This window comes from Ictidomys tridecemlineatus, chromosome 5 (assembly GCF_052094955.1).
Source record: "Ictidomys tridecemlineatus isolate mIctTri1 chromosome 5, mIctTri1.hap1, whole genome shotgun sequence".
NCBI lineage: Eukaryota > Metazoa > Chordata > Mammalia > Rodentia > Sciuridae > Ictidomys > Ictidomys tridecemlineatus.
In genome coordinates, this window is record NC_135481.1 from 141661325 (window position 1) to 141733413 (window position 72089).

A 72089-nucleotide genomic window follows, 5' to 3' on the forward strand; every position below is an offset into this window, starting at 1 on the left:
TCATTCCCAAGCCTTTTTCCAAATCACCAGGACCCAGGGACCTCCTGCAGGTAGGAATGCAGGATGTGGTTCATGACAACTACCTGGAAAATTAGAGCCAGCCCTCCCTCCTCCACAACCTTGCACCCACACTCCTAATCACAGGAAAGAATCTCATCAGCCCCCACCTCAGAAAATATCCAGACCCAATGCACACGGGGTTCATGTCTAAAAGGTCTTTATTTTAAGCGCCTGTAGTGCTTGAAGTTCCACCAAGGATTTAGAAAGTCATTGCTGGTGTCCCCTCCAGCCGGGACCGGTGGCGAGCACAAGGGCGCGGGGTTTAGACATAAGGCGGAAGAATCCAGCTTTTCTGGACGATTGAGCTGTAGTCATAAGACTCTGCAGATGAGAGTTGGGCATTTCCAGTTCAAAGGCTGAGAAGGCGCACAGCTGCGAGGCACTGCTCTGGTCGTGAGCACACCACCATGGACTGGGGGAGAGCGCAGCCACAGCTGTTCTGCTTCCAGCCCCACCCCTCTGACAAACAGAGCCGAGGGGAGAAGAGTCAACAAAGGAGGTGAAACGACAGGGCCGGGCCCAGCAGGCACCACGTGTGGGCTGCGCCACAGCAGCGGACAGCCCAGCAGCACCAGCCACAGGGCTATACTTGGCCTGGGCTTCCAGGGCTCCCTTTGTGCCACCAGCACGCCTGCTAACAGCTAGGGTCACACAGCACCCACACCCAGGTGGGCCTCAGGGCCACGGGAGCCCCTGCCCATCTCTTCCCACCAAGAGAGCCCTTCTCAGGAAACCCAAGAGCCTAAAATGGGGGTGAGGAGGGGAAGGTGGGAGTTTTCATCCCGGCCAACGGAACAGGACCATAGACAGGCAAACCTAACCAACCCTGGGGCAGTGCCAGAAAGGAAGAGAAGGGTAAAAAATTAAAAACACCTTTTGAGACAGAATGGAACACCAGGGTCCCAAAGGCACTGCTAGTAGGCTCGAAATAGAAACGCACTGGCTGCACCAATATGGGAGGAGAGCAAAATGGGAGGCCTCTGTCAATCTGAGAGGTCTCCCGAGGTCCTGTTCCACAGGGTATCTCTGAATAAAGTTACCTCACAGGCTCCCAGGGAAGTGGCCTGCCTCAGACCCTACCCACGCTTAAGGGAGGGGGTCCTTATGAGTAAACTCCTGGGTCCAGGAGGTTCCCAGTCTAGACCGACTTCAGGGCCAGTAGAGTCCCTAATCATGTCCTTCACTTGACCCAGCCAAATCACCATTGATTTAAATTACCACAGTGATTTTTAATTATATTTCTAAGACAAACAATGTAGAATTGTAACAAACACACAACACACACACAAAAGCATTAAAAAAAAAAAAAAAAAAACAGTTACCAACCCAAAGCTGCCCAGTGCTTTCCGTTCCCTTGAGAGGAGAAATTATTTTATATATATTCACACACATGTCCATACACAAACACACATACTTTGTTTTCCCTGATAATTGGAATTCAAAATTCTTTGTGAACTAGCCAGGCCTATTTCTGCTGATCCCCTTTAATAAAGGTGTGCGGTGGTGGGGACAGGAGCCAATACTGGTTCACTTCCAGTAGGGGCCAACCAGTCTAAGCATTCCCCACCTGAAATTTCATATAGCCCTCACCAAAATAAGGCCTGAGCCCCCACCAAGCCAAAAAAGATTGCGGAAAGGGCCTGATGTCTAGCGTAGAGATTCTGGAGAGCAGAGTGGCAGGAATTCTAAGTTTACAGCTGAAGATTCTTCAGGCTGTTCTTAGATTCTTGATCCTCCTAATTATAGTTCCACTATTGTCAACAGTTGCTTTAAAAATATTTTTCAACATGTTTCTACCCTTTGCTTTAGCAAGGCAAAAAAAAAAAAACCCAAAGGGAGGCAGGAGAAGGGGTGACATTTTAAAAGGGCACCCAGAAAGTAGCAGAGGCAACTCCTCCCGTGTGGCGATTTGGAAACAAGCTTGATGGTGACACTCTGAATGGACGCTGGACACACATGACGGAGCCAGAGTTTCGTGAATGTCGTTTGTTTTGGTTTGAACACCGTGGACGAGAGACTGCTCCAGATCCTTCACAGCCCAGGCTGCAGCTGAACAACTTTCCACGGTATGCCAACCCCCTGGGAAACAGGTTTTACCTGAAAGAAAAGGAAGATGGAGATTCAGCGCCTTCTGGCAGAGCACCAACCCCCCCCATCACTCCCCAACAGTCTCCATCCCTTGAACTGCACTGCCTACTCTCCTCCCCCTCCCAGGCCTTCTCCAGATATTTACACCCGGGGTCAGCAAACTATTTCTGTAAAAGTTCAAGAGTTTTCAGGTTAGGCAGGCTCTGTGGCAACTGTTCAGCCCTGCTGCTGTTGGTGGAAAAGCAGCCAGACATAGTGTCTGGGCATGGCTGTGTTCCAATAAAACTTTATTTGTGGACACTGAAATCTGGGGTCCACGAATTTTGCTCTTCTCTTGATGACTTCCACCATTAAAATATAGAAATCATTCTTGGCTCATAAGCTGTTACTATACCCTGGATCTGGACTGTCCCCCTAAAGGTCTGTGTATTAAATGCTTGATCCCCAAGCTGGCACTACCAGGAGGTGGCAGAACTAGTGGGAGACCACCAGGTCACTGGGGGCATGTTCCCAAATGGATTTATGGGACCATGGTCACTTCCTGTCTTCTATTTTCTGGTTCACTGATGAGGTGATCGGTTTTGCTCCACGACGTGCTCCTGCCATGATGTGCTGCCTCACCACCGGACCAAAGCAACAGGGCCAACTGATCACAGACTGAAGCCTCCACACTGTGAGCTAAAACAAAACTTTTCACTTTTTAAGTTGATTATCTCTGGTATTTTGTTATAGTGATGGAAAGCTGACTAACACACTTGTACAAAACAGATAGTGGCCTAAATTTGGCCCATGGGCTGTAGTTTGCTGACCCCCAATTGTGTAAGTACCCAATCAGTATCTGTTTCTTGCTTAGAATCACAGATCATATAGGCAAGATCCATGTCCAAAGTTTGCTCACCTTTAATCTCCAGCACCAAAGTAGGGTTAGACAATGTAATGAATACAAGAAATATTTTTGAAAGTAATATTTAAAAAGTTTAAAAACTCAAAAAGTCTATTCAAAATATCATCTAAAGGAACTCGGGAGGAAAAAGCTGACCAGTTACAGTTGCTACCATCATCTGTCAATGCTTGGATTACAGGTATTATATAATCATACATGTAAAAATGAAGGCTTAATAAAATTTATAAAATGGATGCCTTTTTGTAATTTCATGCTCCCAAATATTACCACATCAGTTAGTGATTTACTGAAAGATATGGACATCCTTTGTGTGTATGTGTGTGTGTGTGTGTGTGTGTGTGTGTGTGTGTGTGTGTGTGTTTTACCGGGGATAGAACAGGCACACTCTACAACCTCAAGCTAAATCCCCAGCTTTTGTTAATTATTTTATTTTGAGATGGAGTCTAACTAGGTTTCTCAGGTTGGCCTCAAACTTGGTGATTCTCCTGCCTCAGCCTCCTGAGTACTGGACATCCTGTTTCTAGGAAATTCATGCACACAGTCCCCAACTTACATGAGTTAGACTTATGATTCTTCAACTTTACAATGAGGCACAAGTGATACACATTCAGTAGAAACCACACATTGAATTGTAAACTCTTCCCAGACTGGGAAACTCTCTCCCAATGCAGCAGCAACAAGCCACAGCTCCCAGCCAGCCACATGGGCATGGGGCAAACAAGCAACACTCCAGAGAACTGTGTTGCTGGGCTATGAGGTTTGCTAGGTTAGGTGCATTAAACGCATTTTTTACTTATATTTCCAGTTCATGATGCGTTAATCCTGATGTTTGTGGGAAAGGGCCATGATATTGAGATATATAAAAATATATATAATGTACCCTCAAATGACTCAGGGAAAAAAAACTGCATGTTCACACCCACACAGGGCAATCATAAGGTGAGAAGAAACATCAAAAATGGAAAAATCTCAGTGAAAGGTACAAGGTGTCCTCCCCATACTATTTGTATTTTTGCACTAAGTTTGAAAGTTGTCTTAACTAAAAACCTTAAAGAAAAACACAGACATGGGCATCCTCATGTTAGCCGCCAAGGGATCCAACAGACCAGGGGAAGGAGAGTATACAGGTGGAGCCGCCATGTCCACACGGTACAGGCTGGCTTTTTACAGCAGCCACCTGTTCCCTCCTGTGGGCAGGGGAGTGGGGGAGTGAATCCACACTGAGAAGCAACTCTGCATCTTACCAGGGCCCCAAGAGCACACCCAGACCCTCTACCTGGTCTTGGGCCTTCACTCCATCCTGGTTGCAGTTTATACCCCTTGTACCAGAGCAATGGAGCAGAGGGGAGCCCCACCACCCATCATGGTGATTCTCTGTCCACAACAGAACTAAATGCCCAGGGTCTGGGTGAGTAGAAGGGCCTTCCAAGCCCAGCCAAGTAGGGCCCCTTAAGAAGCAGAAGCAGCTGCAAGAAGTCACCACCCTGAAAGTGTCCAGCAACTGCAATGAGAGCCCGGAAAGCCTCAGCCTAGGAGGAGCAAGTAGGTGTGTTTTCTCCCACTCCTTGCCTACCCTGCAGGGACCTCTTGCTGGGAAGAGCATGGAATGTCCTTTGTTCCCAAAATGAGATGTCAGAAACCATCCCAGCATTACAGCAGAAATCTCATCGGTTTCTAATTACACCATTGCAGCAAGTTCTATCCCCAAGAGGGTGGGCAGTTTATACTGTCCACACACCCCCTGGGACACCATTTCCACACTTAAGAACTGGGGACAGAGACCTGCCTCTTGGCAGGGAGGCAGGGCCGGCAGGAGCAGTGGGTTCTCTCTGCAGCATATCTTTGGGCCGCGTTGGTCACAGCTGCCCAGCTGCCCAGAACACAAGCGGGAGGAAGAGCCAGCATTTGCCTTGCCTTGGGGGATGCCTAGAGGGTGGGACAAAAGTCTCCTGTAATGAACCAGGGATTCGCAGAGGCCCAAAGCATCCACCACAAGTGCACGCTAGGCCAACCGTGCCCCAAACACACACAAGAGAAATCCAAACAACTCTTGAAATATGGAACCATTTCAAAACCCCAGGGTTCTCTGTGCTCCATTTAGCAATCGCTTCCCCCTTCTAATTAGTCTTTTTAAGTGCAGAGTTGGAAAGTCATTTCTAAAGACTCTCCTACCCCTCTCTGGCCAGAATGGCTGGAGGTCTCATCTCATGGATGACGACACCTCAGGTACACGGAGCATAAAGAGAGTGCTGTCAACAGAAGCCTCCCTCTGCCCATCTTCTCTTCCTCTGCATTTCCCACCTGGCTAAAAACTTGGAGGCGGAAAAAAGGCCTTACTGATAATGCAGAGGCTCCAAGTGATGAGACGTTATCAGAAAATTACACGTGCAGTACAAATAGGCGGGTTATCACCTTACTACCTTGGCACTAAAATACATGATTTTACTCTTTCCACTTGATCATAAAATAATACAGTCATGATCCAATCACATCTGAATTAAATGCAGTCTGTTTCCTAGAAAGAACAAAAAAAAATTTCTTTTGGTTGAGCCAGACTTAATAGGAAAAAGAAGCCCCCATGAACAGATTATCAATGAGCAGACAGGAGAGCTTAAAAACACTACACCCAACAGGAAACCGGCCTTAAAGCCTTTGTTCTTTCCTACTTGTTAACCTGAAAAGCTGTTAGCAAAATGTTGCCATAGAAGTGTTCCCAAACAGCCACTGCAACGTGGTCCTATTTCAACAAGAAAGAAAATCCACATGAGCAGCACTCACACACACTTAGTTCAGAAATCCACAGATGGGTACTCACACACACTCTAGTGGTTGCCGTTAAGCAATGAGATCATAGGTCATTTCATTTCCCCCATTTCTTACCTGTAGTTTCTGTAATGGACATTACACCTGCAAAAAAAGAAAAGCTACTACTGCCCAGTCTTTGTTACTCGGTCCATTGTCTTAGGGCCTGATGACTTGGGGCGGACTTGGTGAATGGGCTTCAAGTTTGTTCACATCCTGATTTTTATCTCAACCACAAACAGCCAAAACTTCTAACAGGATCCACCCAAAGTTCAGTTCTGCAGGATAAACAGGGAGGCAGGGTAGAGCCTGACAGTGACAGTGAGTGTCCGCGGGAGGTAGCCACACAGGTCAAACATTGAATGAAAGAAGTTAAAAGAGAACAGAACACACTCAGAGAAAGGAAGAGATGCAAATATCAACTGGAAATGGAAAACCATGATAGGATCAAAGGAGCCAAACTTTAGTTCTTTGTGTGGATTGATAAACCTGCTGCAAGACATCCAGGAAAAAAAAAAAAAAAAAGAAGAAAAGGCAAAAATAAGAATTAAGAAAGGGGACCACCTGCATTTCCCATGTTTCCAAGATTTACAAGATGATAATAAAAGGATATTAGGAGTGACTTCATTAGACACATTGGAAAACTTGGACAAAATGGACAAAATCCCTGTAAACGACAACTCAGGATAACTGAACCAAGAAGAAATAGACTAAATAGTACTGTAACTATTCGAAGAACTGAACATTGGTGTTTTTCAAACTCTATGCACAAAGCAAGCATCAGTCCCAGCCAGTTTTAGCATGCTATATTAAGCATTTAGGAAACAAGTCATTCCAATCTTACACAAACTGATACAGAGAAGTGGAAAATAAGGAACCATGTCTCTACTCACTTTATGACACGAGGAAAACTTAAGTCCTATGGGGCTGTTACAAAATAGGAAAATGACAGACTAGATCTAAGTCATTAAGAGAGACAAGAAAGCTCTAAACAAAATATTAGCCAACTGAGTGGAGCAATGCATATGAAAAGATAACATGATCAAACTCATTTTATCTCAGGAATGCTAAGCTGATTGAATATTAGAAAGTTAATATCAGCCGGGTACGGTGGCACATGCCTGTAATCCCAACAGCTCAGGAGTCTGAGGTGGGAGGATTGTGAGTTCTAACCAGCCTCAGCAAAAGCGAGGCACTCAGCAACTCAGTGAGACCCTGTCTCTAAATAAACAATAGAGCTGATGATGTAGCTCAGTGGTTGAGTGCCCCTGAGTTCAATCTCTAGTACCAAGAAAAAAAAAAAAAAAAAGAATATCAATTCACCACCTTAACAGATTAAAGAAAAAAAAAAAACACTGAATAAAATTCGCCTTTGAGACACTAGGAATAGAGGGAAACCTCCTGGGGGTGGGGGGAGGGAGAGCCACAGAAACCCTATAACTTTTAGTGGTCAAATATTGAAAGCATACCCTTTAAGATCAAGAATAAGATCTTGCCTGTTATCACCACTTTTATTTAACATTGACTTAGAAAACAAGATAGAAAAAAAGAGTAAAAAAAAAAAAGAAAAAAATGGTTAAGGACTAGGGAGAGGGCAAAAGGGCCTAGGAGACCCTTACAACTCTTAAAAACCCAAAATAATCTATATTTATATTACTAGAATTAATAAGAGTTTGGCAAGTTGCTATATTATGAAAAAAAACAACTGCTATGAACAAGTTTTAAAAACAATATTTTTATGAAAGTTACTCCCGAAGAAGTTACTAATCGAGAGTGGCAGCTTATGTAGGAACATGTCTTTGATGCTGTCCTCAGAGTGACACAGAGAAGACTGCAGCACCAGGAGCAGAAACCCAGGCATGGAGATTGAGCCTGGGAGATAGGAGGGTTGATTATGGCCAACAGCCTGGGTTAGGCAATTAATACAAATGTATTTGCTGGGTCCTGAGTTTCTTCCTAGAATAGGAGCAGAGGAGAGATATGAAGGTGCTTGGGGAGGTAACACAATTCCCGTAACAAAAATGACCCAATGCTGAAGGGCCCGTGCCACTGCTGTATCAGAAAGAGTGTCTGTAATTCAGGTGGTGGTGAAAACATTCTAGAGCATGCCTGCAGAACTGGTTTCTCACTGACTTTTGCCCTTGCAACAGGCTGGGGAGTTAACTTGGGCTTTCAAAATACAAAAGTATTTGCTATTTTGATTTGTATTTCTCTTAATTGCTAGCGATGATGAACATTTTTCATGTATTGTTGATTGATTGTATATCATCTTCTGAGAAGTGTCTTTCAGGTCCTTGGCCCATTTATTGATTGGGATATTTGTTTTTGTGGTGTTTAGTTTTTTGAGTTCTTTATATAACCTAGAGATTAGTGCTCTATCTGATGTGTGAGGGGTAAAGATTTGCTCCCAAGATGCAGGCTCTCTATTCACCTCACAGATTGTTTCTTTTGCTGAGAAGAAACTTTTTGGTTTGAGTCCATCCCATTTATTGATTCTTGATTTTAATTCTTGCATCAAAGGAGTCTTATTAAGGAAGTTGGGGCCAAATCCTACATAATGGAGATTAGGGCCTACTTTTTCTTCTATTAGACGCAGGGTCTCTGGTTTTATTCCTAAGTCTTTGATCCATTTTGAGTTGAGTTTTGTGCATGGTGAGAGACAGAGGTTTAATTTCATTTTGTTGCATATGGATTTCCAGTTTTCCCAGCACCATTTGTTGAAGAGGCTATCTTTTCTCCAATGCATGTTTTTGTCTAATATAAGATAATTGTAATCTAAGATTCTTCTCTCTCCAGTCAGAATGGCAGCTATTATGAAGACAAACAATAAGTACTGACGAGGATGTGGGGGAAAAGGCACACTCGTACACTGCTGGTGGGACCACAAATTGGTGCAGCCAATATAGAAAGCAGAGATTTCTTGGAAAATTGGGAATGGGATCACCATTTGACCCAGCTATCCCTCTCCTTAATCTATGCCCAAAGAACTTAAAAATAGCATACTACAGGGACACAGCCACATCAATGTTTATAGCAGCACAATTCATAATAGCTAAGCTGTGGAACCAACCTAGATGCCCTTCAGTAGATTAATGGATTAAAAAAATGTGGCATATATACACAATGGAATATTATTCAGCAATAAAAGAGAATAAAATCATGGCATTTTCAAGGAAATAAATGGAATTAGAGAAGATAATGCTAAATGAAGATAGCCAATCCCAGAAAACCAAATGCTGAATGTTTTCTCTGATATAAGGAAGCTGATTCATAGTGGGGTAGAGAAAGGGAGCACAGGAGGAATAGAAGAACTTTAGATAGGGCAAAGGGGTTGGAGGGGAAGGGAGGGGGCATGGGGTTATAAATGATGGTGGAATGTGATGGACATTATTATTCAAAGTATAGGTATGAAGACATGAATTGGTGTGAATATACTTTGTATACACCAGAGATATGAAAAATTGTGCATACTTTGAATAATAATGTCCATTGTGCAAGCCAACAGTCGAGGATATGGGTGGGTGGGATTCTTGATTGAATGGAACTTTCCCATGATCTCCAAAGACAGGTGAGTTTCCTAAAGGTGGTCTGTAGGAAAGTCAGGATGACTTTGTGACATCACAACTGCAGTATGGGTGTTCATATCCTTTTGGGATGTACTTTGAGTATGTGAGATTCTCAGTGAAAGAGCTGGAGGGCTTGGAGGCTCAGAGTTGGAGAAATTGCTTGTATAAGGTCCCAGGTAGCAGGAAAAGTGGAATAGAAATCCAGGCTGGGTCCTAGTCTGACCTCCCCCATTCCATGGCCTCTCCATGCCTGGGGTAGCAAGCCTTCTACACCTACTGTCATTGGTTTCTCTTCAGCCATCTTTTTGGTCCTTCTATATAAATAAGTTTCAGATTCAACAAAAACAAAGTGTTTGGAATTTTAATTGGAACTTCATCGACTCTGTAGTTCAGTGTGTTCATGTTGGCTCTTCCAATCCATGAACATGGAATAACTTTCCATTTATTTAGGTATTTAAAAAAATGTCTGCAGTAATTTTAAAAATTTACTCACAAATCTTTAATAAATTTGTTAGACATATTTGTAGATGTGTTTTACATACACACACACAAATATCATATAGATGACTTCATATATGACCTTAAAATACTATTTTATTTATACTCATGTCTGAAAAAAATGTCTGTATTATCATATTTACATACATACTGGTTTTGGAAATAGCGTTTGTTAGTGAATCACATCTAAATTTTATAAAAAACAATCAAACATTAAAATTGGTTGGTTATGGATAGCAGACTGGGGAGAAACCCATGAGCTACAGTTTTCATTTTAGGTAACAACATCTTTTGAAAAGAATCAAATCAATTAGTAACATTCATCCATACTGCAAAATTATATATATATATATATATATATATATATATATATATATATATATATATATATATTACACACAGGAATATTAGTGATTTTATTGCCAAGTCACTTTATCTGACTCATATTCAGTGCAAAGAAACAAAATATAATATGAATAAAACCATGTCCCCATCATTTTTCATAATAAAAAGGATCTACCTCTATCTGCAGGCCTGGGTGTATTATATAATATGGAGCACTTACTGGTCTTTGTGGATCAATGTAATACTGGCTTAGAATCAATACAGTATTACATTGATCCACAAAGACCAGTAAAAATTGTGCTCTATATGTGTAATAAGAATTGTAATGCATTCCGCTGTCACATATAAATAAAAAAATTATTTAAAAAAGTATTTGCTGTAACTTGAATGCTGACCAAGTGGCTCAATTTAATCATTTACCTCTGGTGGTGAATTTCATAGCCAGTGACAATGCCAATACAGGACTAATTGTTAGTCCAGCAGTGGAACATGCACCATCATTTGAAGAACTGTGACACATCATGGAAGTTTCTTAATGTAAGAGTAGTTTCAATGAGTACCTCATCTTCATTTACACCAGACACAGTTTTAATCCATCATTGCCCAAAACTACACCTGTATCCATGCCCTCAAGAAAGGGCCATTTCTCTATGTTATATTAAAGAAAGAGTCTATAGGTAGAATTTCTAAACTGATGGATTATTGTATCACCTTATTTAGAGTCTTTTCTTATGTAGTGAGATGTGAAGATAGCATAAAAATGGTTCAGTCTATGGTTTCCATGGAATCAGCTCAGACCTCCTCCAGCCAGGGGCATGACCAGTTCCTTGTCTGAAGTCTGACCCTCCTTTTCCTCCCCTAAAACTGACTTAGCATTCTCATTTGGAAAAAGCGAGAGGTGAGCATTTCCCTGTCAGCTGGGTCTATGGGTGCTGTGTGTCCTGGGAAAGGATCAGCACAAGTCCCCCCCCAGAAGCAGAATGACTCAAGGCCCAACATACAACCAGAGAAGAGAGCATATTCACAATATGCCCCGGCTCCCGTGCTTTCAAAGGTGAACTGTAATGCCAACCCGACACCTGGAGCCCAAGAAGACAGATCTGTCCCCACCCCACACCTGTATTTGATGTCAAATACTGTGGAATCCTCGTCCTCATCGTCCTCTTCATTCAGAGGGGCCATTTCTACCCGCTCAGCTGGAGTGGTGATGATGTCATACTTGCGGGTCTTCTTTAACCTCTTTCCTGACCTGGAAGAGAAGCATACTCATGAGAACAGGGCTGGGACAGAGGCTACCAAGCCCAAGCCTCAGAGGGCTGGACACAGACGTGGCAGCCCATGCCAAGCTGGGTTCCTTCCACCCATATGAGGGCACAATGACCCTGACTGAAGGTGCATCTTGTGGCTGCCTCCAGCCTGGCTTTGAGGAGACTTGAGTAAGACCCCAGCAGCCACAGGACCTCCAGCAAGTTACTGATCTCACTACAAAGGTGTGGTAAGGTCCTCACTCGTGAAGCAGAGACACCTGCCCTAAGCACCAGCAACTCAGTAACCAAGATGATATCTGAATTCAGATATCTGATATCTGAATGCAAAATTCTTGCCAAACAAAGAAAAAAAGTCTATGATGAACACAACATTCCATGAGGACAGGATCCAGCACAGCCTGGCTGGCAGTAGCTAGTGTTGTCCTTGGCTCAGCCACACTCTGCTTGTGTAATCAGGGGCAAGTCAACCAATCCCCCTAAGCCTCAATTTCATCAGAAATAAAACTGTAATAAAACAGTCTTCCTTTCAGACTATACCCAAACGACTTAAAAACAGCATACTACAGGGACACAGCCACACCAATGTTTACTGCAGCACAATTCAGAATAGTTAAACTGTGGAGCCAATCTAGATGTCCTTCAGTGGATGAGTGGATAAAAAAAATGTGGCATTTATACACAATGGAATTTTACTCATCAATAAGAGAAGAAAATCATGGTATCTACGGGTAAATGGATGACGTTGGAAAAGATAATGCTAAGTGAAGTTAGCCAATCCCAAAAAAACAAATGCCAAATGTTTTCTCTGATATAAAGAGGATGAATCATAGTGGGGTAGGGATGGGGAGCATGGGAGGAATAGATGAACTCTAGATAGGACAGAGGGGTGGGAGGGAAAGGGAGGAGGCAGGGATTAACAAGGATGGTGGAATGTGATGGACATCATTATCTAAAGTACATGTATGAAGACACGAATTGAGTGTCAACCTACTTTTTATACAAAAAGAGATATGAAAAATTATGGTATATATGTGTAATAAGAATTGTAATGCAAAAAAAAAGTACATGTATAAAGACATGAATTGGCGTGAACATACTTTATATTCAAAGATATGAAAAACTGTGCTCTCTATGTGTAATAATAATTACAATGCATTCCACTGTTGTATATTTTTAAAAAATAAAATCAATTAAATAAAAAATAAAATTCCTCCTTGCAAGCGAGGGAGGACCATGGGAGAAGATGAGCTTAACAAGGCTGAGTGCAGGAAGTTCTTGGCAAAAGTTGTTGGTAGGAACTGTAAACAGAAGTAAAAAATGCTCAATCCTCTCTCATTTGGCAAGGGCCTGTGTGAATGAGTTGATAATCTTTCCACTGTGAGGATTTATGAGGACAGTTGTTAGAACGCTACACCCTTCCCTTTAGGATGGCAGAGGGTCACCCTCAGCCACAGGGAGAGGGCTGACAATGACTCTCTGCATGAAGGCTGTAATATTTCTCAGGAAATGGCTGGAAAGTTTATAATGCCATCATGACAACCCATGTTCTTTGCACTTATTCCTGCACTACCTTGAACCTCTTCTCAATTTTTGTTTATTCTCTGCTGTCCCTCCTTCACAAGAATATTTGACACTGTCCATGAGAAACCCACCAAACTCAAAGGTCCCAAGTGCACTGAAGAATGATGTCTCCTACACATTCTCCTGGCAGACCAGAAGCCATTCCCACAGAGACCACGTCAATGACATGGTGAGCTCTCTGTGGAATCATCAGCACAGAGAAACTCTTCAACAAGTTGGCAAAACAAATGAAAGCAGAACTTCACCTTCAGGTTTTCAAGAAAATTCTTAGCAACAGCAGCTTGCTCTTGACTCACCTAGTGTGAGTTACCAAAAATGAGATTTACCAAAGTGTCACTCACTCACATAACAAATTTTAGTACTGTACCTTTGGCATTCAGCCTATTTGACCTGTACATAGCACCTGCTCCTTGACATACTTTGCATAGAGAAAAGAGGTAAAACTTTGGGAAAGAGGATAATTCAGCTATAATATCTGATGATCTCAAGCCAAGTTATAAAACAATGTCTCTGTAGGTTCTTGCAGGTACACACACAGGCACAGGTGTGAGTCTACCTGGATTCTAAACACAGGATGAAGAATGGTGCAATGCCAGGTCTGGATGTAAGAGGCTAAGCCAAAGGAACATGGACAGTTACCTCACCAGTGACCCTGGAGTGGTCAAAGCAGGCTTTGTGCAAAAGCACAAAGGCGAACCTTACAGATACTGTTGGTCCAACCCTCCCTGCATCAATAGATTGCCTAGTCTCTCCACCCCCAAACAAAGGAATAAAATAAATCTTTGCATTCTACTTTAATTTATAATCCCTGGCCAATTCCACCCCTGTTATATAGATAGAGGGAATTTAAGCTCAAAACGACTCTGAACGGCACAAGCAATCCAAGACAAAGGCCCAAGAAGAACTACCCCTCCCCAAGGCCTCAAGACAAGGGTCAACTTCCAATTTACACAGAACCACACACCACACCTTTCTCAGGAAGAGAGCGCTAAAGCTCCACCTGGATGACTTGCAGCTGTTTAGAAGGAGCACTTGGCTTTGCAGAGGAGCAAGGCTCCCCGCCATGTTCACCCCGACTCATGCCTGGCACCAACATACAACCAGAGACAAGAGCACATTCACATGCCTTTAGAGCCATCCAGAATGTCCAGAAAGGGAGATGTCAATGAGCCCAAGGACTTGACAAAGCCCCCTGTGTACCTTCAAAGAGACCACACCCAGATGGCCTCAGGCTGAGGAGCCATGGCTCTACATGGAATTCTTTTTCAGGTATCATGAGGCCTTGAAAATGCAGAAGCCCGTTTGTCAACCTCACCATATACTTGGAACTTGACACCTTGGTTTGCCAATGGCACTGGGGCAAGGACTGACTGCTGACCCTGGGAGAAGGTTCTGGAGACTCCTGCTTCAGCCCTGCTTCATGAGAGTGTACCTCCACAGGTGGAAACTGGCTTTCCTTCTTCCTGATTGTTTATAACAAGTTCTTGTAGTGAGGAAATTATGAGCTAAAATGCGGCACTTGAACACTTACCGGTGAGAGACGCTGGAAAACAGCAGCTTCAAGACCTAGGGTGGCTTTAGCACCAACCATTCCAGCCAATCTCAAAAACTACTCTTGAACCCCAAGATGGCACTACTGGTATGAAGGAAACATTACATGTAAACTTGATGGGGCTACAGGGAGCCCAGACATGTGGTCACACATTATCCTGTGCATGTCTGTGACAAGTGTTTCTGGATCAACAGACTGAATAAAGCCAAATGTCCTCCCTGGTATGGGTGGGCCTCACCCAATCAGTAAAAGACCACCACAGAACAAAAGGCTGACCCTCCCTCCAGAGTAAGGAGAAAAACTCCTGCCTGATGGACACTGGTTTTTATCCGGACTTTGGATTCTGCTGAAACTTCAGTTGTGTCTGGGTCTCAAGCCTGCCTGCATCTAGACTGCCAGCATCCACACTGCAGGAACTCATCAGCCTTCATAATGTCGCAAGCCTCTTTCCCATAATAAATACATCTTCCCCCTGCCCTATCTGTCTCTCTCTCATACACACACACACAGCATCCTGTTGGTTCTGTTTCTCTGGAGAGCCCTCACTAATACAAAGGGCCATTAGCAAGAGCCCTCGTGCGTGTTTCAAACGCCAGTTTTGACATAATGAGCCAGAGAAATTACATTTCCGTCAACTCTCTGAGGCACAACATGCTTTACAAAAGAAGAGCGATTTCTGCTGTTTCACTCTGACTGTGTTAATAAGGGAAAACTGAGACTCGTGAGTTTAAAGACACTTCGTCCTCAGCAAAGGCACATGTGTGCATTAACAAGAGCCTCTGCTGACGAGTGGGGGGATACTGCCACACAGGAATGGAGGGGTGGGGGAGTGACACATCCTCACAGCAGAAGGAGAACCCTTCCTTTACCAGTCAGGGGTCCATGGGAAGCAGGGAAACATATGAACAGGGTGGATACACTTTCTCAGAGACCTGCAGACCCCCAAGCCTGACTGTCCTGGGGTCAGAAAACAGTGGCATCTTGCCTCAGAGAGAGAAAGCACAAGAAAATAGAAAACAGAGGCCTTAGGGTTGGAATGACCTTGCCACGTCCCCTTCTGTCTCCTCTAAGTGTGGACCTACTGCAAGCCCACTGTGGAGCTGAATAAGATCTGATCCCTCTGAAAGTCACTGTGGAGTTTAATCCCCATTGGGAGGTACTGAGAGGATGGAAAATTGAATCTAACTAGAGTGTTTAGAGAAGAGGCCTTTGGAAAACTGTTAGGATTGATGTCGTCAGGTGGAGCCCTGGATTGCATACTGGTGGTTTTTATAAGAAGGAGAGAGACCACTCACACACAGAGACACACACAGAAACACACACACACACACGTGCGCACGCACACACACACACACACACACGTGTTCCCTGTCTCTTGCCGTGTGATGTCCTGCACCACTTATCACCAGGTATAGGCCTTCAACTTGGGAATAGAACTGTGAGCCAAAATAAACCTCTTTTCTTTATAACCTACCCAGTCTTTGGTATGCGCTAGCAACAACAGAAAACAGACTACAACTGCACCTTCTTACATTCATTCTCTAAAAGAGTTGAGCTCTTCTTGGGTTGTGGCTAAACAATTACAAGTATGTTCACATGCACAGCTTCTACATAATCCCACAGGGGACATGTCACTATTATCTCTGTCATACAGCTGAAGAAACTGAGGACCAGAGAGGTCAATTTGCTCAAGGCCACATGGCTGCTCAGAGGTAGAGCTGGGTTTGAAGGCAGGCAGAACAGTCACCGAAAGGTCCTGACTGGCACTGGCCACCTCCTTCCCCACACAGCTAAGTGTTCCCCAACCTCTCACAGTTTGAAATGTGTCATGAAGAGAGGAGAGTACAGGGCTTAAAAGTAGAGTCTATGCAAACAATTCAGGAAAACTGCAGGGCATAGGATGCACATGTTATCCCTGGGAAGACCAAAGGCTGCCCCAGCAGGTCACCTTGACACCCTGCGCTCGCCAATAAACAAGGCGCCAGTTCTCCCTTGCCACTTCCCACTCACTCTCAACAGAGAGCCCCACTCCACACCCCGACCAGACTTTGCCACCACTTGACTTTTAACACCAAAAAACGCCTTGTCCTCCTTACACTTTCTGGAACATGTCACTTAACACAACCCACACATTCATTCCTATTTCACATCAATCTAGGCACACTTCCAACCCTTCCCAAGAGGGACTCCCTGAGGACACATGCTGTTCTGCAGTTAGTTCCCCAGCATCCACTACCTCCCTCTCCCTGGCACTGGGATCCTCCATGCCTGGCCACACCCCCAGCTCCACGAGTGGACACAGGAATTCAGCCTGGGCCAATCAGTGCCTGGCAGCAACCCCTGAGCCAACCAATAGCAGGGGGGAGGGGAGGCAGGCATGACCAATCAGAGCCAACCGCCTTTCCCTAGGAAGGAAGGCTGGAACAGGGACAGGTGGGTGCTGCACCCTTGGCCCTGAGAGTTAAATAGTGTAAGGCATCTTTCTACCTCCTAGGAACGGAAAACAGCCAACCTGTAAGAGAGAGAGGGAGAGAGACCAAATCCTAAATCTGCTGTGAAGCCAGCCTTCTTTGAAAACGACAAAGCTCTTTTTTTTTTTTTTTTTTCACCAGAGTAATTCCAGGCCAGATTTTCTGTCACACACAACCTAAAGAATTTAGCTGCCAAGGATTCTCAAAGGGAGGCACAGCATGAAGAGAAACCACCACTATAATAATAAACACTATCTTGGGATTTTTTTTTAACATTTTAATAGTAAGCCTTCCACACATCAGTATAATTTTCTCATTTTCTCAAACCCTTTTAAACCCTAGGACTCTTCCCCTTGTAGAAACAAAGAACTGTACACTGGTGACAGTCGCATGACATTTTCTGCTTAGGGCTACCTGTGGCCAGGTTTTTTCAGAAAGCAAACATCCGGGTGGCTCCAACTCACGGGACTGTTTACAAGCACAGGAGCCTGGGATAAAGCAAAGACCACACAGCCATGAAGAATCTGAGGTCACCTGCATCTCTCAGAAACAGTGGGCAGCTAAACCAAGGGAGCCATAGCTCCCTCTTACTCAGGGACACATGTGGCTTAAAGACAGGCACCTGGTTCTAAAAAGAGCCCAGGTGCAGAGTCAGACTTGGATTCACAGACCCAAAATCCTACTGACAGGGCCTGTTACAGGGTGGAGTGTGGGAGTTGGGTTGGGGGTAGGACAAGAAAGAAAGCAGCCCAAAAAATCTGCCAAGCATAGCAGAGAAAAAAGGAGATTCAGAATCAAAAACGGGAAAAGATATTGCTCGCCAGTCCCCCATAGTGGGGACACCAAGAGTTGGGGGGGAGCCTTTGCCACAACTTTTCTTTTCTGGAACCCCACTACGTCGATGAAGAGACAGACATTGGTGGTCTCGACCAAATGCCCATTTCATCTTTCATTCAAACCCAAACGCACACTTCTAACAAGAGAAAGGAGATGTTTAGAATTCTTTTGCTCTGAAATGTAATCCCAAAGCCACAGGGTTTGTTTACTGAAAGGACCTTTCAACAGCTGGTCAGAAATGAGTTTCCAGTGAGCACTCATGCACCCCACTTAGACAAACAAGGAGGCTGAGGGAGGGAGCCCCAGAGCCTAGCAAACAGAACTGCAGAGAGGCCTTCTTTTCCCACCCTTCCCCACAAATAAAAACAAAATAAGACTGAGCCCTCATGGGTCAGTTCGATTTGGAATGTGGCAGTTGGCAATGCAGACAGGGAGACCAGAGAATAAGGTTGGGGCCTCAGCTGAGCAGCTCCCTTGTCTGTGTCCCTCTGAGCAAATCATTCCTTCTCAGCCCTCATTTCTTTGCATTTCTACTTCTTGCCAGGTGTGGCAGGGGTTCTGGAGATAGATCTTCAGGACCCTCCTCCCTATCTACTCCAAGGGCCATAAGCATTCCTAGTTCTCCTGGGGTCTTCCCGGAACACCCCAACCAGGCTGAGTTTTCTCCTTGTTGCAACTCCTGGAATCTCCAAACACCAGCCCCATCCCTGCTGTGGGGCACAGTCCACACTCTAAGCACACCTGGTCCTCCTGCACCATCTGCTCCATTGGAGTGACAGCAACAACAGCCACCATGATGACACAACTTTTAGCACCAAACAGTGCACACATGATCTCATCACAGTCTCCAGTTAGTAAGGCAGGGAGGGAGGGTTCCGGAAACTGAGCCTAGGAGACGCTGAGTGACCTGCCTCAGTTAGCAGGACTCAAACCCAGGTCTGCCGCACCCCAAAACCAAGCTCTTCACCCTCTAGCAGTAGGGAGGAAGCTCACCTGACTTTGGGCGTCCCAACACCTAAAAAAAAAAAAAGAGTAGGCACTCAGCAGATTTTTCCCAGGCAGCTAGAAGAACAAACAAGTTCCCTTGATTGCCAGCCAGCACCTGCTGACTCAAAGCAACCAAAAGAAGTTTATGCCCACGAAAGGAGGGCATACTGTGTCTCAGTCTCATGAAGACATCTACATGTTTAATGAAATACAACCAAATACTATCAGGTTAGACAAGCTGATTCCAAAACACAGGGGGAACCGAGCAGCAATAATAGAAGAGCCAGAGCATTCTGAAAAGAAAGCCGGTCCCTAGATGGTAAAACACACCAAAAACCACAATAATGGAACTCAGTGATGCTGGCCCACTAACAAAGAGATGCTGCAGCAGAAAACAAAGTCCAGAAATAGACACGAAGACATCCTGGAATCTAGGATAGAATAAACTGGACACTCCATCCAAATGGGTGGGCAAAAGGTTACCATTCAATTACCAACCATGTTTCACACCTTAAGTGGATCAGAATTAAAGGTAGAAAATAAAACCATAAAAGTACTAGAAGAAAACCTGGGAGAAACCCGAAAACCTTAAAAAGAAAACAATGACTAACTCAAACACATAAAAATTTTAAAGTTAAGACAGGGCTGCGGCTCAGAGGTAGAGCACTCAAACTCACCTAGCATGCATGAGGCCTGGGTTCGATCCTCAGCACCACATAAAAATAAAATAAAGATACTGTGTCTACCAATAACTAAAAAATGAATATTAAAAAAATTTTAAAACAAATGATAAACTGGAGGAAATATTTCCAGCTCACATTTTAAAAGACTAACCTACTTAATATGTATATCTCTACAAATTAAAAAAAAAAATCAATAGTCTTACTGAAAAATTGGCAAGGGATATAAACCAGGTAGTTCACACAGAGAAATAAACGCAAATGGCTCTGCATTCTTTACTATGAAAACATACTTTACTATGAAAACACACTCAATATGAGGACTGCAAATCCAGCCTTCACAGAGATTCCACTCTTCACCCACAAATTTAGTAAAAATCAAAATGTCTGAAAACGCTGTTAGTAAGCAAGTGAGGAAACAATTTCTCTAGTTCATTGCTTATGGAAAAGTAAAGTGTTATGTTCAAAGACCAGTTTAGCAATATCCATCAGTTATGAAGAGTTTTAGCACCCTTCTAAATCTAGGTTTCCACCTTTGGGAAATGACCCATTAATAGGAGATGTGTTAAATAAATTATGATACATCCATATAATGATCACAAAGAGCCATATGAACAAATGAAGTAGCTTTATACCCAATCTCTCAGATACACAAAATATATATTTCTATAAAGCAAGATAAGTAGTATAGTACAGTGTACTTGTAAAAGACAGAAAAGATTTTTTAAAAGATGAAAGATTTCTACACGGAAAAAAGTGAAGTTGGACCCGCTCTATACACAATATTAAAGAATTAAAATCAAATCATATATAAAAATTACCTCAAAATGGAATTTCTATGTAGGTATGTAAATATGAAAGACCTATATAAGAGCTAAAACTATAAAACTCACAGAAGCAAACAAAGCACAAACCTTTGTGACCTTGGATTAGGCAATGGCTTCTAAAATAGAATACAAGAAGCTAAAGCAGAAAAAGAAAAGTAGATAAATCGGACCTCATCAAAATTAAAAACTTTTGTGCTTCAAAGAACACAATCGAGCAAGTGAAAAGATAACCTGGAGAAAATATTTGAAAATCTTATATCTAACAAATGTACTTGCATTTAGAATATATAAAGAACTTTTAGACCTCAATAAAAAAGACAACTTTAATTTAAAAATACACAAAGAATCTTAACAGTCCTCTCAAGAGTATATATAAATGGCCAATAAACACATGCAAAGAAGGTCAATAGCATTAGTCATCCGTGTAATGCAAATCAAAACCACAATGAGATATCACTTCACACCCACCAGGGTGGTATAATCAAAAAGACAACAACCAACTAAACTGTAACCTTCATAAGATGCAAAATAGTGTGATCATTTTTAAAAAACAGTTTGGCAGCTCTTTAAAAAGTTAAACATAGTTACCATATGACCCAGCACTCCTAGATATATATAACCAAGGGTAAGAAAAACAATCCACACAAAATCTTGTACACAAAATGGTCAGAGCAGAACTATTCATAATAGTCAAAAAGTAGAAATAACTCAAAATATCTCCCAAATGATGAACGGACAAAGGGTGGTATATCCACTCAAAGGAACACTAACTACTATATGCTAAATAAAATAAGCCATAGGAAGAGACCACATATTGCATGATTCTGTTCCCATGAAAAGTCCACCAGAGCTATCCATAGACAGTCTATCCATAGGTAAGTGGATGCCTAGAGCTGTGAGGAGGTACATGGAGAGCGACCATCAATGATGTCAGGGTTTCAGCTTGGAGTGATGAACATATTCTAAAATTGATTTGAATGACTTAAAGTAGAACTCTGTGAATATACTAAAACCATTGAGCTGGACACTTTAAATGGTGAACTATATGGTCTGTAAATTACATCTCAATAAAGTTGTTACAAAATAGGGAAGACTGTGTATGTGTGTATGTGTGTGTGTGTGTGTGTACATTACATTCTTTGTTTCTATATTTATAAAAATCTCTCTGGAAAGATTCACAGGACATTGACAGCATCCAGTGAAGAAAATTAGGAAGATGAGGGACAAGGGCAAAAAGGAGATTTTTCAAGAGCGGGGTGATGGCACATGCCTATATTCCCAGCAACTCGGAAGGCTGAGGCAGGAGGATCTAGGTTCAAGGCCAGCTTCAGCAACTTAGCAAGGCCTAAGCGACTTAATGAAACCCTGTCTCAAAATTTAAAAATAAAAAGGGCTGGGGATGTAGCTCAGTGGTAAAGCACCCCTGGGTTCAATTTCCAGTATCAAAAAGAAAAGAAATGAAGGAGATTTCCCCCTCTGTGCTCTTTTGTTCTCTGTGCATTCTGAACCACATGAATATATTATCTGTTTTTAAAACAGGAAATAAATAAATTAAAATTCAGAGGAAGTAATTAAAATTAATTTCCAAGTGGGCCAGGTTGTGACCGGCCCTCCTGGCAGGGAACCTGCTCCCAGACAGAGTTCACCCAGGGGCTGCCTGTGGCCTCCTCAGTGTGGCTGCGCTTCACTTACCTGATCACTGCAAACCCAGAAACGCAGGCTGTTCCTTCACCTAACTGTTCCATGTTGAAGCCTCCTCAAATGGCTCTGCAGTTCCCAGCCCCGGGGTTCTGTTGAAACCACCCTACTTGACACAGCAGCACATGTGACCTCTAACATTTAGAAATCGTAATTTTAAAAAACAATGAAAAATGGAACATGGGTGGAGGGACTGAAGCAAGCAGCTGCTGTGAGTGCACATTGGGGGCAGGGTGACATGACAGGTGAGCTTCAACGCCAAGTGGTGGCACCCAGCATTCTGAGCACAGGCCTGTTTCGTCTTTGACCCCTGAGCTCTACTCTGCACCAACTCCTCAGAACATAAGAAATAACTGTGCCACCCCAAGAAAACCAACTACTTGACAAAAGGAAGAACAGGACCCCAAAACCTGCTTTCCAGCCCAGGCTTCCAGAAGAAGGTGCCAGAGGCCCCCAGAGCGTCCATGGGTTAGCCAGGGTCTCAGTGGCAAACCTGCCACCACCCACCACCAAGACATGCTCGCTTTCCCTCCCAACCTCCCTGCCCTGGGCATACAGTCCCCGGAGCTCCACCCAACACTTTCCCTTGAATGCAGATTCAACAGGCCACTAAGACAGGCAAACACCACTATGAGAGAAATCTCGCCTGCTCCACTGCGATGGGCATCTTCAGACAAATGCAACATCACGTGACACAAAGCACTTCCCTCCAGCGCAGTGAGTTACTTCAGGACTTCCACAGCCCAGCTCTGCCCTGACCCCACTGAGCCCTCTGGAACATGAAGCTGGAGAGCCTTCCAGATGTAACCACTCCTTACTCCTGTCTTGGAGCTGCTCTTTCCCTCCCCTCTGTGACCCCTCTGTCCCAGCACCCAGTACACACTCAAGCACAATGACTCAGAGTACTAGGTCCACAACTGAAACGCACCAGTGCCCTGTAGATGCAGGAAACCCATGAAGCAGAACTGGTATGAAATAAACACAGGTACAAACACAATGACAACTGGTGACCAACGCTCTGCCTTCAAGTCAAGGAAGCCTGAAGAGTGACACCATGCCCAGCCTAGAAGGGGCAGCAACTATGCAGCCCCTGTCCCTTGCTGCCCCATGAACCAGAGGCCCTGTACTTCCGAGTACCCCATCTGTCAAAAGAAGCAGGAGCTCCAGATTTTTATGGGAAGATTCCCAATTTTTAAGTATTCTCAACTATCTCAGTTTTTGTGATCACTGTGCTGATCAAAACAAAACACAAGAACATATCTGTGGGTCATATTTTCCAACTCATGGGCCATCCGTTTACAAATTCTGACTCAGTTTCCGGGCCAATGTTTACTTGGTCATAAGTATGAGTGATATTTAATAATTCAGCTGAAATCTCATGAGCCCAGACAGATGTAGTGATACGCATGTTCAACCCGGGTCTCCCTTATCTCTCTTCCCCAGCAGTAATCGTGATCAGCAGACACTGGCCATTATTTACATAACCCAGATGCTTCCCCGTCCCCTGGCCTCAGGAATAACAAAGTGGTGCCCCTGTGACAGACCCCAACGTGGCATGCAGCACACAACACTGTGCTGCCGGGAGTTTCTGCTTCCTAGAGGATTGTACACCCTGAGCCAGCTGACCCCACGGAGCTCAACTTCAAGTCCTGGGGCTCTTTTTCATTACACTCCCGTGTTTCACTTCCATCTGCTCCCCATCCTGTTGCTCCTTCCCGCTCTCAATCCCTGAGGGATGGATCAACTCTCATCCTCCCAGACAAAGCCAGCACGCCCTGGGTTTGACCTGTTTGAAGAGCCATATGAAGGACAGCCACAGCCGGTGCCCCAAGTCCTGTTCCTCCAGTTGTCTGGTTGTTTGCACAGGGCTGGGCCCATTTGGTTTTTACATGAGGTGCCAGGTGAAGAGAAGCAAAATTTAAAGCAAAGAAGGCAGCCTCTAAGGACAGCTTCCTTGGTTTAAGGACAGCAATGACCAAGAGGGACCCTTTATAGGACCCAGGGCAACTGGAAGCTCTGGGGTCACTGTGCTTTGAAATATACATTATAAATGGCCCTTTAAGGTCCACATCCCTGCCCATGGCAAGGGAGGCATGGCACGACCAGTCCTCACCACCCACTCCTGCAAGCTCCACCACTTCTCAGCAGATACTGCCAAGCCCTCCCAAGCCCAGAGGTCCAGCTGCATCCACACAGATCTTCCCTGCACTTCATCTTCTTCCTCATCAAGCCTTCCGGCCTGCCACCCCCTTCACAAAGCCCCTTTCTCCAGGCCTTTCAACTCACCGGACACTTTCCTCTTTCTTCTCTTCATCCACGTGGGCCTCCCGGCCTCCAGTCCTCCTGACTGGTTCTTCCCACACCTTCCCTGGGTGTCCCCAACCAGACTACACCCCCATCAGAGCCATGTCACTATCTATCTACTTGCTCAGCAAATATTTATGAAGACCTAAACTGGAACAGCATTTCTAATTCAGCCCTTTGGTTATTTCACTCTTGTATTCAAATCCCCCACTCGCTCCCTCCAAAGCACCAAATACTCTGGCTGGAACTGGCATCCTCCAAAATCTGCTGCAACAGAGGAAGGGAGAGTCAGTCCCCTCCCCTTCCCCAACTGTGTGGCCTTGACCAAGACACTTCATCACTCTGTGCCTTGGTTCACTCAACTGAAAAATGGGGACCCCCAAGAGACCACCCTTCACAGGAGCCAGGAAAAAAAAATGCTCAGCACAGAGCCTGGTACTGTGAGGGCTTACTAAATATTGGTTGCTATTATTATCAATGTCATCATGATGATCTCCAAGTGATCACTTCTGCAAAGTCTACTCCTAGCAAAACCCACTTCCCCCATCCAGCCTAGAACATCCTCATCCCCCACAGTGCCTTCCCACACCATTCTGTCCCTGGCCCAAGTCTGTGGCATGCTTTCTGTTTATCAAGTGTTGTTTTGGATGCATGCCTCCCCTTCTGAATGGGAATGGCTTCTCTTGTGACAAGAAGAGCCATTCAAAGGCATCATCCTCCCTCCCAGACTGAACTGGACACTTCTGGGCCTCCATCCAGCACAGCTCCCTGTGTTCATTAGGAAGAACCCTGCCCACTCAACCATGATTTCTCCTAGGTGCTGACTGTGTGGTGCTGACACTCTTCTTGCAAACCCCTGGGTGACCTTAACAAACCATCCCCACTTCTGGGCCTCCGTTTCCTCATCTGTACAATGTGGGGGTGGGGGTGAGTTTGAGGAGCTCTGAATATGAAGAAAGCCCACAGCTAAGAGGTTATAGGACCCCAGAGCCCCATGGCTGGAACAACCATGCTCTTAAGCCATACCTGCCAGCAAGAATGGGCTTCCTCTTCCCTGCACCTCCAGGAAAATAAATATCAAGGCTAGTTTCCTGGAAGACGGCCCTTAGATTAAGTAGAGATTTTTTTTTAAGTGGAACCAAAACAAAATAATTCTAAATGCATGCTTCCAGAACTTCCCTTGAAAATGGTTAGATCCAAACATCAGTCACAAAACTAAAGAACCCAGTATAACCCAGGAAGCCTTCTCTGCTCAAATCCTGAAGCAGACAATCGCCCCTGATAAATCCTGCAGGATGCTCTGTGGACACTGACATTGAGGCCCCTCCGCAGGCCCTCCCACCCCCACTTACTCCTCAATGTGCCTGGTGTTACAAGAAAGGGCCTGTGTTTGCAAAAACCCTGGAATGAAAAGAATACATGGGCATGAGACTATGGCCAAGCCCTATAAGCCAGAGGGCTCAGGGTTAAATTAAAGAGGGGTTTTTCTCCCTTTTCAATTTGATAGAAGGATTCAGTGGCAGGTGCCAGGTCCTCACCAGCCTGCTAATAAGGGCAGTCATGAGACATGTTCTTCATCAGAGAGCTGAAGAGTCAAAGCAGCTCACAAGGCTGAAGTTCATGGATCTCATTTGAAAAAGCCTAAGAGGCAGAGGCACCTGTCTGATTATTTTGGTCATATGGCTGATCCTTACTTATGAGCAGAAGATTAAAAGGTTTGGTAAGAATCACATCTGTTTTCAGAATCATATTTTTAAATACAATAGGACACTTGGCTGCTTAAAGGAGAGCCAGGGACTTGATTGACACAATCTTTTTTTTTTTTAATTTATTTTTTAGTCGTAGTTGGACACAATACCTTTATTTTATTTATTTTTTTATGTGATAGTGAGGATCGAACCCGGGTGCTTGCTAGGTAAGCACTCTACCACTGAGCCACAACCTCAGCCCCAACACAATCTTATTCTAAATGTCCCAACAGTCCTTGGAAGCATGTACTGTAATTAATGATAGGAAACGAATGTCCAGTAAGGTTCAAAAAACTGCTCACATCAGACAACCAGAAGGTCTTAAAGCCAGGATCCAAGAGTTTCTCAACCCCCAAACCCTTGATGTTTGTGGCTGTAATTCTTTGGGGGTTGTCCTGTACACTGTAGGGTGCTGAACAGCATCCTGGCCTCTACTCAATAGATACCAATAGTAATCTTCCCCCTACCCCACCACCCCCAGTCCTGCCAATCAGAAAGTTCTCTGGGCATAGCCAAATGACACTTGGGGCAAAAATCCTCCCCAGTTAGGGAAACTTTTTCCTTCCATGTGCCATGATCATTTAGAGAACTAATCAAAGGCACACTTTCTATTCTTTAAAAAAAAATCTGGATTTTTCCTGAATCAGATTTAACATTTCTTCACTGTATATATATATATATAAAATTGAAAGTGAAAGAAGATGAGCATGTACCATTTCTACAGTTTTCTCCTTCAACTCAAAGCCTTGGTCAACACTCAGAAATGACCTACTGATGATCAACAAGTTCCACATTCTCTTTCAAACTCAGAAGAAGAGGCTGAATCTTCTAACCATAGCTCCACCCAAAGCTCTAATTCATTCAAATTACATTGACATACTAATGATCAATAACTAGAATCATCCCAAAATCCAAAATGACCACCTCCCCTAAATGCTAGAGGTACTAAACTTTTATATTAAATGACTTTTCTTATTATCACAAATGAACACACATCACAGAAAACCTGGGGAACCCAAGGTAAGTAAGAAACTTCTCTAAGACCCGGCTCAGCAAATCAAGCCTCTGTGGTATCAATGTCTTCAGGCGCCTTTGCCACCAGCAGCCGGGCAATGTCAGATTACCCAGAATTTACCCTCCTGAACCCTGCAGAAGCACCAGAATGAATCCTCCTTTCAGATAAGATGATTTTAGAGATATTTGGAAATAAGAAGTGGCTGGGTGTGCAACCCAGGGAGATGTGAGAGAAATGGAGGCTGCACAGCAAACACAAGTGACCCACCAAACCTGGAAAAGGAAAGCTGTGGTTTCAACATGGCAAACTTTCCCTGGCTTCCCCCAACCCCATTTAGAAGACACCAGAGGGTGAAGTGGCATTTGACCCCCACACACACACACACACACACACATCCCATCCCAGAACTTAAAGAGTAAAGTGTTCTAAGGAAACTCCTGGGGAGAAAGGCCTGATAACAGCAGTTACTTGCCTACAGGCGACAGCCCGGCATCTGTGCAACCCCACCAAATGTTTCCCAGTATTTAAAAAAATTAGGAGAAATCCCAATTTTCTGCTCCAATACACAGCCTCTTTGTTGACACCCCATCAGCTCTCCTTAAGGTACCAAGCAGTAGACACAGGGGATCCCATCAGAGGGTACACTACCTCCAGACCACCTTTCCCTCCTTCCAGTTTGATCCCCCGTCTTAAAAGGTGGAAATGATTCTGCAGACAGGGAAATAAGATTAAGTAGTATAGCAAGAAACACTTGCTCAACCTCAAAGAATAAATTTTTAAAAATACAAAACAGAGCAATGATTTGTTTTTGGTTTTGGGTTTTTTTGTTTGTTTGTTTGTTTGTTTGTTTTGTAGAACTGGGGCATTCTACCACTGAACTACAGCCCCAGCCCTTTTTTTAATATTTTATTTGGAGACAGGGTCTTGCTAAGTTGCCTAGGCTGGCCTCAAACTTGCTCCTGCCTCAGCCTCCCAGAGCCCTGGGAGCACAAGGGTGCACCAGAGGTGCCCAGCTAAAACAGAGCAATGAGATACCAAATTATACTCATCTGATGGAAAAGCATCAGAAAGTGAGGTAATAAGTATCAGATACAATGTGAGGGTCTAAGAACTAAGAGCATGGTAAGTAGGAGGGCACACTAGTATCTACTAAAGGAATTCCCATGCATGCACCAGAAACCCCATTCCCAGGTACATACACTAGATGCTCTCATATACCTCAGATCCTCAGCAGGACATGTCCAAGGATGCAGGCAAGTTAAGTGTGCACACAGGGAAGGAAATCAGGCTACATGTTGCAGACAATGCAGAAATGTGTCATGAATGATAAATACATTATAAAGGAAGAATCACCCACACTTACATACATGCACATATACTAACAGATTTCTTTGCATATCTGTATATGTACATATTTATAATTTACTTATTGAAATGAGCTCATATTACCCAGGTTGTTTTGTAACCTGTTTTACTCAAAAATATACAGCCAATATTATATCAGTGACATTATTTTTAACAGCTGTTAAAACCAGATTATCATCATTTACCAAATCAATGCTAAATGGTGGATACAAAGGTTATTTAAACTTTTTCACTATCAAACAGAACTGCTCCGAAAATGCCAAGATGCACACGCATTTTGGTTTCTTCTTCTAATCATTAACATTAGAAGCAAAGAATATATGTTGCAGTGTCCACTTTAGCAATGGAATTTTCTGATTAAAGATTTATATATTTTTCACTATAATATGTATTCTTTGCTTCTAATTTTAATGGTTTTCTTGGATCCATGTTTTTTCTGTAGTCTGACAAAGTGGCTCCTTCAGGGAAAACAGACAAATAGGCTAGGACTGCCACTTTATAAGCAATAATGCTACACTCTTCCCCCTCCATCTATGCCATGAGGATAATGAATGGGCATCACCCAAATTCCCATCTCACAGGTGTCCTATATCAGCCATTCATCTATTCATAGTAGACATCCTATTCTACATCAGCAATGGAAAACAGTTGGGAGTTCAACGTTCTTTTGCTAAAAATATCTTTATTAAATGCCAGCCTGTGGCTGGAACCACACCAGGTGTAAGAGAGACACAGAAGATTAAGGCCATCCCTGCTCTCAGGAGCCTTCAGCCTGGTAAGTCAGAGGGACACTTCAGCAACCCTCTGGGCTCCCAGGAGAAAATTTAAAAATGAGGTGTGCATCAGGAGCTCAGAAGGCCCTGAGGGAGGCTCAGACAAGGAAACACAGGAGGGAAAACAGCATGCTAGCATACTGGTGGTAGAGAGGATTGCAGGCAAGATTCTGAATGGGACAAGACACTCAGGCCACATGGTCCCCTTGGAGAACCCCTGGAAGCCCATCAGGGCAGAAGCAGTAAGCAGAGGGGAACTGGGCAGAGCCAAAATGGGGGCTTGAAAAGGAGACAGCACCTTTGTCACAAAGAGCCAGCATTGCCCCAGCATCTATGTGTTTGTATATGGGAGAAATGGGGGTGGCTGGTGTATACCTGGGAATGGGGTTTCTGGTGCATCCATGGGAATTCCTTTAGTAGATACTAGTGTGCCCTCCTACTTACCATGCTCTTAGTTCTTAGACCCTCACAGAATACCTGATACCAACATGCCAGCAGAAGAGGGAGGTTGGGCTAGCGAGAGTGGAGGATGGAGTCAGGAACCCCAGCCTGTGACTAAGGAGACAAAAGGGAAGGATGTAACCCAGGCAGAAGGCACAGCATGTAGGGACGCTTCATTGGGGAAGGTGATATGGGCAGAAGTGAGATGGTCTCAGGGAGACATGGGTGATGGGATTGTCAGAACTCAGTGCCTGCATGCTAAGAAGCTGGAGAGCAAACAGGTAAGGACACGGGCCAGCAGAGCAGGCATCTGGCAAGGATGATGAACCAAGCCTACAGAAGAATGAGGAAGGGGGAGCAGCCACAGAACACACCACCAAGTGTTGACCCTGCTTGGCCAGACAGACTTGTAGATGGTTCTAGATGCTGGTGATGACTTGTTCTATCCTTTGGACTGCAACTTCCTCATCTGCAAAGGAGCATTTGGGTACTTGGGTTCCATCAAAGTTCTTCCCAGCTATTAAAATGTTACAAGCTCTGGTCTAAATTGGAATCCAGGGTGGGTGGCAGCTATCCACCCAAACAATAACGCTTTACCAGGCAGAGGCAGATCATGACCATAGTCAGCTTCTCTTGTGATCACAGCTCTTCCACACTTCTAATTTTAACAGTTTCTAAGCTGCTCAAACAGGAGGCTCCATCCCCTCACATCTGGCCTCATGCTGCCTCCTTTTCTCCCCCACTCCTGGATAATAAAGAGCAGACGGGAAAAAATAGTTCAAATACCTTCTAAAAAATACACAGTCTTGTGAACTCAGCCTGTTTTAAACTAAATGTTTCAAATCTCCAGACTCAAAGCCGCTTGGGCATTAGCTTACTCCAACTGATCAATTAGGAAGTCACTAAATGACAATGTGCCTCTGTGGCATGCCCAAATCAGACACGGAGACACTAACATGAACTGGGCATCCCCACCCCTCAGTGCTTTCTGCTGAGTTTGGGAGCTGGGCTCTAAACACAGCAACCCAGCAAGGCAGGATGAAGGCTGTATTGAAGAATGCCCAAGAATACGGTTGGGGAGGACAGAATAGTAAAAGACAAGCCTGGCTTGGTGGTGCATGCCTTTAATTTCACCAACTTGGGAGGCTGAGGCAGGAGGTTCACAAGTTCAAAGCCAGTCTCAGCAACTTGGCAAGACGCTGTCTCAAAATAAAAAAATAAAATAAAATAAAAAGGGCTGAGGATGTAGCTCAGTGATTAGGCACCCCTGGGTTCAATCCCCAGTACCAAAGGGGGGGGGGGAGCAACAGCCTCTTTTGATTGTTCAGGAAAACTATACAGAGGAAGGAGAATGGAAGCTTGGTATCAGTGACCACGTGTAGTCTTGATAGATGCAGAGTAGGCTTCAGGCCAGAAATAGGAAAGCACAAGCCAGCACCATGGAACAACAGGAAAGGAGCAAGGGATGAGAGACAGGCTCAGAAGGGCTGGCTAAAGGGTAAGCTGGGGCCAATATGTAAGCACTCCAAATGCCATGCTTAGGTAGTTCTATGTCTAAATAGTAGCCAAAATGAGCCACTGCAGTTTGCAAGCAGTGGTGGAAGGGCAATGAAAAAGGTGGAGTGAATCCAGAAAACAGCAAGGAGACCAGCATAGCAAGGACAACATGGCCTGACCCAAGGCAGAGGATCAATGTGTATTCCTGTTCCCTACTCTCCATTTTCTCAGACCCCTGACTTTTAATCAGACTCAGAAGAAAAATCCTGGACTCAATGTCCCACAAAACCAAGAGCACACCTCAACAGACTGCTCCCAGCTCTGCCTTTCCCAGGTTTGCTTTCTGCTTCTACAATGAAAATGCTAATTAGAAGAGCAGACCCCTGGCCCCATACCCTCAGTGGCTATCAAATACCAAAGCCCAGTGTTTGAGGCAATGGGCAGAAAATAAATGACACACACAGATTTCCAGGTGTGGGGAGCAACCTGAGCAACAGGATGTATTTAGTTCATTTCCTACAAAAACAGGATTTCTTAGGGATTAGGGGGAAATGTCCACCTCACTATCCCAAGCACTTCCTAATCTCCCATATACTTCCTTCTTGACCTTGAGCAACCTACAAAAGCCTCTCAAGATCCATCATCCCCCTGAGAATGTTGACTGGAAAAGCTTAGTCAGGGGCATAGAGAGCTTCTGAATCCTCCAGTGATGGACAGACAATAAGACCACCAAGGGGCACCAAGCATCCCGAAATCCAGCACCAACCCTACGTGTAAAGCAGGCCTCTAACAGGCATTCTGAAGATGCCCCGTGCAACAAACTGTTTCTTTCTGCAGCAGAAAAAGAAGAAAGTGCATTGGGCATGAAGAATCTACAGATGAAATTCACAGAAGGGACAGCAAGATTGAAGTTAAAAGGACCTAAGTTCAAATTCTACCTCCACCACTGAGTTACTCAGGTAAGCCTCCTTTCTTCTGAAAATGTTTTCCTCATTTATGAAACAGGTATAAGAATAAACTCTTTGGACTGCTGTCAGAATTCAGAGCACTGTTGTTAGTACTAAGCATTAGCAGAATTAACAAATGGATTCCACTATTCTAAAAGAAAGGAGAGAAAAATTCTAAAACGTTCACCAAGAAAAAACAGATGTGGGCACCCAACAAGCCGAACCCACCCTGCCCAGGCAGGGAAGAGAGGTCCCTGGCTGGCGGGAGCACATCAAGATGACGAGATGGGGCGGAATAGAGCACCTGTGCGCGCGGCTCGGGCAGGCGCGGTGGCAGCAGGTTGGGTGATGCCACCCGCTCGGCCCATGGAAAATGAAGAGGGCGGCTGGACCCACCTGAAGACACGCAGCAGCAGGCAGGCGATGAGGAGGGCGCTGAAGGCGCACGCCACGATCACAGCAGCCTTCAGGGTGGGCAGGTCGCGGAGAAGGGTGGAGATGCGAGTCACCAAGGCATCGCCGCTGCTGTTGGAGCTGCCTCCACCCGCTGCCCCAACCCCGGGCCGGGTGGAGTTCCCCGGCCCGGGTCCGGGCGGCGGCCGCTCCTGGCGCTCGGGGTCTGGCTGCGGCGCGGGGGCGGACTCGGCTCTGCGGGCGCGGGCGGCGGGCGCGGCCAGGAGCGCGAGCAACAGCAGCGGCAGCAGCAGCAGAGCGGGCGGCGGAGCGGCGCGCATAGTGTGGACCGGCAGCGCGGGGCGCGCAGCTACCCCGGGTCCGCACCAACGCAAGGCCTGTGCCCGGGCTCCCGCGGCGGAGGCGACTGCGCGGTGCTGGGCAGGAAGCTGCGGAGCCCGGAAGAGCCCGCGCCGCCGCCACCAACACGTTGCACCGAGTCATTCGACGGGCTGCGGCCCCGCGTGGGCGGGGCAGGCCATCGGCCGGGTCGGGGCTGCGCTCCATCTGCTGATGGCCCGGGTCCCCCTGGACTAGGAACCCCGTGAAGAAGTAATGGGCTCACTGTCGTGTAAGCCTTATGCTGCACATTTCACGGGTTTTATTTCATTTAATTCCCGCAACTCCCTTTAGAAACAGGTATTCTGTTATCTTCGTTTGATAGTCCATTTCAGCACTTGAGAGCCAGCTCACAGCAACCCAGATTATTTCAGACTAAGAACCAAGGACGGTGGGACCTGGAGGTAAACCCTCTTTTTACACATCACAGTGAAGCCTCCATAGTGAAGTAGGCTGTCTGTCTGATGCTCTATGCAGTGTATTTCAACCTCTCCCCCAATTTCCTTTATTTTCTCAAAAAGTATTCCTTCCCTACATTTTTTTTGTCAGGCATTTTTGTACATCTGCTTATGAACTGGATTGGAATGTGAATTTTTGCTTTTGCCCCTTTGCTATGGAACAGCATTTGGGAGAATTAACACCTCCTTACCAGACTGATGTAAATTGCGGACTTCAAGAAATCAATGGCCTGCTGCCTCTGGCATGTAAACTAAATGATACTCAGTTGGAGAAAGCTAATTATGGAGGCTCTAGAAGAAGGCCTGAGGGTGAGGATTGAGGGAAGGCTCAGAGTGATTACCTGGAACAGTGGTGCCCCTTTCATTCTAAGGTATTCTGTTATCTGGATCCTAGAGGAAGCTTTCCAGTGGTTAACAGCTAAACACACATAGCAAGGATCCATTGACCTTGAAAAGATAATTTCTGGTCTGGCTAAAGAAAGTGAGTTATGAGTATAATAGTGTATGCATTGTCTATTGCTCCATAATAAATTATCAAAATAAATTACCCCAACACTTAGGTGCTTAAGACAACACACATTTATTAACTCAGTCTGGAACAGGAAGCTGAGCACAGATTTCTTGCAGAGATTTCACAAAGCTACAATCAAGGTGTCAGCCCAGACAAGGTCTCCTCTGAAGGCTCAACTGGGGAAGGAACTGCTTCCAAGCTCAATCAGCTTTTGCTGGCCAGATTCAGTTCCTCCCAGACTGATTACTGGAACCTACGATCCCACAGGCTGTTGGCCACAGGCTGCCCTTAGCCCCTTAATTACGTGGGCTTTTCCAACACAACAACTTGTGTCATTCAAGTGTTCATGCCAAGCTGGCAATGGAGAGAGTCTGCTAACAATTCAAAAGTCACGATTTTATGAAATCTAGTCAGTCAAGAGAAGCAACGTTCTCACACCTTTGCCCTCTTCTCTTGATCAGATGCTGGTCACAGGTTTAGCCACTCAAGAGGGTTACCCAATGATGTGAATATAAGAATGTAGGGATCATTGGAGCCATCTGAAAAACTGCCTGCCACATACAATGCAATACATTTTGATTTGGGGGAAGGGATGAACAACAATCAGTTTTTCAGAAGTCATCCTCCAGGAACTACTATTGGAAATGCATGTTGAATATGCAAGCACACTCCAGTAGTGAGGCATATGGGTAGACCACATGATTAAGGTCTCTTCCAACTCTCAAATACACTTTGTGGTAGTTTAAAATTTCTGCATTACTCAAGAGTCAACATTATCGTTTCGTGATAGAATATATAAAGGAAATTCCTTAAAGAACTGCCTTTGGTGTTCATGACTTTGCAGCCCCACTCTCTATGACATTCCTCAGATGCCGCAGCCTTGTATTTTTGTTCTTATCAGAAATTCCTGGGGCTGGGGATGTGTCTCAGTGGTAGAGCACTTGCCTACTATGCATAATGCCCTGGGTATGATGCCCAGTGCTAGAAAAAAAAATCCTGTGTGGTAGAGCAAATAGTTCTCTGTTTTGGAACCTGTCAACCAGGATGAGACGTTTGACCACTGAGTGGCCTCTGCCAAGAACTTAACCACTAAATACCAATTTGGGGGGTGGGAGAGATGGAATGGGTATTGAACCCAGGGTATTCTTCCACTAGACTGATTACCATAATTTTTTTCTCTCTCTTTTTAATTTAGAGATAGAGTCTTACTAAGTTGCTGAGGGTCTCATTAAATTGCCAAGGCTGGCCTCAAATGAATGCCAATTTTTAAAATCTAAAATAGTAGGCGTGGTGGTGCATGTCTGTAATCCCAGGAACTCAGGAAGGGTAAGGCAGGAGATCCCAAATTCAAGGCCAACCTCAGCAACCTAGCAAGATCCTATCTCAAAAAATAAAAAGGTATGTGGTATAGCTTCATGATAGAGCACTCCTTGGTTTAATTCCAAGGACTGCAAAATAAAATAAATATAATAAAACCTAGGACAATAAGGTCACTGAGAGCATCCAGAAGAAGGAAGAAAATAATCAGTGTTCTTTTCCTTCTTGCTATAATTATTTGGCTGATGTATTTCTTGTTTGATTATTTAACATTGACCACACCAAGAATACAGAAAGCATTAATGTTAGACTTTTTAGTAAAGTCAAACTTTAGAATCTTTAATTCTTCCTTGTTTATTTATGAATTGCCCTATATGAGAGTTGCTTAAACATTTTGATTCAAAGAATCATGAATTATGACCTTTTAAACTTAGAATATTGGTAACTGACAATGGAAAATTGATTCGATTTCAAGAAAAGAGAATAGGTTGGATGCATGTTAGTTTGTTTCTAGAAGTACTATAAACTAAAGCAGAAGCTCTCAAAGTGTAGTCTTTGGAAACTTCAAAGCTAAAACTAATCCCATAATGATGCTAAGATGTACTTTGCGTTTTTCCCTGTGTTGATCTTGGCATTGATGCTGCAAAAGCAATGGTGAGGAAAACTGATAGTGACGGCATGAATCAAAGCAAGCCACACTTATTCCTACCAATTGTATTCTTTACAACCATGCTCTATTGGGGGGAAAAAAAGCCAATTTTGCTTTATAATTCCCTTGAGGTGCTTGTACAATTATTAGATCTTGACCCTTGAGAACAGAACGTTTTGATATCATTTGTGATGAAAAGTGCAACTTCTGTTGCACACTGAATTCTAGTGTTTGGCTCAAGAAAAAGCAAGTAAGCAATTCGTAGAGCTGCAAACTTAACTGGCCACATTTTTCATAGAGCAGCGTTTTTAATCAAAAGAGTAGCCGACCAACTTCAGTCCCAATTTTGGCAGGCATTTTCTTAAAAAATGAACAAAACGAGCCTGTCACTTCAAGGAAACCAATTGACAGTATTGCAGCCAATGATCAAATTCAAACCTTCAAGCAAAAACTAGAATTTGCAGAAAACTTGTCAATTAGGATGCTTTCTATCATGAGCTTGACAGTTTCCCAATACTTTAAAACTTTTCTGATGAGTTTGGCGGTGCTATTTTAAAAGTATGGAGTTTTTATATTTTATAACGAAATATGTCAAAATTTGGAAGATCTGCATAAATCAGCAAACATATTTTTCCAAATGGCCAATGCACAAAGTTATAAAATTATTCACAAATGAAAATCCAACCAAGTGCAAGACAGACAAAGAATGCTGATGAAACAAGGTATAGAACACTTACTGCTGTGGTTAAATTTTTCACATGGGAACTCATCTTTAAGAAACTACCAATTTGGAGTTTTGGTATAGTCACAAAGAAGAATATCCACACCTAGGTAAAAGGCTATTAAACTTTTCCTCCCTTAGCTGGGCACAGTGGCATACTTCTGTAGTCCTAGAGGCTTGAAAAGATGAGCTAGGAGAATGACAAGCTTGAAGCCAGCCTTAGCAACTTAGCAAGACCGTGACTCAAATTTTTAAAATAAAATAAAATAAAGGGCTGGGAATGTATCTCAGTGGTAAGTGCCCCTGGGTTTGATCCCCAGGACAAAAAAATACAGAAAGCATAAATGTTAGACTTTTTGCATTTCTATTTTGCAGAGGAAAAAAGAAGGATTTTTTTCCTTCCTTTTTTGGCTGTATATCAGGGGAAGACTGAATTTTCTTCTTACTCTGGTTTCAAAATCACAAATCACAACAGATTGAATGCAAAAGCAGATATGAGGATCAAGTTATTTTCTATTAAGTCAGATGTTAAAGGTACTTCACAGGAAAAATAAAAAAGTCAAACAAAGCCACCCTTCTGATTTTTTTTAAAACTAGTTATCTTTCATAAAAAATATGTTGCTGATATTAATGAACATCATTTTAATTAATTAAATATTTTATTATTTTATAATATATTGATACTTTATTGCATTTATTAATAAATTTTATTATTTTTAATGAACTGATAAATATTTTATGGATTTAAATTGCCTTTCAAATTAAAAAGACTCCACTTTAACTAGCATAAATACAAAAGGACATCTCTTTTCTTTCATAAAGGAAGTACATCCAGGTAGGGAAGCTCAGGGTTGGCTGATTCTACAGCACGTGGTAATGCCACCGACCTTGAATCTTTCCACCTCTCCACTCTGCTGACCACAGTATCTGCATCAACTAGAGAAGAGCTCCCTGGTCACAAGTGGCAATCAGGTGGCCTTCCTTCTTGTTCACATAGAGCAAATGGAAGAGAAAATTACTTTTTCCAACTGTGGAATAGAAAGCCCCTTCATAATCTCACTGGTCCCTCTTGAATTCTAGCCACCTGGGGGATATCAGGCACTGACTGAACTAGACCTACCTTGGGATTGGGATTAAAGTGGACCTCTGAGAAGAAATATGGAGAGAGAGAAGATTCTGTTGAGGAAGGGGGAGACATGGATGCCAGCTCAGCTATGATTCTCAGAAAACAGAACCGTGTCTGGCCGGAGTGTAAAGCCAAAGCCAAAATACAAATGCAAGAAAAGTCTCGTTAGAGAGCAGCACTGTCCAGCAGATGTCCTGAAGGCATCACCATCACAGCTTCCTTTTAATGTCACTGCACAGTAGATGCAAACTGCCACTAGAAGAGTGATTTCCAGACTGCAGTTCACTAACATGAAAACTGCATCACTGGTTTAAATTCCAAGCCCAGGGCTGCAGCATCTGACTGGCTAACCTAAGTGACATGTTATTGCTCTATCTGTTCCAGGAGGGGGAGAAGGCATATCCACCCCCTTCATCTTTCATATGGGAGGCAGGATCCTCCTCGACCATGGCTCATACCAATGGGGGAGTCTCAAAAATAAGGACACTTGGCTGGATGTGGTGGCACACACCTGTAATCCCAGTGACTTGGGAGGCTGAAGAAGAAGGATTCGAAGCCAACCATATCAACTTAGTGAGGCCTCAAGCAACTTAGCAAGACCCTGTATCAAAATAAAAATGGGCCAGGGATGTGGCTCAGTGGTTAAGCATCCCTGAGTTCAATCCCAGTACCAAAAAATGAAAAACGTGGATTATGGGGTAGCCAAAAAATGGTAACTGGCCATTTCAAACATAGAGGAAAAGTCTTCAGAAATAATTCAGACCAAACAACGGGGGAGATGTACATCCATACATATAATATATGAAAATATATATTTATACAGACACAATAGATACAAGAGGAGTGATTTAATTCTGATACAGCATTTACTATTTATGTGACCTTGATTGAACTCCTTATGCCTCAGTTTCCTCACTTATAAGTTGGAGATGCTAAGGAGACGGATCTCATGGGAGTAGGTCCAGGACTAATACTTGTAAATACTTAGCACAATACCTAAGAAATAGTGAGTGCTCAACAAATGTTAATTATTAATAAGATATCAGAGCAATAAAGAAAGATCTGTGACATGACAGAAGACACTGAACTGTAAATTGTTTCTGCAACCTTCAAGGTTTGTGGACTTCTGCCTTCAAATTCAGAGCAGAAACCACTATAAGACATTGCTCGCTTATTTTCTGGTCCTATTGGCCAGTTTAGACTAGAGGAAATGAGTTTTAAGCAAACAACATAATCCTCTGGAAGACGGACATTCTCCATTCTCTGGGATTAACAGTTGACTTAAAGTCGGGGGACACAAGAGGAAAAGATTGGCAGGAGATGTACCAACAATATTAATAGCAATTATCTCTGTGATCATGGGACATTTGTATTCTCTTCTTTTCCTTATCAGAATTTTCTCACCTCTATATTATATGGTCCTACTTTTGCAAAGTTTTTACGTGAAGTAAATATTTTAATCTTAACCATTTTATTGCTGAGAATTAATAACTATAAGAATCATCTTCTTCTTAATATAACTTTGGGGAAAACGTTGACAGAGATGACCAGAGGCAGTCACCTCGCCTACGGTGCTGGCAGCACCAGCTGCAGCTCATTTTACTCCCTGCTAGAAATGGGAGTATTATCATATGATATTCATGCCTCTTTTTATAAATAATTTATCGTTTTTTTGCATGAACGTAAGAAGATAGCCTGAAGCTAGAATGTTTAAAAGAAACGTCAGTGCCTTATTCATAAAATAATAATGTGTTCATTTGCCAGACAGTTTGTGAAAGTCCTGAAGCTAAAATACACCTCATTCCTGGTCTATTTTCAGCCTGCAAAGGCCTTCCAATCTCCTTGTCAGTTGGCACATGATAAGCTTTCTCTGAAACTGGGCTTTCCTAAAGCTGTAAATTCACTCAAGGAAAACTAAAAGATAATTTGGCAAACAGGCATATTTACAAAATCCATGTCTCAAGTACACAGATGCTTTTTTTAAACTCCCCCAAAATAAATTATAAACAAAGGATAATGGAGTCTTTGGTCCACCACGGCTCAATCTGGGAAATGAGGCCACAGATTGTCGGCATCCATGCAAGTCTATTTCCCAAGCCTGACAGGGAGCTTCCCTTTGTGGAGTGGAAAGAAAGCAATTCTGGAACCTGGAAATTACTATGATGAAAAGAATTATGGAGAAAACAATGATGATAGGTGATAAAATCTGGGACTCCATGGTAGGAGCTCCCATTCCCACCCAACACCACGGACTTTTATATATGAGAGATCTTTATCTTGTTCTCTGTGATGATTTTTCAAATACCAAGATTGCTCTTGTCAAAATATTTTCAAACAGACAAAAGCCAAACTCATAATATTGGTTGGCAGTAGGGTGACCATTCCAGTTTCCTGGGGATTAAGGAGTTTCTCAGGACTAGGACCTTTTCATGGTGGAGCAGAAAGTCCCATGCAAGAGTAGTTGGTCACCCTACCAATGAAGAGGGATCCCTGGGAAAGGGACAGGAAAGAGAATGGTAATTGTGTCCTTTCATGTGATTGGAATATTGAGCCTTGTAAGTTTAATAGCTATTACAATAGTTTGTCACTATCAGGTGAGAAGGCTCATTATTTAAATTAGTAGATCTCTCAGAGTGCAAACAATATATTATTAGACCTATGCAAAATTAATAGCATTATATTTAAGATATGTTTCATTTGGGGGTTTTTTGGTTTTTTGTTTTGTTTTGTTTTGTTGTTTTTTGTTTTTTGTTTTTTTTTTTAACCAGAGATTGAACCCAGGGGCACCTAACTACTAATCCACAGCCCCAGACCTTTTTATTTTTTATTAAGTTGCTCAGGGCTTTGTTAAATTGCTGAGACTGGCTTTGAACTTTAGATCCTCCTGCTTGAGCCTCCCGAGCCACTGGCATTACAGGCACGTGCCCCACACCCAGCTTCATTTGTTTTTAAAATATCTCCTCCAAAGGACATTATCGAAAGAACTCAAAGATAGGCACAGTTCTTTAACACTCATGCTCACAACCCTGAACCATCATCGAACCTCACACATCAAGGTTCCGTTTTGAAGATTAGGAAACAGGCTCAATGAGGTTATCCGACTTGCCCAGAGTCAGACCAAAGCGAGCGTCAGGACCTCTGTCCCCCAGGGCGGTCCTCTTTTCTGCGGGCCTACTTCACATCTGGTTAGCATTGTCAGGCCATGGAAATAGCAGGCTGCTGCCAGAGAGAAATGTTTCTATCAGTTTCTCAAGTGTCCCCGAGGAATGCTGCAGAAAGCCCGTGATGACATAATATTGGCCGACAGAGCCGTCCCAGCCCAGGGAGCCGCAGCAACCAGTGCCACCCACAGAGAAACTCTTCCCTGGATTTCAACAGGACACAAAGTCCCGAGGTGCACAACGCTGAGAGGGGCCCCAACCTCTGAGCTAGGGGCGCACCATCTGTCCACGGCTCCTTTTGCAGTTCAGCATTTTTCTTTTCACATCAAAGTTGCATCCGGTTGAGAGGCGAAGACCAGCTGGGCAAAAGTAAACAGGTTTAAGTCTTCTATCCCCAGAAAAGCAGAGGATGAAGAGGGGGCAGTTCATCTTCCAGATGGCCATTGGTAAAATTAACACTGATTGCTCAGCAGACCCCCAACCTGCTTGAAAAAACAGCAGCTGTTGACTCTGCATGCAGTTCCGAGTGGATTCACCCCCCATGTCCAGAAACATCCCCTCCATACCTGTCCCCGCTGCGACTCCCCAACCAGCATCAATAGCCCTTGCAGCAAAGGCCCAAATTAGATTTCATATTCACACAAACTCGGGTTTTCATTCCCAGGCAGAACTTGGGCCTTTGAAGGATGGGGACGCAGGAAAGTTTCCAGCTGACCCCAGTGGGTGGGTCTTTCTCCTGTTGCCCACAGGGTGGATTCCAAAGCTGCATCCCTCTATCAACTCACCCCAGCCCCGCTCTGGCCCTTCTATCCCACAAGTGTCACCCACTTCCTAAAAAAGCACTGCTCTGCATTCCTGAACATCTTGACTTACATCTTTTCTTATTCCCTTCCAATCTGAGAGTTACACCATCCTGACCCCTCAGCTCCTTTGCTCTGGATTCTACCCTCCCCATCTCCAGGGCTTTTTCTCCAAGTATTACCTATATCCTCCTATGTCTCCAAACCTCTGCTAAAAAACTTTTTATTCTAACCTCTCATTGCTTTGAAAGAAGACATGCCCCAACTTTATGTGTCTCCTTCCTCACACTAAGAGCTTAGCAGCGTGACTGTACATTTACTCCTTAAACATTAGATTCTGTTATTATTATTATTAGCAGTCACTGTCTGTTCCCTTTCTGAGCATCCTATCTGGGCACTTGAGGATGCTGGGGCTTCCTGCCTTGGTACTCGCTGCTCCCTTGATGGTTAAGACCACTTGCCCTGTGTGTTCCATCCTCCCCTCTGCCCCAGCTCCTTGGTCCTCAGCCATGATCCTAGCTTTAAGTGATTTTCTATTTGCCCCATGACCATCTTCAAGCACTCCTGACCACAAGAACCTCAAACTCAACATGTCCAAAACTGGGTTCCTTGTCTCTCCCCGAAGCCTGTTCTGTGTCCAGAGCTTCCTGTCTCTGTTGGTCACTCCACTCCCATTGTTGGAGCCAGAAATCTGGGATCTTGCTGTCCTTCTCCTCCTCCTCATTCCCTATCACTAACCAATAGAGTCCAACTTCATCCACAAGTAAGGCACGCTGCTTGTTTATCCATGTTCCAACATGCACAGCAATGCAACATCCACTGAATCAGAAAGTTGGTGTTTCATTTTTTGATGTATCTTCATCAACCAAAAATGTGCTTGGCACATAGGAAATGTTCAATAAATGTTGCTGGATTGAATGAATAAGTACCCTCTGTTTTAGATTATATTACCTTATGTGGAAGTTGACCATGCATGTTTAAAGTCACAGAGCAAGAGCTGGGGACTTTGACCTTGTCATTTACATTCAGTGCCTCTTTAAATTAACTTACTGAGCCTCAGTTTCCTCCTCTGTATCAGAGGCATAAAATAGCATCTAAACAAGAGTTTGTTATTAGGCTACAATGAGATAACACACCTGAGAGCTTAGCAACAAGACTGTACATTTACTCCATAAACATTAGATTCTGTTATTATTATTGCTGTCATTCTCTCACCTGTGTTATAATATCCTAACTATTCTCCCAGCCTACTCCCCTTATGTGAATCCCAGCTATGGGTATGAATAGGTCCTTCAAAATAAAAAATTTCACATGTTGAAAACTTAATCTCCAATAGGATAGCGTTGGGAGGTGGGGCCTTTGGGGACATGTTCAGGTTGTAAGTGGGAAGCCCTTGTGAATGGATTAATGCCATTCTAAAGGCCTTGGGGGAGGGAGTTCTTCCCCCTTGCCCTTCCATCTTCTGCCATGTGAGGCCCAGCTGACGTATGCCATTTTGGAAACAGAGAGCTGATCTCTCCAGAGGCCAGAGCCTTTCTGTTTATTACCCAGTCTGAGGTATTCTTTACAGCTACACAAAAATTGCTAAGATAATCATCCTCCTACTGTCTAACAAGTTATATTTTTCAATGAAAAAATAAGCATCGGACTCTCTTACTTAGAAAACCCCTAAAGGGTTTAAACTCTTTGCCTCCAGAGTCCAAATGTCTTAGTATGATCCCAGTTTCATCTACCTCCAGTCCCCATCTACCCCAAAATCTAACTTCACTAAATTACTTTCTGTACCTCCCTTCCAAGTCTTTGCCTAAGCTGTTCCCTGGTTCTTCTATGAGGAATGCTCCGCCTCCATTGTTTGCCTAAAGAACTCTTAATCATTCTACAAAGAAGTGGTGAGCTAATTTATGAAGCTTTCCATGATCTCTCCTCCACTATAGGCACCACCCCATGCAAATTTAGCCCAGCCCACAGGCATTCCTCTGTGACAGCTAAGGTGGCCAGCTGTTCCAAATCATTTCAGGATGAAGTTTCCAGGAGTGTAAGACTTGCAATGCTAAAGGCAGGAGAGTCCTGGACAAATGGGGCAACCCTAATAGTATTGATCACTTTGTTTTGGAGTTGGCTGTCTTTCTGATCAGACTGGAGGGCAGAAATTCTGCCTTGATCACCTTCACCACGCCAGTACTGAGTATCGGGCACACCAAAGGCCTATGCTCAGTAAATATTTGTTGAATGCATTAATTGAGCTAGCACACAGTGAAAAAAAAAAAAAGGCTAAAGATCATAGTTCAGATCCTGTCCCCTCCTTATACAACCCTGGGAAATTTTCAATTTTATATTTATTTATGTTGAAATGATTTAAAGCAAATTTCTGGGTGTCACTGAGCCTATTTCCTCACTTGTAAAATGGAGGTAATTTCCATCAAGTAGGATGTGGTGAAGATTGAATTCAGGTGAAATGGTTAATAATACCTGGCATATAGCCAGCTTTCCATAAATGTTAACTGCTATTTCTATTCATTAAAGGGTTAGTACAATGCATTCAATAAATGTTGGTTCCCTTCCTGCCCCAAACAGATTAATTCAGGTGGCCTTAAATGTAATTATACCAAAAGGCTTTTCCTAGGACAGTGGTGGGCCACCTTGGTTACACATTAGAATCCCCTGGGGTCCTTTTACAAACACTGATGCCCAACCCCAAACCAATTAACTCAGATCTTCCTTGATGTATCCATGCAGGCCATATTTAAATAGCTCCCCTGGTGATTCTAATAGGCAACCGGGTTGAGAACTGCTGCCTCTGGCTCTGAGTTGGTTGCTCTTTACCTCTTAATTGTAGTCTTTCAATGGTTATCGCTAATCTAGCTGTTGTCAACATAAGTGCTTAATTTCCTTTGTCCCCTTCAGTTTATCCTCAGGACAAGAATTAGAGAATTCTCAGCACACCGAGAGCAGTGGGGTTGCTTCTCTTAACCACTTAGCAAGATCATAACAGCTTTAATGCCTGACCCTAAGTGGTTCCAGGCCTTCAGAGTCTTCACAGCTTGATGCTTTGGGAATTTTGGAGAAGTAAAAAAAAAAAAGAAAGAAAGAAAGAAAGAAAGAAAAAGAAAAAGAAGAAGTCTCTTCATCTGGGTCTTCTTCAAGGAAACAGATGGTTACATTTTCTAGCCAGTGTTTCTCAATCTTGGGTCTACAGACATGTTCTCAGGTGCCCTCAGTTCTGCACAAGGATTTGCTGATAATCTAAATATGTTATTGTACTTCATCTGGCTGCCCCTTGGTGAGAGATCTTCTACAAGATTGGAGTACCCATATGTGTGTTTTGCAAAGTAAAACAGTGCACACACTCCGATTTCAAAGTAGTGCAAATAGAAAGACCAAAGGGGAAACTCCCACAGCACAGGGAAATAGAAACTGACTCAAAATGACCAGCAAGGAAGTGCTTAGTGTCAAGCTAGCTACAGAAGCAGATGCCACTTGTACATCCTATCAACCTGTAAGTTTTCAGCAGTTCATTAACAGTGAGTGATGAATATACATTTAAGGTATTTGCTTTTCCCATTTCAAAGGCAATGGAAAAATAAAATCCCATTTTAAAAAATCCCATTTAAAGTAGATTTTAATAAGGCTACAATACTAACCATATCTTTAAGTGAATGTGAGCAATCTACAGATTTACCAAGTGTCACCTCATTGAAATCAACAATTAGGAATTGCTCACTAGCCAAATTTGGGTCATATAGTATTTGATTGTCCTGTCTTAACAGATACAGCCTTGGCATTATCAATACCATTTTGCTTCATTCTTATGAGGAGAGATGGTCTTTGCATGTGTGTTATTAAAAACAAAATAGAGAATAGATACAGAACTAGACCTGAGGCTGCATCTTTCCGTTATAAAGTCTGCGATAGTGACTTATTTTTAGCACAGCGTCATCATAAATTCCATCAAAATAATGTTTATTAAAATGTGTGCCCATGTACTTTCTTTAGCTTTTAATTGAAATTTGCCTTTGGTTTTATAGGTGCGTAAGAGCTATAAGCATAAATGGTTTATACCTAGTTTTATTTTATATCTAATTAAGAGATAATAAAAAATACTCTTCCTTACTGCTGTCAGACCTGGATCATCCATTCCCTGCTAGTCTGGAAAGCCCATGCTGGCTTTCCACCAGGATCAGCTGGAAAATATCAAATACACGGACTCCAGGGTCCTGTCCTGCTCTGTCAGAGGCTAGAGACAGGGTACAGAGTAGGGGACACTTCTGGGCTCCAGGTCAGTAGAGGAAGAGGCTCATTTGTCCCTTGATGGCATTGGACCCTTGACCAAGTGACCTCACTACCATCTCCCTTCCCCTCCCACCTGCCCCTGCAGGGCCCCTTTCCTCATCTCCCTGAGGTCTCTGGTCCCTTCCAATTCGCTCACTGCATGTGATAGAAAATCAGGAAGAGGTTGAAACACCTGCAGAACTTGGGGTCAGACCTGGGTGACACTTCCAATCTGGGCCTTGTCCCACCTTGGACACTTACCCTCAGTCGGCTGCCCATCGAGGGACTCCTTGGGGACTGCCTTCCTACCCCAAAGCCCTCCCTCCTTTCAGTAATCCCACCCCTTTTATCCATAGCCAGAGAGGTTATGCTTTTCTTCCCCAATTTTCCAGTAGAAAAAAATCTTCTTAGCACCTGTCCAGTGGCTGTGTTCCAACTACTACCAGCCCTGCTGATCATGGCAGGGACTTGTCCCAGGACCTGCTCCTATTTCTGGCTAGTATTTGTAACAGCTTTACAAACCCTTTCATTTCCAAGACCCTTCAGTTTTAACACAACCAAACAAGGTCTTCCTGAAACTTTGCTAGATTTCCGAATATTTCGCCACAGGGGACACAAAGGGATATGGGAACTCTTTCCAGTGGGGCACAGGCTGAAGCTGGGGAGACAGTGAGCCCAGGGGCTGCCCGTGTTGTTGCTGTGCAGAGAGCAGAGGACAAGTGCCTTTCAGGGGTCAGGAAAGAAGTAATTCCACTTACTGCATTGCAGGGCCATTTGAAATGAGCTATGTATTTCCTGGGCACATTTCAACTAGCAGCAATTAAGTAAACTAAATTTTTATTTATTTTTAACTCTAATAAGGTGTGAATGACTGAAGGCTTCAAACACGCACATCTGGCAGGCTTGTTTATGCAGATGGAGCTAGTCAGAGAATGTCCAGGCTGATGCCAGAATCATGGCTGGGAAGGGCAGAGGTGAGAAATATTTATTTGATCCCTCCCCACATAGGCTCCGTCTCCAGATGGGGAGAAAGCCATTTGCTCTATTTTTCTCAATGAAGGGAGTCACCTTGTACTCTGTAGAGGACACTTCCACTAGCCTTGAATCCCAGGAGCCCCAGAATCCTCTGAGCCCCAGTTGCCAAAGTCTAGTGGGTCGGCAGGAGGGGGCTTCCCATATAGCCAAGGTTCACGTGACTCCAAGGCACAAAGTCCTCCTGCCACCTGGAGAGTGCCTGCCACCTGGATGCCTGAGGACCCAGGGAACCCAGGAAATCTAAAACATGGGTCCCATTTCCCTTTTTTCTCTCCACCTCCTTCCAGCTGCTACACAAAAGATCAGCCCTGTTCAGTTCTTTAGAATGTCGAATTTGTTTGCAAAATATCAGACAGAGTTGGTTAAACTACAGAAGTATGTTTTCCATAATTCTGGTGGCAAAGAGTCCAAGGTCAAGGCGTTGGCAGGGTTGGTTTCTCTGAGCACTTCTCTGGTGCATGCAGATGACGACCTTCTCCCTGTGTCTTCACACAGTTTTCCTTTTGTGTCTGTCCAAGTCTCCTCTTCTAATAAGGTCCTATTGGTCATATTGGACTAGGGCCCACCCTAAAGTCTTTGGCTTTAACTTACCTCTTTAAAGACCTTATTGCCTTATTGTCATGGAAGTGCACACTTGTAATCCCAGTGATTTGGAAAGCTGAGACAAGAGGATTGCAGATTTGAGAACAACCTCAACAATTTAGCAAGTCCCTTAGCAACTTGGTGAGACCCTATCTCAAATGTAAAAAATAAAAAGGACTGCAGTATGGCGATTCCTCCAAACACTAGGAATGAAACCATCATTTGACCCAGCTATCCCACTCCTCAATATATATCCAAAGGACTTTAAATTAGCATACTACAGTGACATAGCCACCTCAATGTTTATAGCAGCACAATTCACAATAGTCAAGCTATGGAACCAACCTAGGTGCCTTTAAACAGATAAATGGATAAAGGAAATGTGAGACAGACACACACACACACACACACACACACACACACACCCCACATGGAGTATTAATCAACCATAAAGAAGAATGGCCTTATGGCATTTGTTGGTAAATGGATAGAACTGGAGACTGTCATGCTAAATGAAATAAGCCAGTCCACAAAAGTCAAAGGTGAAACCTTTTCTCTGATATGAAGAAGCTAATTTAATATGGGGGGTGGGTTAAAAAAGAATAGAGGAAAGATCAGTAGAGTAGAAAAAGGCAAATGAAGGGAAGGGAAGAGAGAAAGGATAGGAAACACAGTGGAATGAATCTGACCTCATTTTCCTATGTATATATATGAATATACCCCAGTGAATCTCACAATCACGTACAGCCATAAGACACTAATTTTAAAAAAACTATAATAGCAGAAAGATAGTAGAATAGAGGAAAAAGAACCAATAAATAAATAAATAATGAAGGACTGGGAATGTGGCCCAGTGGTTAAGTGTCCCTGGGTTCAATCCCTGGTACCAAAAAAAAAAAAAAAAAATTTATGTGTCAACTTGGCTAGGCTGTGGTGCCCAGTGATTTGGTGAAACACCAGTAGAGATACCACCACAAATAATTTTTTAGATGAGATTAACATATAAATCAGTAGAGTTTTTTTAAATAAACAAAGCAGATTACTCTTATTGTGAATGAATTTCATCTAATCAGCTGAAAGCCTTACCAGCAAAGATTGAGTCTCCCATAGATAAAGAAATTCCGCCTGAGTAAAAGACCTCAGACTTAAGAATGCCACATCAACTCTGGCCGGAATTTCCAGCTACCTTCCCACGCTGCAGAATACAGACCATCAGCCTCCACAATCGTCTGAGACAATTCCTTAAGATAAGTCCCTCTCTCCCTCTCTCATCTGTATTAATCGGCATTCTCCAGGTAAACAAAAACAATCGTATATACACAGGTACAAACTGTCTTGAACTTATGATGTTTCAACTCAAATTTTTTTTACTTTAAAGTGATGTGAAAGCAATATGCATTCAATAGAAACTGTACTGTATTCTTTGAATTTTGAGCTTTCCCTGGGCTGATGATTCGCAGTATGATGCTCTTGCTATGCTGGGCAGCAGTAGAGAGCTACAGCTCCTAGCCAATCCTAGGATCTGGAGGAGAAATGACGGATGCTCTACAGGTACTATGTGGCCAGTGGTTTGGGGATACAGATATTCAATAAATTACGTGACACATTCAACACTTTCTGGTAAAATGGGCATCGTCCTAGATGCTTAGGAGGCTAGGTGTATTCAGTGCATTTTCAACTTACAATGGGCTTATCAGGACATAACCCAATGGTAAGATGAGGAGCAACTGTACATGGATCTCAAAGAGACCAACACACACGATCAACATTGGTGGGTCACAGGATATGCACATCTTTAACTTGGTAAAGACCACCAGGTTGCTCTCAAGAGCAGCTGCACAGACTAACCCCTACCAACAGAACATGACTTCCTACACCTCACATATCCCCACAAACAGGTGGCAAGTCCAGCTGTCTAATTTTACCATTCTAATAGCCTTAAATTATCAGTTCTATCTTGTTCTAATTTGCATTTCTCATGTTACTAATGATTGGGAACATCTTCTTATAGTAACTTTTTTTTAATTTTGTAGGGAAAATAAAATTTCTCCTCTATCCTCTTAAAGTCTCTGACTAGACCCAAAAATTTCTCTGATATCAAGAAAACTGATAAAAGCTCAATTAACAGGAGAAAATATACAAATTTTATTTAGTAATTTTTACATGTACATGGGAGCTCTCACAAGGAAAATGAAAACTCAAAGAAGCAGTTAGACCCTAACAAAAATTCCATTTTTGTTACCATAATGAAATACCTGAGATTAGATGAACTTATCAAGAAAAAGGGTTGTTTGGGCTCATGGTTCTGGAGGTCTAAGGCGAAAGCGCCATATTCAGTAATGGTTTACTTGCTGGCAAAATTCTGAGGTAGCACAAGTCTTCACGTGGCAAGAGACAGGGAGCATGCATGTGTATGTGTGTGTTTCTCCTCTGTCCTCTCTCCCTCTTCTTATAAAGTCTTCAGGATATATATATGAAACCAGTACTTAAAGTATAAGTAAAACAACCGCAGTAATGAATTCTAAGCGAAGAAGAAGAAGAAGAAGAAGAAGAAGAAGAAGAAGAAGAAGAAGAAGAAGAAGAAGAAGAAGAAGAAGAAGAAGAAGAAGACGACGCTGCCATAGGCAATTTTCTTTATTAAATAGATTGAGAACAGGTAGCAGCTCTGCTAACTGTGGGTCCATACTGGTGTTCTGGTCCTTTCCCTTTTAAATGCACATTGAAATGCTAGCAAATGGATCATCAACAGTACTTATGGATTTTCTGGGGGTGTGATTTCCAGCTCCCATTTTCAGGAAATTGCATATTTTTGCTCTATTTGGGTAAAAGCATGTTTATATTAACAGCTTAGTAAAAAAAAAAAAAATCTTTGCAAACCACTCTGGTTCTTTGATGTGACTGCAGAGACTTTCCTCACGGCTGATGGCGAGGATTTTAAATAAGATTTGTACGACTTGGACAGACTTTCTGTTCTGCTTGGAACTGAGTGATTTCTTGATCTCCCTCAGTGACATCACGCTTAACAGAACAGCAATGAAGATGATGGCTGGGTGTGCATGTCCATCACTGGCCTGAAAGATGTTTACAGCTGTGCAAATGGAGCTGGATTCCCTATTCCAGCAGCGCTGATTATCTGATTTCAGCACTTTTCCCCTGTGATCCTGAGCTGGAAGAATGTTTTACTTATGAACCACTAAACCTCCATGTAAAGTAGAATTGTGGAATTACAGTGTTAGAAATTAGTTTCACTATCAAAGCCATACTACCATCTCCATAAAATATATAACAGAAGAAGTACAGAAAGAATCTCTAGGTAAGGTGTTTCAAAGCATGTATTAAATGCCTACTACATGCCTCCCTCACTGAAAAAAGATCCACCCAATGATCTTTTGAGATGGCTGAAGGCCATAAAAACAAAGTTGCAATAATAGCTATCGATAAAGTAAATCCCAAGAGTTATGCACATGGCCTTGAGTAGGAAACTATTTTTTTAAAAGTCAGCTCTGAGCCAGGAGCATGGTGCATGTCTGTGATCCCGGCTATTCTGGAGGCTGAGGCAGGAGGATCCAAGATCCAGACCAGCCTCAGCAACTTAGTGAGACCCTGTCTCAGAATAAAAAGAAAAAGGGCTAGGGATAGGGCTCAGGATTAGAGTGTCTCACTAAGTTCAATCCCCAGTACTGTGGATGGGGTACTGAGTTCTGCCATTTAGGATCCTACTTTCTTAACCTCTCTGTGCTTTGATCTCCTCGTCTGTGAAATAGAAAACTACAATACTACCTCAAAAGGCCATTTAGGGGATTAAGTGAAACAGTGTAGGTGACATGCTGTATCAGCTGCAAACTATCTTCAACTGCAAACAGCACCTGGGTTTTTATTTTTCCTCAAGTAAAGCAAACTCTGGAGCTGGGGAGCAGCTGACACTGGCTCAGCAGCTCAAGAGAATTAACACAGAAGACTCTTCTCAAACTGGCCCCAAGATAGCCACTGCTATTACCCCCCTGTCACATTCAGATGCCCATCAGGAAGTAGGAGGAGGCTAATAAGGAAGAACAAGAGGACATGCCATACAACTGAGTCATCCCGTCCCTTTCCAGGACCTTCCAGAAGCCCCTCAACACCACTTCCTTGCCCCACTTCCTCCTTCCTCCTCTGACTCACCCGTGGCTCCTGGTGACAGCACACTGAGGTACTCTAGGCTGAGGACTGACCTGTTGCCGTATTTAACACACAGTCTTCGCTCCTGGTCTTTCTTGACCTCTTTCTCTCCACAGAGCAAGATTCCCCTCTAGAAATACGTCCTCCTGGGGCCTCCGAAGCACCTCTCTCTCTGCTCCTTTCTGTCTGGCAGCCCTGCTCTCCCCTTTTCATTTCCATTCTCCTCAGAATGACCCCTAGCCTGCAGGTGTCTTCTAAGCTAGGCCCCAACCCCTTCCCTGCTCCCTCCACAGCTCTCCATAGGTCATTTCAGCCACACTCGCAGCCTCTTTCCACCTGCATAAAGTTCAAGGCCAACTCCCCCTCTCAACCCAGTCCTCCCCTCTGAGCTGCACACCTGAGCATCCCCTTACCCACACCAGTCCTCACTGGGTTGTTTCAAGGCTTCTCCTAATCGATATATCCAAGCATATATTCCCACCAAACTTCAAGCCTGGGCCCCTTCCCCACGATCCCCTACCCAGGAAATGGCCACATCAGTTGTCCAGTGGAGCAAGATGAAAACCTGGGCGTCATCCTTGATTGCTCCCTCTCCCTCTCCTTCCAGTCCCAGAACAGGAACAGGTTCTGGCTATTTTTACTCCTAAAGATTCCCCAAGTCTATTTGTCTCTGTCCTGCTCCCAGCCACTCTTGTCACTCATTAGATTGTGGAAATAGCCTTCCAGATGGCCAGCCATGTCTATTCTTGTTCCAGTATATTCTCTACATAGTAACCATGGAGCTCTTTCCAGTGCACAATTTCGATCCTGTCGTCAGCAGCAGCAACACATGTGACCCTCTCTGCACCACTTAAATCTTTTTAGTTCTTTCTCATTTCTTTTAGAACATAAGCCAAAATCTTTAACATGACCCACAAAGTTCGGAGGGATGGAGCTCTGCCTAATTTGGGGTCCTGTGGGCTCCATAGTCTATATTCTAGCTGTAATGGCTTTCTTCCAAGCCACCAAGCCTTCACCTTGCCATGCTCTCTGTCTATGGTGGGCAATGGGAACAGACCTCTGAAGTAGAACAGGGGAAAGAGTGTGAACGTAGAGGAGATCAAGTTGCTGGGAGGCTGATGGTGCAGAACAAGTCATTCATATGAATAATGAAGTTGACCAGGAAGCTGACAAGAAGTAGGAGACAACTTAGAGTCACTTGTCAAGCCCTGGGTCAATGTGCAGAAGAAACCTCAAAGAGCAGACAACAAACACAACCACAGAGGTGGAAGATATCCCACTGGCATGAGCCTTAAAGCACCGGGAGTTCAGGGCTTGTGAAGTAGTGTATGGAAGGAGCCAGGCAGAACAAGAAAAATGCTAATCCATCCCCTGCCCTGTCCTTTCTCCAGGAGAATCCGCAGCCTCCACTCAAAAGAGACACAAAGGCAATACAGTCTCTAAGACTCCCACTGTGCCCCGTGTACCATCTGACTTTCTAGAGCCTTCCCTCTTTCTTCTTTTAACACCTGCTGATTGGTGACCTCCCCAATAAAACAGGAATAATAACATTGACCTCAAAAAAAAAAGCCTCTGGGATATACTCTGGAATCTATATCCCAAAGACATTCTCACACAGCTTCCTAAAAGGGACGTGTTCAAGGATGCTTGTTGCAGTTGCTTATGGTGGCAGGCAGTTGGAGGCTGCCTTCATCTCCATCACTGGAGGAACATATTTGAAACATATAGAGAATGCCCACTCTGCAATATGGTGCAGCAGTTAAGAAAAGCAGACTCGATATGCAAACCACACTGTGGATAAAGTGTAAAAACACAGTGCTCCTAGCACCCAGGCTGTGGTCTCCAAACACAACTTCCCACTAATCAGAATCAGGACCCCTTGAAGAAATGGCCCACTCCAGGTCTGGGACAGGAGATGTACAAGATCAACCAGGAACATCTTGATATAACAAGCAGCAAGGAAGCTATCAAAGACTAATGAGGTGGTTTCAATAGCAACTAGAAGGAAAAAACAGCTTAGAGTTACTTCCATCTACCAAAGATGGGACAACTTAGAAATCAATGTGGATAATAACTGCAGATGGTTTTTAAATTTTTTAAATCCATGAGTTTATAATATTTTTAAATTTTACTAGTGTTCTGGTTTGGATGTGAGGTGTCCCCCGAAAGCTTATGTGTGAAACAATGCAAGAAGGTTTGGAAGAGAAATGACTGGGTTATATATATCCTTAACATAATCAGTGAATTAATCCCTGATGAGATTAACTGAAAGCAGGAGGGGTATGGCTGGAGGAGGTGACAATTGGAGGCATGGCTTTTTTATATTTGTATCTGGCAAGTGGAGACCTCTCTCTCTGCTTTCCAGTCATCATGTGAGTTGCCTCCCTCTGCCATACCCTTCCACCATAATGGCCTCACCTTGAGTCCTGAGAAATGGAGCCTGCTGTCTACAGACTAAGACCTCTGAAACTCGGAGCCCTCTGATAAACTTTTCTTCCCCTGAAATTGTTCTGGTCTGTTCTTTAAGTCACAGTGGTGAAAAAGCTGACTAAAACAACTATTTATCTTTGAAGGAATTTAACTCATTAATTTGAAAAATCTGTGAAGTATAGAATTAGCATTTATCTTGCCTTTCCTATACCAACTGTACCTCAGGATAACTAAAGAGTTGGTGAGGGAAAGTTCCTCCTTATAGAAGTATTTCAGCTAGTAAGTGAGGAAGAAATGACAGGAGTGATTATCATCATTTTATAACCCCCAGTGAATTCACAGAAGATTGATCAATGTTGATAACATCACAAAGAGAGACAACCAGATATATACCTCTAGACAGAAGTCCAAAACCTTACCTAGTAAGTATTTCTTGCCAAAAAAAAAAAATTAACTTGAATCTGATCAAGCCTCTAGATCTAACTACCAATTTATAGGAAATACAGAAGGCCAGAGTATAAATATCACTATAGGGATACAGTCAGCAAAATCCAACCTATGGAAAACTCCAGAAAGATCAATTATTTGATCTTCAGCAAATAAATTACAAGATAAAGAGGAATGGAGGGCAAATCCACAAGCTAAAAAAGATTTATCAGCCAATCACAATATATAAATCTTATTTTTAGTTACTTTAATTCAAATAACTAAAAGTACAATGAGAAAATCAGAAAAATTTGAACACCAATTGAAGAGTTCATGATATAAAGTGATCATTTCTAAGTTTTAGGTATGATAATATGATATAATGATTATGTATTTTTAATAAAGAGTACTTATATTTTAGAGGTACATACTAAGACATTTATTGATAAAAATAGCATGATTCCAGCAATCACTTCAAAATAATCTGCTCACAGTGGAAATGGACAGGGTATAGATTAATATAACTGGCCACAAATTTATGCTCGACTTTGAGTGACAGTACTTTGGAGTTCATGACACCATTCTACTTTTGAAAACATTTGGCTTTTTGCTTAATTAAAAAAAACTTTTTAAATAGTGGTAAATGTAAAGAAGAATGAAACAGGATGAGATCTACCACACCATTTATGTAAAGATTAAAATATAAACACACAAAGCAACACATAGAAAAAGACATACACCAAACATATTAGAATGGTTGCCATTAGGAAGACTGGAGAACAGACATGGAAAATATGATAAAAGAATATAAAAATAATGAAACAAGAGAGGGACATTTTGTTGACCCATAATGAGGTATTATTGATATAACCCTGTGCATCTGTTGTGATGATTCAGTGAGTGCATGGGTACTATTCTTGGTACAAGGCCTAGCACAGCAGAAGTTCTTATAATTACTGTTCATTTCCCTCCATTTCCTCCACTTTCCACCAATCCCCTGCCCTACTGAAAAATAAAAAGTGTTCTGATAGGTTAATTTGCCTTAAAGTACTAAGCACTGATAACAATAGAGACTAACCAGAGAGGACAATACTGAAGAAATGGACCTCTAATAAGAGCAATTCTTGCATTCCAGCAAAAAGTTTCAGTTCCTTAACTCCTAGCCCTAAAACAAGAGAACCAACAATGTCCATCACAAAAGCAATTTCAGGAGGGCCAGGGTCTGCCCACCAGCCCACAACTCTTCAGGATGTCATTCTGGACTTGTTTCCATCACCCGTCTTCTAAATCGAACACATCAGTACTAAAAAGTATACCACCTGCTATCTCATCCCAGGAATCAGAGAACTCTGGGTTGCAGCTGCATCTGAGATGAGCATCAAAGTGAAATATTTATGTGCTGAGCTTTGCTCTTCCACCTAACTGAAAACATTTCCATTTCAAGTTCCCCTGCCCCAGAAGCAAACTTTCACTGTTTCTTCCTCTCAGCCTTTTCAGCTATGACTGCCATGTCCCTTCCAAGTAATCTATGAACTTCTAATTCTAAAATCATGTTCCAGGTGACCAGCTCACTGGGAGTCGTTCAGAAGTTGCCGATGTCTACCCCAATAAATCTGAGGCCCAGCAATTGACTTCAAGCTGCAGTGCCTGACAGCTGCTCAGTGATTGAAGAAGAAAAGCTGGAGTCTACACTGGTGTATAAAAGTTCCCCTGCTCCATCCTATAGGATTTGTTGGAGTGAAAAGCAATCCATTAGCAGTATTCCTGGCTGCAGTTTGGTCAAAATTAAGGTCCGAAGAGGGAAGGACATTTCACGATCTGAATTAAACCCAGCCAACCATACATGTCTTCATCTAGTAGATTCAGCACGTCCACCAGTCTGCTAGAAGGCGCAGAACAAATTACTCTAAGATCCCTGATTTCAAATATTTAATAACTTTGTGAGGGATGTAGAAAATCATACAAAACAATGTAATATAGTATAACCGACACTATAGCTTCCTGGCATCCATTTCTGTCTGGAATCACTTTTCCCACCATTATTGGTAGACCTGAATCCTACTCCTACCTAAAAGCCACTACCTATACAGATTCTTGGTGACTTATCTTGGCACTTGCTTTTTTGTCTGATCCCTCCAATATAGTTCTGTGGGACCCCCCAGGACTCCCCAGGGACTTTACCCTCTGAACTCGGACAAGAGCCGGAACTACCCTCAGCCCATCCCTCGTGGGTTAGTGTTATGGTTTGGGTCCGGAATGTCCCCCAAAGGCACATGTACTGAGGGATTGGTCCCCTGTGCAGTAACTTTCAGAGGTGACGATTTGCGGAAGTGATTGGATCCCAAGGACTCTGACTTCACTAATGGATTAGTCCACTGAAGGATTCATAGCTGAATGGATTATCAGGAGATGGTGGAAACTGGAGGAGGTAAGACCTAGTTGGAGAGAGTTGGCACTTGACCTTTGGGACTAATTCTTGTCCCCAGCCCCTTCTTCTCTCTGCTTCCTGGTGCCATGAGCTAATAGCTTTCCTTCACCACACATTCCACCATCATGTTCTGCCTCACCTCAGGCCCAAAAGAATGAAACCAGCCAGCCATGGACTAAAATCTTTAAAACCCTTAGTCAAAACAAATATTTCCCCTTATATGCACGTTTTCTCAGGTATTTTGTCCCAGCAAGGAAAAGCTAAGTAACACAATTAGAAAGATGAGAAAGAAGTCAAAGTGGCTTCTGAGGGTCTCCACTTTGGGGTGGGAGCTAGATGAAGTCCTTTCTCCAACCCCTTACTTCTTGATTCTGTAGTTATTTTTGAACAGATGCTACTGTGTACATAATCCAATCGACTTTAGGTCCACTGACAAGAGAAAGTAACTGACATAATCATCCAGGAACTCAGGAGAGAAGATTTTCCTTGTACCACCAGACACACACTACATTCTGAGTCATTAATCCTCCCTCTGGCAGGTTGGGATTAGATTCCGACGCATCTGGACCACTTGGCCACATTGGTATTGTTGGGAACAATGTCAGAATCGTGCAACTCCGAGGTCTAATATCTGTCACAAACCGTTTCTGAACTCATTCTTCTCTCTCCTCATTCCAAGCCTTCTGAGCAAGCAAATGAAAGCTTTCAGCCATAAATGATTGAGTTACCTAACCAAACTGACCAGAAGAGGTTGGAAGCAAACAGAATAGCAGCTAGAAATTTGAATTTAGCAAAAGGAATTGTACAGCAGAGAATGGTCTGTCAATCTGAGAAAGCTGAGGGCAGATGTTAAGAAAATTAAGCATTTTTCATGCATCAGGTATCCCATGTTAACTCAAAGAGGCTTAGAATACCAGATGGGGCATTGTCTTTAGAGACGCTTAATGCTGGCAGAATTCAGAAACTACCTAACATGGTTGCATGGCACACACCCGGAACCTGGGCTATCTCCACACTCTGCCATCTTGTCTTTGAACATCATGATGAAGGACAATTTCATTTTAAAAAGATAGCACTACAACTTTTATTGCATTTGGTGCAAGCTACAAAACCTCCTCTCCTAAGCAAAATGGGAATTGTGCTGGGCTGGAGTTGTGGCTCAGTGTAGAGCATTTTCCTATCATGTGTGAGGCACTGGGTTCGATTCTCAGCACCGCATATAAATAAATGAATAAAATAAAGGTCCATCAACATCAAAAAAAATATTTTTTAAAAAATGGGAATTGTGCTGGAGGAAAGATACAGAGTGGCTAGGAAGATGGAGTGTAGAGCTGAAGCATCAGCCAAAGAAAGAGTGAGACCAGACCCTCTTTCAGGCACCTAGGGAACTGGGATTGATTGACAGCTCATAAAGGCTCCACTTTTGAGATAAATACGGAATCCATACTTTCTATATTACTGAGAACTCAAGGTCTAACTGACCAGCCTAAGTCATGTGCCTACCAGAACTGGGTGGGGCATTTTGAGTAACACCCCTGAAAAGCCAGCGCACTCTGGGGAAAAATTTCCTTTGGTCACCATTACCACAAGAAGAGGAAAGGAAGTTGGGCAAGCAAATACACATGTACTTTACCACCTCTCACGGATGCCACACAACAGAGCATAGAGAGGTCCCAGAGGACATCTGCATAAAATTTCATGTATTAACATAAGAGATGTTCCCCCAAATGGTCATTTAACCTCCCTGAGAATCGTTTCCTCAGTTATAAATGAGAACGTTGAATCTGATAAGAATTTATAGGAACTGGAGACTATCATGCTAAGTATGCCAATCCCAAAAAACCAAAGGCCGAATGTTCTCTCTGATATGCAGATGCTAACATACAATAAGGGGCAGGGGAAGGAAGAATAAAGGTTCATTGGATTAGACAAAGGGGAATGAAGGGAAGGGAGAGGGATGGAAATTGGAAAAACAGTAGAATGATTCAGACATAACTTTCCTACTTTCACATATGAATACATAACCAGAATACTCCACATCATGTTCAACCACAAGAATGCAAAGCTATACTCCATGTATGTATAAGGTCAAAATATACTCTACTGTCGTGTGTATCTAAAAAGAACAAATTTTAAAATCCTTTAAAATTTTCGGAAACTAGAAATGCCAATATACTTGTCAAAGGGCTTAATTACAAAGGATTTTGGAGGTCAACATCAGCATCTGTGCAGTGGCTAAGTACCCAAGAATGGTGACAAAAGTTGGTTGAAGGTCATGCTGTGTCCATCAATAGTGTCCTTATGTGAAGAGAATGAGTAAGAAAAATGCCATTGACCAGGTTATAATACAGTTTGGGAGGATGAACAATGCCAGTGACAGGAAGACACAAAGCTCAAATAATGTCGTAGGGAAAGGAGAGCAAAAACAAAAACTTTGAGGCAGAGCTTTTCTTTTCTTTTTTTTTTTTTTTTTTTTTTTTTTTGTACCAGGGATTGAAACCAACGGCACTTTTGACCCCACATTTCTGTCCTCAACATTACCTAACTCTCTGTAGTCTTGACCATAGTCTTGTCCTGAATAAAGCCAGATAAGGAAGGGCAACCAGCCAGAGGCCACCAGAGTGAGGAAAATACAACCCAGGGCAGAGAGGTTGGTGCCATGGGCCATGTGAGCTAATGTGACCAACAACATCACTGAGTTTTAACCTCAGTTCTCTTTATTTTTTCATTTTTGAAACAAGGTCTCTCCAAGTTTTCAAGGCTGGCCTGGAACTTGCAATTCTCCTGCCTCAGCCTCCCAAATAGCTGGGATTATAGGCATGTGCCTCTGCAACCAGCTCTTTTTTTTTAATGAAACATGTGGTGGCCATAATCCTCTATCCAATTTGACCATGGAATGTGCCCATCCCTAATCTGGATATTAAGGGACTCCCCAAAATTAGAATGGCAACACACACCCTGATCTTCACCAACCCATTACCACCACCACCTTTCTTTGATGAGGGAAACAGATTTTCTCAGTAAGACCTACATGAACACAGGTTGAAGACAAAATCCTTCCAACCCCATTAGTTCTCCACTCCACAGAGATTTGGAAGCTATCTAGACTTCCACCACACTGAAATTGAGACATGTACCACTGAAATGTGTCCAGTGATTATTGTAGAGTTTAGTTTACCAGATCCTCAATTTCATTGTCTATGTCTCAGTATGTCCCTAGGGTGCTACTGGTCAATAATCCAATTCAATTGTGAGGGTTGGTTTTATAGCATTGATAGGGCTTTGTCTCTTAGGACACACTCCCTCTTTTCTGACTAGAGGTTGGAGGTGGGAGAAGGAGTCGTTTACTGAATAACTTTGATGGTGTAATAATTTTTATCTTTTATCACCTTTCATAGTTTAGCAATAAAGATACATTGTATCTTTTTGGTCATTGGGAAAACATGGAAGCTCTTCTCTTCTCGGCTTGTTCCCCAAGAAGTGAACATCAGCTGTCCACTGGACTGTCTTTAGGAGGTTCCCACCACTTGGTGCCCATCTATGGTAACCACAAGATTTAAGAAAGAATGAGGAGGTGTGAGTGTGGGGTTAGTGGCAAATGTACTTTTGTACATTGTTAGTGGCAAATGTACATGTGGGCTGCTGGCTCTCCTCCCTCTGAAGCTGTACATTACACAGCAACCCTCCCTTTTCATTTGCCATTGCTTTTGACCCCACATTTCTATCCTCAACATTCCCTAACTCTCTCTAGTCATGTCCTGAATAAAGCCAAGTCAAGGAAGGGCAACCAGCCACAGGCCAACAGAGTGAGGAAAATACAACCCAGGGCAGAGAGGTTGGTGCCATGGACCATGTGAGCAATGTGACCAACAACATCATGGCTGACCTTTTAGTAAGAGCCCCGGGCTGGTTTGGGGTCTGAACAGTGTGTGCAAACACACACGAATGTGCACGCACACACACACACACACACACACACACACACACATGCATGTGTGTGTATATATATATATATATATATATACTTCCTGTATTTTTCATATGTACATATTTATTTTCATATAAACATATTCTATATTTTTATATACTTAAATTATATATTCTCATATATTTAGATAAACAATAAAATTTCAACACTATTGTCAACTTTATTGTCACTGTTTTTTTTTAAGTTGTCAATTGAAAAGTTTAATATAAAACAAATGTCAATCATCACATTTTTTTCATTGATTTTTCATTGTCATTTCATTGGTATGGTCCAATAAGAAAAAAAAAATCTGACATGTGTAGTAGTAAAAATCATTGATAGAATATATATTATACATATATATACACACACACACATATATATATATACATATATTATATATATATATCCTTAAAAGAATATTCTCCCTTCAACTTAGTATGATTTATGAATATATTATTTTCTCCCGCTGGACAACTGCAAGAGAAGTTATTCAAACAGGCAATGAATTAGAAAGAGTGCTCCATAAACATTTATTTATTATTTATTAACCACCTTTCTTGATTGATTGGCTTCCCTTTTATTGGTTTTTCTCAATGACCCATGTAAACTGACTATTTCATCATTCACATGTGTAACCATTTGACAGCATATTCCATGATGCTGCCTGTGAGCCCGCTGGGCAGTGCCTGCTGCTAGGTGCAGATCCTTAACACCCTCCCTGCCTCCAGAATGAGCTGGAATGTGCTGATGGGTTCTGACTCGTCCTGTAGAACTCTGCCCCTTAGTGACTCCCCTGGTCATGAGACAGCTTCTCATGGACTGTGCCTTTCTCAGCCTTAGGAGACACAGTCAGTCCTTGATGAGCGTCCGCCCAGCACAGGCTCTTCCCCATGCTGGCCTTCACCCTCAGGAGCAATCCTCTGCTCTGTGTTTGTTGGGTGGAGGGCCGGGAGAACTTAAATGATGCTCTTTCTTAAAAATCATGTTAGCCTCGGGCTAATAGTGCTTATGATCATTTTGGTTCCAGCCTTTCTAAATAGGGATACACAGTCCTAGGTGCTGTTGTTTGTTGGTTGGTTGGTTTGTTTTCCCTTGGGGATGTTTGAAATCTAATACTATAAGCACATTGGAGGTTCTATCTTATATAAGACATCCCCCTGCCTTGAATTTTCAGACATTTTCAGACGTGCAAAAGCAACACCTCCCAACTGTCTGTCACTGGAATCTAATCTCCCTAAAGCTCAGGTGGAAATAACTGATAAGGATTCATAGCTTCCACAGCAATCTAAAGGAATGTGAATCTGTTCTGGACCAAGCAACAGCAAGAGCCGAGGACACCAAAGTAACGACATCATCTAAAACTTTAGAAGTTTTACTAAATAACGTGCGTCCTTATGTGCAATGTGCTTTGGTATTATCCATTCCATTGTGTTTCATTTGTAAAAATCTGGTTGCACCCATTAAATTGATTTCACTATTGTGCTGCATCTCATAGTTTGTAAAACACTGCTTCTACCAGTCCTAGCTGAAGAAGCAAAGCTAAAGTCCCCAGTAACAGGTTGGCAGTTAAGTGGGAAAAGTCCTGGAGATCTGGGACTGTGTCCCTGCCTTGCTGAGCAGGGGAAGAAAAATCACTTAACCTTGCTGTGACTCACTTTCCATCTTAAATCAAGGTTCGGCCTGCTCTATCTAACTCACATGTCTATTAGAGGACTCTAATGAGATGAAAGATGTGAGAACACTTTGAAAATATTAAAGTACCATTCAACTGTAAAGGGGTGGTGTCAGTCATTGAGAAGAAAGAAGGGCAGAATAATCTGCTGGTGTCCACATACTGTAACTCAGCTCAGTTGCTTCTAGAGCAGGCAGAGCCCACGTGAGGGTGGAAGACAGTCCAAATTATGGCTCTGACTTCTAAACCCATGACCCAGCAACTGAAACTAAGAAGAGGAAGAAAATGAGGGGAGACCAGCAAAACGAAGGATATAGCACATCCTGACAAAAGCATCTCTAACTTTCTACCCACCCAGAAACCAAGAATCAATTGCTCAATGTCATATTCTCCAAGAAGCATCATATACATAAATATTCATTCACATACATATTTTTTTCTAATTCTCAGAGGTTATGTGGTCAAATTTTGTCAGAGCACTGTGTGCTAAACTGAACATTCCCTGTTCCAAAAACTCAGGTGCTCTCAAAATACCATTATGTTGTTAGAGAGAATCTTCCCACCAGATGCAGGAGAGAGCCTAGCAGCCCTCCTTATTATTTGATATGACTCCCACTGTCAATCACAGAACACTTCTAACTAGGTCTAGCAATCTATAAGCCATTAGCCCACAGTTTAATGCACCTTCTGAGAAGCAATTCATATCCCAACAAGACTTCTAGCTGAATTTTCCTCTACCCTGGAGATGTCAAATTCAATGTCTACAAGGATCCAGGGATATTTTATAAATAAGAACAGATGAGCCCTGTGTATGAATGTAGGTGTCACTCTGTAGTGCTGGGACTGCATCCAACTAGTGTGTGCTCAGCCTTCCCATTGAAAGGGGGCAGCTCATGACCCCTTCTAGCTGATTGTCAGTTCATATCACCAGATCTTCCAGTGTTTCAAAAGAAGCCCAAAATCAAAATTCTTACATGAAATTGCCTGATTCTCAAATAGCGGCTCAACTAATAAACATATATACATAATTAGACTGAATGGCCAATTAATGGTTTCTGCTTATTCATTTAAATTAATCAGAACTAAATGATTTTTTATAACAGTGGCTTATTACCATGTGATAGCCAGGTTCATCTAGTGTTTTCGTTATTGTCTTTTATACTGCTTTAGCTAAGGTTTGCTGAAAAACAGAGCCTGAGGCAAGGATTGAGGTGCTTCTGCTTTATTGGGGGGATACTGTCCTGGAGATTTAAGGACAAGAAAAAGTGGACTCAAGAAGGAGGTGCAGCAGCATGGAGTGCTGCCTAGCTCACAGCAGAGACCCAGACACCAGGAGATGGATTCACTTCACCTGTGGAGACTCAGATGTTTGAGGAGGAAACTGGCTCAGAAAGCAGACACGAGAGAAAAGAAGCAGGCAACTCAGCCTGCCAGCTCCAGGTTGGAGAGAGGGCAAAGTGTGCAAGCACTGGGACACAGGCGTGGCCCGGAGAGTGAGCACCTCCTTACCCTGCACCTTCACTGATTCACTTACCTGGTCGTGGCAGTGGTCAGCCCACCCCTGTCTCCCCGCTCATCAGTGTTCACTTCTGAGAGTGAAACTTTCCTGAACTCACAGATGCCCTATCCCGCACTGGTGTTTCTATTTAATCAAGTCTGAAAACAGCAGGAAAACTAAAGACTCCAGGCAAGTGGCTTGTTGTCCAAGATTCATGGTAGCTGGGAAAAAGAGGGCCCAGCACTCCCAGGGTAAGTAACTGGCTGATCCCTACTGGTGGCTGCATTGTGGTCCAGAAGATGGCTGGTGCCTTCAGAAAAAAAATGCAGTTGAGGGAATTTGAGACAGTGAGGAGGAACTGTATGGATACAAGCATGCAAGCAGACATAGCCCACAAATGGCTATAGTAAGAGCTATTAAGTTAGGCTGAATAGGAAAAAAAAAATCTAATACCAGAAATGAGAAAGGGGGCATCACTACAGATCCTGTGTAGAGTAGAAGAATAATAAGGGAATATTATGTGCAACTTTATGTTAATAAATACAACTAAGATGAAGTGGACAAATTACTTAAAAAAAAAAAAAATCTACCAAGTTAACTTGGCCCAAGACTAGTTTCAGGATGAATCTGAAACTTCAATGACAAACAAACAAAAAATGCCATAGTTTGAAGTCTTATGCTTTCCTACTTTCTCAGTACCATTTAAATTAGAACATTCATAAATTTCAAAGTCACATCACTTAAAACCAAATAGCAAAGTTCTGTAAGTCAGGATCTCAGCAGAGAGACCCAAATGTAAGTTCATATGACAAGCTAAATATGAACACAGAAAGAGAATTAAAATAACAAGTTAAGGGCCAGGCAAGGTGTGGCACACCTGTAATTCCAGTGGCACAGGAGGCTGAGGCAGGAGGATCACAAGTTCAAGGACAGCTTCAGCAATATAGTGAGACCTTGAGCAACTTAGTGAGACCCTGCCTCAAAATAGAAAATAAGTAAAGGACTAGAGATGCAGCTCAGTGGTAGTACCCCTAGCACTAATAATAATAATAACAACAACAACAACAACCATTAGAGTTGAGTGGGTGAACAAATCTGGAGGAGAATCCAAGAATACTAGCACTATACCCCACTGCTCCAGAAAGCATAATCCAGAAAAATACTGAGGACAGTGGTTGCCAGGTCTTTTACAAAAGAAATGTCAAACTCAGGTGTTCACAGGGTCAGAGCCCAGACCCACAGGGAGTCAGTTTGGCAAATAGCCAGCCGTCACCCTGCAACTGGGTAATGCCAACTGGTTCTGCTACTCCAAGTGTGGTCAGGGACTCCATTCATTCTAAATTGTTATTTGAAATTCCCCAGTGTTTATATATTAGCTCAAAGAAAAAAAAGAAAGAAAGAAAATACTGTGTGGGCCAAACAAAACACTTTACCACTCGCAATTGACCAGTCTTGTGCCTTGTACTTCACATTTTGCTTTTAAGAGGTGTGGGAGAAAGAGATGAAAGGGAGTTTTTGTTTGTTGGTTTGTGGTTTTTTTTTTTTTTTCCTGTTTTGAAAAGCTGAATAATCAACTTCTGGAATTTCTTTCTTTCTTTTTTTTTTTTTTTTTTCATTTTGCTTTGTTTTTCATGACCTCCCGGGTATGGGGATTTCAAAGCAAAAAAAAAAAAACCAGCCACAACCAGACACTCTGGCTTTCTCCAGCCTGCCCCCAGGATCCAGGAAATAAGGAGCTAACTCCTGAGACTGGAAGAGATGGAGTTTCTTTTCTCCCTTCAGGCTGCTCCCAGCTCTCTGTCCTGTCTTCAGTTTTTGAAACTGGGACTGCTTTTGCAGACGGCTGTTTCCATATGGCTGAGCCATGCATATTTGCTTATCCTGTGTCAAGAAACAAGATGAAAAGCAAATGTGCCTAGAGATTCAGGAAAAGAAAGCAGATTAGGGCTGGGGGTGTGGCTCAGTGGTAGAGCAAGCGCTTACCTAGCATGCTCAAGGCCCTGGGTTCAATTCCCAGCATGGTGGGGGAAAAAAAAAGAAGAAAAAAAGAAAAAGAAAAGCATATGAATTTCAGCCTCCAAGCCCAGGCATTGGGGTCCTGTCATCTTCTGAGTGACTATGAGAGCCACCTGTTCAAACTCCAGTGAGCCACCCAAGGTAGTCATCGGTGTCTTCTCAAGGAGACACACTCCCAGGGCCTTGGAGAAAGCCTGGCACTGATGGCCCATCTCCCACCAGCACCCTGCCTGCCAGTGGCTAGGGAATTTCCAGCATCACTCTGAAGCTTCCTGGCTGTGTGCAGGCCTGTGAGATGAAAAGACTCAGGAGGCGAGGGCGGCTGGCAGCCACCACGTCCCTAGTCAGCTTGGTGGCTGAGAGCTGCGAAGGAGTCGGGTGGGGAATGGCCATCCGAATGCAGACCTGATGCTGAGAAAATTCCCTCCAAGCCACTCTCTCAATGCACTTTGATCAATCTCAGCTGAGCTCCCTGTGGATCCAATTCCCTATGAAACTACCCTGAACAATCTCAGCCCCAGGTGGCTGTGACCTTTTTTGCCTCTGTATCCAGGACACTTAAGCCTCCATTTTCATCAATAATAAGCAGTAAACTGGCAGCAAAAGCAGCTTTTTGCACAATCAGTCAAAACAGGAAGCAGAAGGTGGCAGAGACAGCCCCTTGTTCTCGAGGCTTCCTGTGATGCAGGCAACTTCAAGTGTCCCCAGCCACAGCCACAGAGAGAGAGAGAGGTGACCAGTCCTGGGGGAGTACCCTTCCACAGTCCAACTGTGCCCAGTGGGGATAGGAAGAGGAACTTCACGGGAAAGGTTTGCAGGGAGCTGAGTGGCTTCTTCAGGGAACTCAGGGACCATGGGCAGACTCCTGGAGTTTGGAAGGGAAAACAATGGAAGGGTCCCTCAGCCCCTGCCCCGTTGAGGACTCCAAGCCTTGGAGGCCAGCGGTCCTCTAAATGAGGAGTCTGTACCTGAGAGGGCCTTGTCTAGGAAAGCAGGACACCATTCAGAGAAAGAGCCTTCTTCATGAGCAAGGCATAGAAGAATTAAAAGGGAAAAATAGCAAAAAAAAAAATGTATTCCTATCATCCAACAGTCTTCCCAAATTCTGAAAGATATTTTTTTTCAGACTCACAGAAATGAGTGATTATAATGGGAAAAGTACCAAAGACATGGCAAATAATAATACCTCGCGTGTGCAGAGTCGGGCACTATTTTAAGCAATTACACATGCGATCTGTTTGGATCCTCATGACAGTCCTCTCTGGGTAGGCAATTTGCTTCCAGTTTGCTAATGAGGAAACTGGAGTGCTGAGAGGTTAAGTGACTTGCCCCTGGTCACACAGCTAAGAAGTGACAGAAGCCGAGAGCTGAACTTAGAGCAGCTAGAGTGGTGGTTTCTCTGAGCCCATAGGCACCACTGCCTCAGCAATTGGACGCTCTAAATAATAATAACAAAGATGTAAAGAGCATATATATATTCTCAGTTACAAAATGCTTCCATTCATTTACTCCATTAAAAGAATATATTTGGGGCTTATTGCACACCCAGGGCAGGCCCCGGAGACAGAGGGATGAGCCAGTGATGCCCGGGTCCCATGCTCACAGGGCCGTCCTCGGGCACCAGAGGCAGATGAGGTCACTGGACCCTAAAATCTAACCCGGAAGGATAGTGGTAAGTGTTAGAAAGAAATAGGCGTAGCCACTGGCACCCTTTGAAATAGATATTATTCTCTTCATCCTACTGATGAGGCAACCGAGATTTCAAAGTGAAATGCAATACAACAAAAGAACACATGGAACTCACATTTTTTATTCTGTTTACATCTGAGGAGATGTTCAATATATCCATTCAAAAGACACTAAGGAGCATTCAGAAGAAGTCTCCCTGGCCCCGGCCTCCCCGTCCCCCTCCCAGAGGCAATTGGTGCCCACAGGTTCTTGGGTATCCTACAGAGTAATAGGATACATAGTGATACCCAGAGTGATAGTGATACACACAACCAAACAGACAAACATTCTTCTTTCTTTTCACAACCTATAGGACACTGCACACATGGTCCAGCCCTTAGTTTTTTTCTTTTCTAATAAGTGAATACACAGAGGGACTTCTTTTCCTTTTGGCCACATGGCATTTCTTTGCATGGCTATCCCATGCTTGCTCTAGCCAGTCCCTTACTGACAATCATTTGGCTGATTTATCATCTTTTATTAGCACCAACAATGCTGCAGGGAACTATTAACTACATAAACACTTCCACACACATGCCCATGTATCTGCCTGATGAATTCCTAGAAATGGAATTACTGGTGCATGGTCATACACATTTGTAAATTTGACCAATATTAACCATATTGCCAGCCATTGAGATGCCACCCAATTGGCATACTCTGTATTAGTTTGTTTTTCATTGCTATAACAAAATACCTGAGGCTGAGTACTTTATAAAGAAAAAAGATTTATTTGGCTATGATCCCGATGACTGGAGGAACTGAAAAGCATGGCTTCAGCCCCCTGGCTGCATCACAATATGGTGATGACATCATTGTGAGAGCACATGCCAGAGGAGATCATGTGGGGAGTCAGAAAGCCAGAGAGAGGGGAGGGCCCAGCCTCACTCTTTTTATAACAACTGACTCTCACAAAAACTAACATAGGGTGCTGAGGGTGTAGCTCAGTGGTTTAACCCCAGGCACTGCATAAAAAAAAAAAAAACCTAACTCACTCCATTAAACTAACATTAATCCCTTACAGGAGTGATGCCCACGATGGCCTAATCACCCTTCACTAGGTCTACCTTTTAAAAGTTCCACTACCTTTTAATAAAACCACACTGAGGACCAAACTTTCAATTCACGAACCTTTGGAGGACAAACTCATCCAAACCAAAGCACACACATGGCAAAGAGCACCCATTTCACCAAAGCGCAACACAGTAAAAACACAGTTCTTGCTGAAGAAAATGACCCAGGAACCCACTCCGCCATTTGCCAGCTGAGCATCTGTGGGCATACTTCTCACCCCTTCTGATCCCTACAAAGGATTTCATCAGAAGAATAGATTCGTTGTGACCCTGCCCTATGTTCCTGAGCTGTCCAACACAAAGCCCTTTGGAGAAAAAGTGGGAGAACAAGAGCTCTCCAAGAGAGCAGCTCCCAAGCATTGTCCCCAAAGCCAGGACCACCAGAGCCATAGCATGAACCAGGCTGCAGACAGGACACCAAGAAAGTGAGCTTAGTAAAACAGCTCAGGCTCTGCCACCAGACAGCACACCACACAAGCAGGGTGACCTGGGCAAGCTGCTTCCTCTCCTCTTTCCTGCTCTGTAAAATGCCTGCGAGTGGCTTGTGAGGGCCAGGCCAGCGCAGGTGGAGGAGCCCCCAGCATGGGGCAGAGGCTCAGGCCCCTTCAAGGCTGAAGCTGCTTTTGGCAGATCCCAGCCCTCCTGCTGCTGCACACAGCTGGACAGAGGGGCCTGCTTCACCCTCCCAGGCCCCGGCCAGGGCAGAAGGGGGTTGTGACAAAGAATCCAGCTTCCCTGTGCCTGGGAGACAGTCTCTAGTATGCCTGATGCAATCTTCTGAGGACTTCAGGGGACTTTGTCCCAGAGGGCCACAGCAATAACCAGCTCATCCACCCGCCCTATTGGCTTCCCGGGCCCATCTTGCCTCCTCACTCCCCCAACCATGCTCCCCAGACTGTCTCCCAAATAATCTACTTGCAATCAAATTCTAGCTTGGCATCTGCAGCCTAACACAGTGTTGTCATTGTTATGTATTAGGAAAAAAGATAGATGGCCCCAAAAGAGGGGAGAAGGACAAATGAGGAAGAAGCAGAGGTCAGACACAGAGATGTGTAGCTGAGGCAGCCACCATCCAGGCCAGAACGTATGGCCCTCAGGTTTCAGAACATCATCTTTTGAATCTTCATCTTCAGAACATCCATGCTTATGTCATGGATGCTCAGCTGGGGCCTGAACTAGGCTCAGCCCCTTCTTCCCTCAGGCTTCTACCTATCTGTCTATCATTCTTTCTTTCTTAACTGTATGGGGTTTTTAATTTTTTAATTATGGTAAAAAATATACATAACTTAAAATGTATCATCCTAACCATTTTCAAGGGGCATTGAGTATATTCATAATGTGCAACCCCCATCACCAATCCATCTCCAGATCTCTCTTCATCTTGCAAAACTGACACTCATACCCATTGAACACTAACTCCCTATTTCTCCCTTCCCAGCCCCCAGCACCCACCACTCTACTTTCTATCTCTATCAATTTGACTACTCCAGGTGCCACATATAAGTGGAATCATATGGTAGTTGTCTTTCTATGACTGACTTATTTTACTTAGCACAACATTATAAGGTTTTAACATATGTCAGAATTTCCTTACTTTTTAAGATAGAACAATATCCCATTATACAAACAATATCCCATTATATCCACACTTTGTTTATCCATTCCTCTATTCATAGATGAAGGAATGTTGCTTCCATCTTTTGACTATTGTGAATAATTTGCCAAGAACATGAATGTAGAGGACCCATTTCTCAATTCTCCATGTCAAAGCCTGCCAAGCTATAGCAAACCCCAGAATACTTTCCAGAAGGTTCCTTAACTGCTTTAGGAACTTGGAAGTCTGGAGAACATTCCATCTATATATTATGGCTTCCTATTCCTAGAAACTGAGTCAGTAAGGGGATTGTAGAGACCCTCAGAATGTAGGGAAATCACTAGAAGACCAATTTTTGAAGTATCAATAAAATCTGCTCTTAGCTTCTATCCTAGTGGGCACAGGGAATTTGTGAGGTCCACAAAAACCACCTTTTGATTCTAGCTCATTCCTGTAAGAGAAAACCAAATGTCACAGATGGGGTGTGGCAGCATCCCAGGCAAATTAAGGGAAGATACAGACTTCCGAGGGGAATGAATTTCAGTTGAGTCTTGGAAGCTGGAAATGGGTTGGAAATTTTTAAAAGCTTTTGTTTCAATTTCGTTGATTTCCACTCTTAATTATTTCTTGCCTTCTGCTACATTTGCTGTTGTTTTGCTCTTCCTTTTCTAGGGCTTTGAGATGAAGTGTGAGCTCATTTATTTGTTGGTTTTTTCTTTTTTTGAGGAATGACCTCCAGGTGATGAATTTCCCTCTTAAAACTGCTCTCATTGTGTCCCATAGATTCCGATATGTTGTGTCTGTATTTTCATTTATTTCTAAGAATTTTTTGTCTTCTGTAACCCACTGATCATTCAGTAACATATTGTTCATTTTCCATGTGATGTAGGATTTTTCCTTCCTTCTTTTATCATTGATTTCCAGTTTCATTCTATTATGATCAGATAAAATGCATGGTATTATCTCCACCCCTTTATATTTACTGAGGGTTGCCCTATGGCATAATATATGGTCTATTTTTGAGATACCATCTCACTCCAGTAAGATTGGCAGCCATTATGAAGTCAAACAACAACAAGTGCTGGCGAGGATGTGGGGAAAAGGGTACTCTTATACATTGCTGGTGGTACTGCAAATTGGTGCGGCCAATTTGGAAAGCAGTATGGAGATTCCTGGGAAAGCTGGGAATGGAACCACCATTTGACCCAGCTATTGCCCTTCTCGGACTATTCCCTGAAGACCTTAAAAGAGCATACTATAGGGATACTGCTACATTGATGTTCATAGCAGCACAATTCACAATAGCTAGACTGTGGAACCAACCTAGATGCCCTTCAATAGATGAATGGATAAAAAAATGTGGCATTTATACACAAATGAATAGCACTAGAGCAGATTATGCTAAGTGAAGCTAGCCAATC

The 72089-nt window shown here is 43.2% G+C and overlaps 1 protein-coding gene across 1 annotated transcript; it reads right to left on the reverse strand.

The window, feature by feature from the left end:
* Window positions 1–200: 200 nt before the first annotated feature.
* LOC110597660 (membrane protein FAM174B) lies at window positions 201–33149 on the reverse strand. The gene is made up of 3 exons (XM_078051219.1): window positions 32651–33149; window positions 11381–11512; window positions 201–2157 (listed from the first exon to the last, which is right to left on the reverse strand). Exons 1-3 carry the CDS (start codon window positions 32986–32988, stop codon window positions 2154–2156), a joined length of 474 nt encoding a protein of 157 aa, XP_077907345.1. The 5' UTR covers window positions 32989–33149; the 3' UTR covers window positions 201–2153.
* Window positions 33150–72089: the final 38940 nt, after the last annotated feature.

Excerpts from the sequence above, each read along its gene's own strand:
- LOC110597660 (XM_078051219.1), bottom strand. The coding sequence starts at position 32,988 with ATGCGCGCCGCTCCGCCGCCCGCTCTGCTGCTGCTGCCGCTGCTGTTG. Across the intron at positions 11,513-32,650 it reads CTGCTGCTGCGTGTCTTCAG|GTCAGGAAAGAGGTTAAAGA; the intron begins GTGGGTCCAGCC and ends CTTCTCTTCCAG.